General features: G+C 31.2%; 4 protein-coding genes and 1 long non-coding RNA gene across 5 annotated transcripts; 2 read left to right on the top strand and 3 right to left on the bottom strand.

Moving 5' to 3' along the window:
* Window positions 1–12,482: 12,482 nt before the first annotated feature.
* On the top strand, window positions 12,483–28,226 carry LOC128388662 (uncharacterized). The gene is made up of 4 exons (XR_008325317.1): window positions 12,483–12,655; window positions 12,733–12,937; window positions 13,463–13,624; window positions 28,036–28,226. It is a non-coding gene; the product is annotated as an uncharacterized LOC128388662 (long non-coding RNA).
* Window positions 28,227–29,455: 1,229 nt separating this feature from the next.
* On the bottom strand, window positions 29,456–30,330 carry LOC128388663 (uncharacterized). Its single transcript, XM_053348087.1, has 2 exons — window positions 30,147–30,330; window positions 29,456–30,090 (listed from the first exon to the last, which is right to left on the bottom strand). Exons 1-2 carry the CDS (start codon window positions 30,155–30,157, stop codon window positions 29,601–29,603), a joined length of 501 nt encoding a protein of 166 aa, XP_053204062.1. The 5' UTR covers window positions 30,158–30,330; the 3' UTR covers window positions 29,456–29,600.
* A 1,469-nt stretch (window positions 30,331–31,799) lies between these two features.
* LOC128388631 (uncharacterized) lies at window positions 31,800–35,805 on the top strand. Its single transcript, XM_053348060.1, has 2 exons — window positions 31,800–31,890; window positions 32,390–35,805. Exons 1-2 carry the CDS (start codon window positions 31,800–31,802, stop codon window positions 35,803–35,805), a joined length of 3,507 nt encoding a protein of 1,168 aa, XP_053204035.1.
* A 490-nt stretch (window positions 35,806–36,295) lies between these two features.
* LOC128388630 (uncharacterized protein F54H12.2-like) lies at window positions 36,296–37,529 on the bottom strand. Its single transcript, XM_053348059.1, has 2 exons — window positions 37,296–37,529; window positions 36,296–37,003 (listed from the first exon to the last, which is right to left on the bottom strand). The coding sequence occupies exons 1-2, from the start codon at window positions 37,527–37,529 to the stop codon at window positions 36,296–36,298; spliced, it is 942 nt and encodes a 313-aa protein (XP_053204034.1).
* A 1,223-nt stretch (window positions 37,530–38,752) lies between these two features.
* LOC128388629 (uncharacterized) lies at window positions 38,753–39,226 on the bottom strand. Its single transcript, XM_053348058.1, has 2 exons — window positions 38,825–39,226; window positions 38,753–38,767 (listed from the first exon to the last, which is right to left on the bottom strand). The coding sequence occupies exons 1-2, from the start codon at window positions 39,224–39,226 to the stop codon at window positions 38,753–38,755; spliced, it is 417 nt and encodes a 138-aa protein (XP_053204033.1).
* Window positions 39,227–72,089: the final 32,863 nt, after the last annotated feature.

Genomic DNA, 72,089 nt, shown 5'->3' with positions numbered 1-72,089 from the left:
ACTTTGCCCACACACAAAGGCCATTACTTGCTGGTTAACTTCCAGGTCGTTTCACAATTATTACACATTTGCGTAAGGCAAAATAAAAATTCAATTCAACCTTATTCAGGTTTTTGTAACACCGTAACTAATCTTTAATTTTGTATAATTGGAGTTAATTACATGAGAATTATCTGTCGATATGGTAACCGATAGTTCTAAGTACTTTGTTTTTTTGTTTCTGCAAACTTAATTGGTAACAGTTATCTATGTATTAATCTAATAGCATTACACAACTTAAAAGTTCAAATAGTAGAAACAAAGTAAAATTTATATATATTATATGACCATTTTCCGGCTGAATGGCCATTTTCGAACAGTAACTGCAATTGATTTAGAGGCAACAAAGAGGGTTATAATTTGAATGGGTTACATTGGATTTTAAAAAAGATTGCATCTCATCTGCCGATGGTATTCGTTTTCCCTTCTTGGTTAACTCCAAATATTTTGATATAATTCGATCGTGAAACAGGAATCGAGTCCACGGCTATGACCGTTTAAAGGATTATCAAAACCCCTTTTAAGGCCTTTAGAATTGGGAAAAAGAAGTTGACAAGTTTTTCCAATGAATAATCCATTTGGATTGAGAAGTTGAAACAATAAATTTACACACTAAGTTACTGACAACACCACTGATAAGTTACCTTACTCATTTTTGTTTTGACTGTGCGTTTAACTGCTGAATCCTCGCCGCGATTGTGAGAAGAGTAAATTGTTACTAATTCAGTTAAATTGTGTCAATGTGAAGATCTCAATTAAACCAACACTATTTAAATCAAGAAATCAAATATAAATGATCCCTCTCTTTATTTATGTTCAAAAACTGGTGTACAAGAAATTTTGTCATGTACCATACTACATGTATTAATAGAGCAACGATAATGAGATATATCAATGAAATCAAATGAAATGAATAAATATTAAATGGTAAGCTAGAACGACGATAAAGTTTTCCAGTGCAATTTCGATGATAATATTTAAATCATGAAGCTTAATTGTGATCATAATTATGACTCAATAATAATAATTAATTTAATGATAGATTCGTTAAGTGACTCAATCGCTAACTTTTCCGGATGTAATACAATTCAGTTTCAATATATTAATACATTGAGTATTTCAGCGATGATCATGAAAACTTTTACTAAGAAAACAATAAGTCTTAGATTGTTCAATCGAGAAATATTAATACATAAATTCAGTCTGAGTGATGATTATGTTTTGATTGATTCTGACATTGTTAGTTAGATTGTAAGAGTTTTTATCGTTCAATGTTTATTAGAATAGTTCCAACTATTGATTAGAACCAATTAAAATAGAAGATTGCACTCAGACCTTACACTAAATCTGATTAAGTTCGTATCGTGGATAATCACTAAATAACGATGAACCAAGTAGGACTTCTGGGGTCTCAGTAAATTAAACTTCACAACAACTAATTAGAATTAGTTAATTAATTAAACACTTAAATTTAAGGTTATCCTCAGCCTTAAACACTTAATTTATTAAGGTTATCCTCAGCCTTAAATAAATTAACACAAAATGAAGAATTAAAGTTTACACTTTCACTTATAACAACATTTAATTACTTAAAGAAAACACATTTTCACCAGCTATTTATATCTAACTTTAGGAAAAGGAAATAAGGAAATGGAAGTAGTTATTGGAATAACTATATAACTGGACAACATTTTCAGGTTAATTTAGTCTCAGGATCTAATTAACTAAGATTTTAGAATTTTAGAAAATTCCAATTGAAGAGGGAAAAGAAAGAAACAAAGGAAATGAAAAGAAAACAATAAAGGAAGAACAATTTGATGTTCTCTTAGGGACCTTCTCATAATAACAATCTATTTTCGATTATCGATAGATTTAATTAATTCAATTAGAATTAAATGGAAGTCAAATTTATCCTTTCACTCCCGACTTTTGACCATGATACTCTTCATTTGATTCGATTTGAATTTCTCCTTAGAGCTTATCCTTTATTGCGACTCTTGATTGTCTCTCTAATCTTTGGGAAGATTCTCTATGTTGGCTTCCAGTTTCGGTCTTATGCCAAAATGATAATAAACTTTCGACCATTGTCATATCAGGGGGAACACAATTATCGTGATTGAAATGAGAATGAGTTTTCTTTTGGGTTCTTTTCCATTCCTCTGGCCATTGAAAATTTCCATTAGCAACTTGAGAATCAAAGTAATATAACAATGAACTTGTTATCTTGTTAGCACAAGTTAGTTCAACATTTTCATGATGGATTCCTCCTAAGATACTTGCTGATTCCTCAATATCTTTCCATAAAATATGAATAATCTCATTGCAGTTATCGCTTCAACTACAGGTGAATGAGGTTCTGAATTGATAATGTATCCGGGGAACCATGGAAAGCAATTGCATGTAAATTCAGGGCAGAATTGACATAAGGGGAATAGAATTGGCTTATATCTCGGCACTGGGGGAGTAACAATTTGATTTCTTGTTTACTGAAGCCAATATTCATAAATTGATTAATTAAGCCAAATCCAATAATTCGGGTTGAACAAACCAAATATTTGATTACTTGATCTCGGACAGTTCTCAGATTTCGTCCATATTTCAGATCTTTTCGTTTTAATCCATGGAAGGTTGAATTAACAATATGCATGTCAGCATATTTCACAAGAGTTTCGTAGATCACTTTTAGATTAGCATCTATTATTGCTAACCAACACGGTCGAGGATGAACTTTATCACCTTCTCGGATCTCAGTACAACACATATTTAAACAATAGGTTGTTTCTTTGTCTTCCATTGATTCACTTGCGAACTTAAATAGTTCAAGTCGATCAGGGGTCATTGGAGGTAGAATAGCCTTTGGTCGACTATCCCAAGCTTCTTTAATTCTTTTTCTTCTTCCTTCTCGAGCTTCATGGGAATATTTTCTTGAAGTTAACTTTGGGGGTTGAGTTCGTCTTTGTTTACTCACACAGGACGGGAATAACATTAACAATTCCATTGTTTCTTCTGCTTTAGCTGGGGCTAAACGTTCAAAAGGGTCAATTTTAATGAATGGGGATTCAGGGTCATCGATTGTTGTAGAATATAAAATGAATGATGAACTATCGGAGATGATAGAATCAGAATCATCGATACCATGAGACCATTTCTTCCATTTAACTGAAGATTCAATTAGATAATTAGGAATCACAGATGATCTTACTGAAGGAAATCTTTCAGCACCAGGGAATCTTGGGTGTGAATTGATTGGCGGGAATCCAATTTTTAACAAAAACTTTTCTCCTTCAGACATTGGAGTGGTTGGATCTTTCATTATTTGATAATTATTCCACCAATTTAATGATAGATTTGCGTGAGCTCGAATAGCAATAGGGCTTAGAGATGGATCATTGGGATGCTCCTCTCTCATCTTGAGTAAAAAAGCAAAGTATTTCGCTTTATTAGTCCAATTTTCTTCATGAGTCATAACCGTGAGCTCATTCGTTTTCATATGTTGAGGTAATAAGCCAGCTAATGATCTCGGGGCTTCCATTACCTTTTGACGAATCGATCCAATTTTAAAACAATTGATTTTCAGGTCATTGTCGATGGTATAATCGATTGGACCATGACGACAAAGTTTAATGTGTGTGGGATAATCTTTAATTTGAATCCCAACCACCAGTCTCGATGACAATAGAAAGTTGATTCATCAAAGAGCTTCAACTCTTTCTCATTTTTGATTGGAACCAATTTTGTATAATCTTGACTCTTGGATGAGTTGATTAAACAATTCTTATTAATACAAAGAAATTGATTTAGTTCCTTTGTTGGGGTGAGATTAACCTGATTGATTAAATCTCTTAACCATTTAGCACATTTCGTACAATAGATTTTTTTACATGAAGAACAACATCGAGGTTCAATGGCGATTTGTTCACAGAATAGGCACAATAATAACGATGAAATGTTCATTAAATCAGGATGAACAACACGAGATTTGGTTAGTCCTTTCGGTAGATCCTTGAAATTGATACTTGAAATGTCTTCAATTACATTGAGTTTAATTTTCTCCTGAATTGATTCAGTATAAGTACTTTGAAGATTAGTATATTTAGAAATATAAGAATCAATTTCTTCACGAATTTTGATGAAACTTTCAATTCGCAGGTAAAATGGTTTATCAGCCTCTTCTTGTGGTAACTTAGCTGGATAAAGTCTTAATTCTTGAAAATCATCATGTGGATCAGGATAAATGGGATTGTTAGGATAATCATCAGGAATATCAACAGGGCTTCTAATCCCATCGGCAGTAAATTTTGGAAGAGGGTCTTTTAACTTTGCACTTCTCCATAAAGAATCAGGATTCTTTTCAATTTCTTCCAGAATTAAACTCCAATCACTTACATTTTCTTCACTTTTACCAGGCCAATCAATATTAGCATCAGCGAAAGCGTCAATTTGAGATGAAGTTGCACCAACATTGAGTTGATCACAATTAGATGAAGACATGGTTGTCTTTTCACTTAAACACAATCGATTAAATTGTTCACAATTAGTAAAATTAACTAATTCAACTTGATTAATTTGATTAGAATCAAAGCGTGTTAACTTGTTGAGAGCGGAAACAAAAATGTCTTCCTTTTGTCTTTCTCTCCTTAGCAACAAGGGTTTTAGCGCCAAAGTTGTCAACCAAACATTTGAAGCGGAAAATTCAAATTGATTACTTTTAATTAATTTTGGAAAATTAATTAATTCAAGATAATTAACACTAATTAATCGTCTTTGGTTTCTCGTTCTTGGTAATTCAAAGTCTTGTTGATCATTTGAATCAATAATCTCTCGATTTGCAGTCTTATAACGAGCTCTTCGTTTAACTTGATTTTCTTCTGGAGATTCATTTCCAATTGAATCATTTTCAACAATTAGATTTTCATTTTTGTTTTCGAGATTATCATTAAATTCAATCTCTTTTTCAATCTCATTTTCATTCAGGTTGAGATTCTCATTTTCATTTTCATTTAGATTGAAATTTTCATCAATCTCAGGAAATTCAGGCTCAGGTGATTCTTGACCGTTTTGATTGTTAGTTGGGGTAATTATTTGATTAGAATCAAAGGAAAAATTTGATAATTCGAACTCATTTTCGAGACTATCAGGACTAACAAACCAATCATCTGAACTAGAATTAAAATAATCATTTCTTAATGCGGTTAAACATTCATTTAATTCTCCTCGGTAAGGTTTAGTTAATTGTAAATTCGAAGTGAATTGTTCATAATTAACTGGATTCAATAAAAGTACAGAACCTCTTCGAACTCCTAATACTAGGTAAGGACCTAAATACTTTTTTACGAGTTTCTTTGTTGTTCCAATTGATGGAGCAGAATTTTTAACAAAACAATAATCACCTACATGATAAGGATTCGGTTTAGTTAATTGTCTTAATAACGTCGAATAATAAATTTGTTGAGAAACTAATCGAGCTTTCGAAAGTTTTCTTGCCTTATCAATGGATTGATTAGTAAATGAGGAAATTGATAATTGATTATCAATTGGTGAATTTGGATGTTTTCCAAATACAAGGAAATGAGGTGAGAACTTGTGTATTTTATGAATTGAAGAGTTTATTGAATAAACACTCCACTTTAGAATCTTATCTATTCCTTCATCTAAACCATGTTCTATTGCAATTGATCTCAATCTCTCACCGATGGTTCGGTTCGTTCTTTCAACGATTCCTTGAGCTTGTGGGTAGTAAGCATTTGAAACTTCATGTACTATTCCTTTTGATTTAAGGAACTTTTCAACTTCTTCTGATAGAAAATTTCTTCCTCTATCTGTCTGAATTATCTTAGGGAAACCGAATATTGAAAAATATTCATTTAAAAAAGTTTTCACTGTTTGGGAAACTTGATTTGGATAGGACTTAGCGTAAACAAAACGAGTCAATGAATCAACTAGAACCAGAATTACCTTTGATTTTCCTCTTTGATAAGTAATTGGCCCTTGGGCATCCAATTCCAATCTTTCGAAAACTGTATCAGGAATAGGCTTTTGAGATGGTTCAGCGTAAGTTGTATTCGTTGGCTTGGCCAATTGACAAGTCATACAATTTTTACATAATCTTGAAATTTCATCATGTAAATAATTCATCCAAAATCGACGAGATATCTGGAGATATGTCTTTTCAAGTCCAAAATGTCCTCCGATTGTCGAAGCATGTTCTTCTTCGAACAATTTCTGTAACAACTTCGTTGTTATCACAATTCGATAATTTTCATTATTGTTCATCGGCTTTCGATACAATACATTTTCTCTTAATGTAAACTTTTTATGTAAATCACTTTTACATTTGAAGTTAATTGTTCAATTATCTCAGCTAATTCAGGATCTTTAGTTTGGTAACTAATTATTTCTTCTTTCCAATTAGGATTTAACTTGAAATAGAAAACAGAATTAGGTTGAATCACTTTTTTCATTGTTCGAATGAAATTAACTGAAATCTCTTCATTTTCACTTTGATTGTTAGAATCAGTTGGGTCACTTGAAATTAACAATAACTGTTCGATGTATTCATTTTCTGGATCAAGAATTTTTCGGTGATCCCACTCCGATTGGTATCGGCTGAAGCAATCACTAGGATGAATACAACCTTGTTTATAAATCACTTTGTATTTATATGCTCCAAGCATTATACTCCATCGTTGTAAACGTTGATTTTTAAAGTTGATTTTCGGTAACTGACACAACGCATGGTGATCAGTCTCAACAATGAATTCATCACCATCCAGATAATGATGAAACTTTTTTATTCCAACAAGAATTGCAAGTAATTCTTTTTCTGACACTGAATAATTCAATTGGTGTTTCAATAATTTCTGTGAGAAAAATGAAATCGGTAACCAGTGAATTATTTCATTTGATTCATCTCTTGGAAGATTAGAATCTTCTTGTAGCAAAATTCCTCCAACGGCTTTATCACTCGCATCAACTGATATTTTCCTTTTTAATTTGGGGTCAAAATGTACCAACATCGTTGTTTCCATTAACGATTCTTTCAAAATATCCAATGCTTGATAATCTTCTTTCATCATCTTAAATTTTCTTTCTTTCGAAACTAATCGATATAAAGGTGTAGCCAATCTTGAGAAATCAGGAATATATCGAGCGAAATAATTGTAACAACCAAGTTGAGATTGTAGTTGTTTCACATTTGATGGGTAAGGTAAACTTTTTAAAGCTGAAACTTTTCCTGGATCAGGTCTTATACCTTTACCATCAACTAAATGACCAAGTAAAATTAACTCAGTACAACCAAATTTGCACTTATCGGTCTTAATCTTTAGGTTCCAATTTCTGAGTCGAGTTAGAACTTTCTCAGTGTTACCTAAAAGTTCATTCCAATCCTTTGCTATCACAGGTACATCGTCGAAGTAACCTAAGCATTCAGTGTAATTTAATCCATCCAGAATTTTATTCATCAATCTTTGAAATTCGAAGGGAGCACAAGCTAAACCCATTGGTAGTCGCTTATACTGGTATTTTCCATCCGGTGTAACGAATACCGTTTTAGCTCTTTCTGTGGGTGGAATTTCTATTTGGAAATAGCCTTGGTAGAGGTCGAACATATTAAAAAATTTAGCTCCTCTTACCGCTTCCAAACAATCATCAATTCGCGGCATCGGATAATAAACAACTTGAGTCATCCGATTAACAGCACGAAGGTCATTTAATAATCGATAGGTTCCATCCGATTTTGGAATCAATAACGCAGGTGAACCACCAGGAGCTTCTGAAGGCTCAATGATATCGTATTCAATTAGCTCTTTGATTAAACTTTGGTAAGCTTGTCGAGCAACAATTGAACAAGAATAAGGCTTTTGATATGGAATTTGATTCTCTCCAATATCAATCTTAATTGGCCATTTTTGCCAAGGAACAAAACCTAAATCACCTCTGTGTATCGAAAATACATCATTGAACTTAAGAAGTAAATTCATTAATTCATTTTTCTGATCAGGTTTTAGCTTAGAATCCATTCTAGCTTTTAATCGTTCTTCTAATGAGGGTAATTGATTAATCTCATTAGCCTTTTGGAAATAGATTGAAACTTTTTCTATTTCTTTTGTTTCTTGAATTGCTTGTAAAAAGCAATTGACTTTACAATTATCTTTAGAAGGATTTGATTCATTGAGTAAATTTTCTTTTGGCATTCGTTGAACACCAACTTCTCCTCTTTTACTCAATTCAATTGATTCTTCAGGGGTGCAGAATCTAAATAAAATTTCATTATTAACGGGTTCAGAATCAACATATTCTTGAAGGGTAACTGAATAGTTTCCTCCACAATTTTTTATCGATGTATAAAAGATATCATTAAATCCATTACCAACAACCATTATTGGTTCTAAATTTCTTGCAACTTGAAATCTTAAAGCTTTTACCGTATTCATCTCTTTGTGTTTCATCAAGGCGTAAGCAGCACCTTCGATATCCAAATAACCATCAGCAACAATTCCTTTAATCGAAACATCAGATTTCATCACAAATGCATTTAATTCAGCTGCTAATTGATAATCAATACACGCAGTATTGGCACCAGTGTCAATCAATACTTCACCACTTTTATAAAGTTCACGATTAGGCTTACACAGATGCATTGTAACTGTAGGGATGTTGATTACCTTTGGATCCATCCTAGTAATCATCGGTCTCATCTGATTACAATTAGTCATGAACATGAATTTTGAGGTACCAGGAGTATTAGACTCAGCAGTTTCAGATGAATTTAACAAATTAGCACTTGTAGTTGATGTTGATTGTTGTTGTTGTTGAGTTGATTGCTGTCGATTTGAATTGTTAGGGCAAAATCGAGCAACATGTCCTTCCTCTTTACAAATGTAACAAGTTGGTCTGGTTCTCATACCACTTTGTTGATTAACCTTTTGATTAACTTGATTAGGTTGACTAATCTGTTGAGTGTTACTCTGATGACCAGTTTTTTGTCTTCGATCATCACTTCGAGTTTTCTTCTTTTACTCAATTGAAGAGAAGTACTTATGGATAAGTAATCCTAAAAGAGAATCTAAGTCAGTATTAGCTCTCACTTCAATTACCTTTTCTCGTAATGTCTTTGGTAAGTGTTCCAACACTTCGTAAAGGAATCCTTCTTTGGTCATAACTCCTTTAACTTTAGCAACACGATCTTTTAATTTGTCCACAAATATCGATGGATGCTCATCGAAATTATAAACCATTGAACTTAACTCTGCTTGTGCGGTAGCAAGAGCTGTAGGCCCTCTTAGATAGCGTTCCAATGCTTTCACATAGCTCTCATAACTATGATCTTCTTCATCGAGTGTTTCAGCAGCATCAAGTAGCTCAAAAGCTAGAGCTTTTTTCAGCACTCTAAGTCGGGTATCATCATTAACATTTTCATACTTAAGCTGGCGCTTAACATTTTTTAACCAAGCCCATGCATCAGCATTTTGCTTAAACGGTGGCAAAATTGGGTCTTTATCCTTAACTTGATAAACTGGTGGGGGTGGATAAATAAATTGTTGATTGGGATCAACCACAAACGGTGATCTCGGTGGTGTAGCAACATTTGGATGAACTGAACCAATTGTTTCTACTTCATCATCATTCTCATCTTCTCGATCGACTCCGGTCGGATCTTCATTCAATTCTCGTAAAAATCTTGAATCGGGTTTGATTACCTTTTTAGCAGTAGAAGATTTCGGTGCCCACCGCTTAATCATCGTCCAGATCATTCGCTTAGCGGGGTTAGAAACATTTAACTTCTTTACAGCAGCTTCGGTAGCCAAACTAATTACCTCTGATTTAATACCGAGTTTAAGAATTATCTCCTTAATGTCGACTTCAGGAATGGATTCCTTTCTCATCTCCAGAACCCATTCAGGTGTATTAATTCCTTCTAATACTTTAGCATTTAGACTCTCAGCATTCTTAGTAGAATAGTCTAACTTACACAATGCCAATTGTGTAACAACAGCGGATTTGAACAAAATCCTTCCACAAGCTTCATTGGGCGATTCCAATCCCCATGAAAGCAGAAAATTCATCATCTCTCCATGAGATATATCTTTTACCTTTGTGTCACCTTCTTTACCCGAATTGCCCGAAGTACCAGAATTACCAGGTTCCAACATTATATCTATAGCGATTATCCTGCCTGGGTCGCCAAGTGTAAGAGTTTTTATCGTTCAATGTTTATTAGAATAGTTCCAACTATTGATTAGAACCAATTAAAATAGAAGATTGCACTCAGACCTTACACTAAATCTGATTAAGTTCGTATCGTGGATAATCACTAAATAACGATGAACCAAAGTAGGACTTCTGGGGTCTCAGTAAATTAAACTTCACAACTTAACTAATTAGAATTAGTTAATTAATTAAACACTTAAATTTAAGGTTATCCTCAGCCTTAAACACTTAATTTATTAAGGTTATCCTCAGCCTTAAATAAATTAACACAAAATTGAAGAATTAAAGTTTACACTTTCACTTATAACAACATTTAATTACTTAAAGAAAACACATTTTTCACCAGCTATTTATATCTAACTTTAGGAAAAGGAAATAAGGAAATGGAAGTAGTTATTGGAATAACTATATAACTGGACAACATTTTCGGGTTAATTTAGTCTCAGGGGATCTAATTAACTAAGATTTTAGGAATTTTAGAAAATTCCAATTGAAGAGGGAAAAGAAAAGAGAACAAAGGAAATGAAAAGAAAACAATAAAGGGAAGAACAATTTGATGTTCTCTTAGGGACCTTCTCATAATAACAATCTATTTTCGATTATCGATAGATTTAATTAATTCAATTAGAATTAAATGGAGAGTCAAATTTATCCTTTCAAGATAACGGAAATGAACAAATGAAAAATATTTGACAATGACCATGAGATTGATGATGATTTTTGGTTGATTTGTTTGTTCAATTGTTTTCATTGATTTATAATGAAGGAAAACCTTTCAATTGAACTAAATCAACAACAATCAGTAATCATGATAACAAGTAAAAGGTAACATTTAAACAGAACAATAAACAAGAAGTAAAAACAAACTTATTATTACATCCATTGATGATCAATTGATTAGGGTAATAAAAGTAACTCTTTATGATTGATTTGGATTCAATTTATGGTTATTACCCAACTGACCATTAAGATTACTGGTAATTATTGTGAATACAATATACTTGCTACTTCATTTTTTTGTTTCCATTCTATCCTTGTGTATTTACCAACAAATTGATTAACAACAATTATCATTCAAGCTATGATGGTGATTATGATCAAACCTTTTCTCAGACTTTATCAATCTGATCACAATCGTAATCAAGTTTACCTTTCACCAATTAACTAACACTCGTTACTACTATCAATTAGTCATCTTAGATATAATATCTCATGCTAATCAATAACGATAATTCATCATTGAAACAATTTTAATCTTCTTTTAGCTAATCAAAATCAATATTTGATCATCACTTTGATCAACATTTTGTTTACACAAAACTATTACTAGTGATTTTTTTACAATCTAAACACACATATGAATCCTTTTATCAATATGGATTAAGTTTTAAGCCATCATACAAGTATTGAAGATCATGTATTATGAGATTATGAGAGCTTGTTTACTTATTGATGCTAATTAATTTGCTCTTGGTGCACATATGAATGGTAACAATATGCAAAAAGTGTTTATATTATGGTTGTTGTTGAAAGCACACATATTATTGTAATAATATGGAAACATGAGGAATATATTGGAAGTGTTTTTGCAAATTGTTGTTATATTATATTCAACAGGGAATCGGTTCTGGTTTTTTCGGAGAGAGAGAGATGAGATTTTTCTCTTGCAAAGCGAAAAGCTCAAATTCTTAAACCAGTTCTAATATTGTGCTAACAATAATAATTTACTACTCATGGTCATAGTCCAGAGCATCTTATGTTCAGAGAGAGAGAGAGAGAGAGAGAGAGAGAGAGAGAGTCTTATATGAATCAATCAATCACAAAACCTCATTAACAAAGTAATCATTTGGTTGTTGTTACTGGAAAAATCTAAACATCTCACAAATCAGCAAAGTTTTACTTTTCTCAAAGTAATTATTGAATTTTCAATCTCGATCAAGGTTATCGATACTGTTGTAATGCTATTGGAAACACTTTCCTTGCAGAAACCACGAGCACGGAGAATTGCAATTATTAAAGCCCAGTTAATTTCTCTAATTGGTCAAGATGAGAATTCAAATGAAAAGATGAACAAACTAATCTCCAAAAGTTATTAAGAAATTGGTTAAAAATTTCAATTGGAAATAATAACAAGAAAACTTTTCATTGGAACAAAAAAATAGAAAGGTAAACATTCATAATATTATTATGCAAATATTTTTGTACCTTTTTTTCATTTGAGTTTTAGGATTTGAGAAAAAATCTATGATATTATTACCCTGAAGCTGAATGAGATTCATGGAGAAAATCAATTATTTTTATTGTAATACAGAATAAAGATGAAGATAAAAGTGTTACCCAGACGATAAAAGTTATTGAAACAGTAATGATAAGTTGAAAACTTCCGGAGGAAATGTTTCCACTGGTAAAATATCATCATGATTATCTAGTTGTTATTATTATGATACATTTTTTTAACATAAGGATTTCCTGTCGTTTCAGTGTGACCATGTTATCATTTCTATCAGGAAAATGGACTTACAAAGGCTGAAAGTAAAAAACAACAGCAACAAAGTGAATGGTCAACTTATCTCAATGTGATTTTACATAATCTTTACCTTGTTAATGACATTGGAGCTAAAATGTGTTATCTTTGGCTTTATAATCATTGTGGTTACAATTATGAGATAATCTTGAGTGAAAAAAGGTAAAAGTAAAAGATATTTTTTTATTTACTAAGGTCTTTGGAATGAGAAAACGAATCTACAATCAAATTTTGTGTCTTCATCATCATCATTAAGATTCGTTATAATTTTCTATGGTTCTAAAGTTCTCATATAACTTATTTGCTGAAATCGTGGATGATCTCAGGGAAAGAGAAATGAGAATTTAAATTAGATTGAAAATTATTCCAAGCAGAGTAACATTAAGGTCAATGTGTGAGGCCGTTTTCTTTTTGGGTCCATTATATTGACTCTGTGAAGAAGAGGAAGGTCAAGGAGGATGAAGAGAAAGAAAAGTTGTAATGATGATAAGAGAGAGAGAAAGAGAGATGCAGTTAACTTTGAAATTCTAATGAACCATTAAAAGAGAGAGAGAGAGAGAGCTGATGATGACGATGATGATGATAATGAGAGAAAAAGAGTGAGAGAGTAACTGATATAAAACTTGTTTTAATAAGCATATGGGATGATGATGATGATAATTTTTACTGTTGTTTTACTTCATACAGGGTCGATAAGACGTTGTACCGACGTCAAATTAAATAAAACGGATAACCAATCAAGATGCAAATTGACATGAAAACGGGCACCGAGAATGTAATAAGATGCATTGGATGGGAGCATATTTGTGTATATCTTGCTTTAAGGCTTGAATATTTATATTTTTAAGAGTAAGAAATAAATTTTGTTTTTTCGCTGTTTACAATCAGCATAAGTTTGCAATTTTGTGTATCTTGTTGTTGTTATTTGATTGCTTGTTGACGGTTTGCATTTTGTTCACAAATAAGTTAAAGAGGAAATTGGGATGAATGATGTGAAAAATTGTCAAGGACTTCAAGGGCTATTTACTAATTGGACATTCTAAAGGGATGAAGAAATTACTTCTTCACCTAATAATAAAGATGATAATAGTTATGAAGACTTAGAATGATTAGCGAGAAAGAGGTAATATTAGAAGGAGAGTGATGATGATGAGGTGGAGGAGGATGAAGATGAAAAGGAAGAGAGAAAGAGAGAGAGAGAGAGGGGGTGTAGAGAGGAAGAGAATGACTTTTAATAAAGTAGCAAAAAAGAGCAGATGATGATGAAGAAAAGTTATTAAACGAACCAGAGAAACTACTAATTAACTTTTCGCTCTTTTTATATCATAGTTTTATTTTCTGTGGCGAAACCGTAACTGGTCAATGAGATGATGGATAGACCATAAAAAAATAGTTCATATAAAGATAATAATAATAATGAAGATGATGGAGATAAATCAAATGATCATTAGCCAAAGCTAAAAACCAGAGCTCTACAATCTAATTAATCCTGATTATCTTTCCAAGAATTTATTATTATATCATCGTAAAGTTTTTCATTCCAATTTCTGTCTTAATCTTAATCATTTTAATTTCTGAAACCTGATGGTTATCAAATCTGATAAATATAATAGTAGATGAGGATGTTAATTGAAAATCAATTCAATTTATTTTATTATCACTATATTATTGAGATAATAATGAATGATGAAGATGAGGTTAATAGTTACCTTTCTATATATTATATTGTTAATTATTATTATATTCATTGTACTTTGTAATATGATTTCCAAAATTAGAAATTGATTCAGGGTAGAAAGAAAGAAAGAAAGAGAAAATCTCTGAACATGATGAATAATTTGATCCGAGAAAATGATGATCATGATAAAGATAAAGATGATGAAGACTAGAATATGAAGAGAAGAAAAAAAAATGATGAAGATGATGATTCTGATGATGGTAGAGTAGTAATAATGAAAAGGAATATGAGGAGAAAGGTGAGATACATGGATCTCAGATTGCTTCATGTCATTCTGAATGATGGATCACATGAATTTTATTCTGTAAATCATCTGATATCATTGATATTTCTTGTTTTCCTTATCATCATCATCATCATCATTTTCTTCCTCATCTTCAAGATGATGGAGAGTAAAAAAACATATTACATTTTGAAAATGATGAAAAAAATATTATCGATCAGATGAAATTTTTAGCAGATTTTGTCTCTCTCACTCACTATTTCGGAGAAATGAATTAACTCATAATATTGATGATATTATTATGGTGATGATTGTTTTCCTTTTTTTTCTTGCTTTCATTAATGATGAAGATGAAAATTGTCCTCATGAATTTTACCTTTTATCATCCTGATCATCATCCTTCTTAATTTTACATCATCAATGTCAATGATTATTTCTCACGCAATTTTCTTATTCCCATTGAACTTTATGTAGATAAGATTATTACCTTATCCCTCTTTTTTTTCAACTTTTTAGAAAATAATTACAAAGGTAATTCAATATGATTTTCATGGGGAATCAATTTTGATTCTTGGTTTTATCATGATGATTATGGAGAGATGATTACGTATCAGACTATGGTTCAAAATCAAATCAACTCTAATACTAATATTGGACGATAATTTTACCTGAAACTTGATCAGTAATGTATCATGATAATGATGAAAAAAAAACAAGGTTTCAGTTTATTTAATCATGAAAATGATGTATCAAAAATAATCAATCTTATCTTCATCATCTCATATTGCAAATGCTTTTTCATCATGTTATCATAATTTCAACTTTTTTTTTCATCATGTCGCTGGCTTAGATTGATAATCATACATGTATCATGATATTAGAGATGATATTTTTAGATTGTATTCAATTTATACACCAAGAGGATGGATTAATGGAAATGGATACAGTGTATGAGATTAGTTTTAATGGTGATTAGAAGGGTAAATCTTTTGATATCATCTTAATCTTTGTGATAATGGACATTTTTTTCACTTGATCATTTTTGTTGATCATTGATTGAAAGTTCAATCAAGATTATCTCGATCGTTATATGTAATATATTCAGATTAATGAATTTGAAACATGTAGTTTTTGCCATTAACACGGATCAAGATTATCAATTAAATTATCTTTCATTCAATTATTTGTTTAATTTCATTTGATTAGGTCACCGAGTTTTATATTCACTTGATTAGATTTGATATTATCATGATCCGTGATTGAAACAAGTTTTTTTTTTGCCTTTCATATTTGATTTAATTCTTGGTTATGATGATGAAAAGATGATTAATCAACTCAATTAACTCGATACCAATGGTTATAATCAAATTTTCATCATGTTTGTTACACATATTTAAAGATAACGGGCAAAAAAGAGCAACAATTGAAACAAAATCAGCTTTCAATTTAATTAACATCAACTTTTGTCCATCTCTTTATCATGTTGACTAGTTTATCTTGATGATTTCAATTCATATTTAACCTTTTCAATGGCCTTCATTGGTTAGGTTATTGATACTTATCATCATCGTGATCCTTTTTGAGAGACAAAGATAATCATCATGTCCCCAAAACTGACCAGTTGACGTCAATCTGATAAAAACTTTATGTCCACTAATCGTGATTAAAGGTAATATCAATGATGTCGATGATGAAATCGTTGTAACAGAGTAGAGAGAAAATGATGTAAAGATGATAATTCAGATCAAAGGGTATCTTGTCTTTTAGATTGGTCATCATCATGAAAGAGAAATTGTTATTGATAAACTGACCATGATTATGATGATATAGTTTTTATTTTGTTGGTCATTTCCTTCAGTTTTTTTCCCTCAATCGTATAATAAAAGCAAAATGAGTTTGGATTAGCGATCAATGTAATGTCCAGTTAAGCAAAAAGCATACAAAAGGTAAAACCAGTTTCCGGTTTGACCAACCATGAATGATTTATGGTCACCATCATAACATATACACTTTATTATACTCATGGATTTTATTATTTTCATTATTAATCCAAACTGACCAGTACAGAATGTCTAGAAATCTATCTCACTGCTCTGTGCAAGTGTGTGAATGTAACAAGTGTAAATTCATTATGAATACCTTTTTTTCATGATGAATTGTAAATCATGGTGAAAAAAATCTCTACCTGAGTGAAAGCTTATCTATCCTCTTCTTTTTTCATGGAAATCAGAATTTTTTTTCTTGGAACTTCCTCTCCCTTTCCAGGTAACGAAAATGGAAACTTAGTTTGAATCTTACTTTGAAATCTTTTCAGCTACTTTTCCTGTGATTATCACTCAACTCTTGAAACTTTTCCTTCCACCAGAAACTCATGGACTCAATTCAGTTCCACCTTGATAAACTTTGATTAAATCACGTAAACTGCTTTTTTCAGAGAACCACAGCTTATTTCAAGAGCATCACCTGAATAATGATAAAATATCATGATAACATTCATAAAGTGATGTATGAACAGTAAGTGAACACAAAATAGCAAAGAAAAAATTTTATCTTCACTTTCAGTAATTCAGTCAGAACCTTTATCATTATCAACTCATCTTCATCATTTGTTACATCATCAGAGAGCTATTTGTTTACCAATGATGATCAGAAAAAAGGTAAAACCATGTTGATAGTGATGATAAAGATGAAGATAGAAAATTTTTCTTTTTTTACCTGATTGATCACTTGAAATTTTTTCTAATCTAAAGAGATGAAGAGAGAGAGAGAGAGAGAGAGAGAGAGATAATATTATCTGGTAGTAACAGTTGTTATAATAGTATCATCATCATCTCAATTTTGTTTACGATGGACTCATCTTCATCTTTATCCTTTACTTTTTTTTTCATCATCATCATCATCTGATGATGATGCTCGTAGTTATTATCGTAAGGTAAGTAAAAGGCTTTTACTACAAAATTGAATCAATCTCATCCATCATCTTGCAATATCATTCACATGTCGAGCAGGAAAAATTTTCTTCAGAATTTTCTCTCCATCTTTTGATGAGGTATTAATACTCACTAGCATGATGATGATGATGATGAGTAAGTTAATCAGGAAAACTAACAACAAGAATCCACAACCTACACAAACAAACAAGTTAATACAAAAATCGTTTAGATTACACATGTTGATGATCAAATCAAATGTTTGATTGTAATAGTTAACATTAGATTGTTGATTCCCTATTGAGAGTAATCATGATGATTTATAATAAATCTGTATGACTGATTATTAATCAATCTAATGATAATCAAGAAAGCAAACAATCAAGAGTAAACACATAAACAGTATAGATAAAGTATTAATAAGATTAATCTTTAAATGAATTCGATTGCAATTATCATGCTAATTATTGTAATCAAATTATGAAGATAATCAAAAACCATGAAAAAAATCAACACCAAGATTGATTATGTGCTCAAAATGATTAAATAATTTTCAATAAGTTTCCCATTAAATCAACGATATGAATCATTATCAAGATTATATTCTAATGCTTTAATCTTGATTCATGTGACAATTTAAATGTAAATCTAATTGAAATGATCGCCTTCTCATTTCACCGAGCTAACGAAATTTTCAATGACAGCATATTCACTAGAGTTCAGATAACAATAATTATGTTATTAATAATAAGTCAAAGTCATTAAATCATTATCAAGATTAAGAGAGAGAAAGAGAGAGAGAGAGATTTACTAACGAATAATTGATCAACGATTTGAAATCGTGATTAATTTGATATCCATGTAAACACCATGGTGATCAGGTAATTAAGAATACAGGGTAATTCAGTAACTAATAATGTTTTCTTTTAGCAGATTTACATGTATAACTCAGCCTGTACAATGAGACGCTCTGGGTTAATTGTATCACAAGTTATGAGCCAAATTGATTGATTAGTTGTCTACAGATTCACAATTTGGTAACAGATAAATTCAGATACTGATTCATGAATAGTTAGAAATGATAACAGAAGGAATAAAAAAAATTTCGAGCAAAATAATGCCGCAAGATAATACAATAAGCAGCATCATGTACAAGGTGAGGTGTAGAACGGGCTATACAAGATACTTTGAGAATAAAAAGTGGAAAAGAGAACAGAAAATTTGAATTCAATTCTGAGATAGTCTATTCTCTGTTATTATATTACCATATTGAACTTTTTTTTCTTCATTCGTATCTTCACATGAGATAATTCATTTTTCTTGCTTAACTCTATTCAGATTGAAGTGGCACTTGAAAAGATATCATCAAGAGAGAAAATGTCCTGAAAATGTTACAACATTCAGAGATATTCACTGTAGATCCCTCTTGGAATATGTTGTTTTTTGTTATCTCCATATTATCTAGAAGATTACTAAAAGTTTCTGCTGTGACTTTATCTTCATCTTTTCCTCCTCTCATCCTCTCACCATGAAAACGGAAGCAGTAGGGAAAAAAACTCAGAGGAAATTGAACTTATCTTTATCTATCGTGTATTGAATGGTAAAAGTTTATCATCATGGTTCAATTAGTTGATTTGGTTACACCAATTGTCTCATTTATTAACTGATTCAATCTACTTTTTGTCTTCCTGAATAAACTGAATCTTCCAACCCCATCAACCCACTCTCTCTCTCTTCTGAATTGCTTGATAATCTAACCTTCATTGAAACCTTTTCATTCAATAACTAATTAATTGAGTCTAATACACAATTAGCTGTTAATCAGATTAGCATCTCTAAACCTGAGCCTATGATAATCAAGAGTAACAAACAAAAGGAGTAAAGTTACTCATTGGGAAAGGTGAGATGATTAATTTCATCCCCATCTTTACTCTAACAATATCTCTTACCATCATCATCCCATTTGCTTGAATCTCATTCATGAGTGTTAAAAAAAGTTTACACTGTTAATGTTTATCACAATCAACAGAAATCAAATTCAATTAAGCCAATTGATTAATCAGATACATAAAAAAAATATACTGAGTCAATTATTTTCATGATTAAAAAAAGTACATGTGTCATCAAGATCAACATTGTATTATTATTATTATACTTATCATATTAATATTATGAATGTATTTAATTTGTTGCATCAACAATAATCATGATGATGATGATAAATTGAAATGAGAAAAAAAGAAATTTTCCCCACCAAAACCCCTCAGGGTAAAAGTATTTATATTAATGAATGCATATGGGTTCAATTGTAACTGTAAATTCATATCATTGAGAAAACAGAAATGTTCAATGTCTAAGGCTCTGTTATATTCAGAGATTTCCACCCTGACAGATTTTCCCACTCCCTTCAATACTGATATTGTGTCTACACTAGAGGTGGTTCTATCATGTGAATGACTCACGATAAATATTATCAAAAGATGGAGATAAAAAAGTTCAAATAAAGTAGAGAGAGAGAGAGAGAGAGAGAGAGAGAGAGAGAGAGAGATTGAAAAAATGATTACTATCATAAAGACAAAAGTTTCGAACTTTTTTTGCTCCCTATCTTCTGAAATGAATATGACATTTTCATGTTAACTTGGCTCAAGGGAAGTTGATATTTTGCCAGTAAGAAAATGATAATAACTTACTTCCCATTCAATAACTTTGATTCATAAATTCTGGGCATCATCATTATTATCGACATCATCTTGTGGTCTTAAAGAAGTAAAATATAAAAGTAGTAAGCCAAAATGTTGTCGATCATTTTTGAATTTTGAATGAAATTACACTTTACAAGATAGACTATGATTTCTGCATAAATATTATCATCAGCATGATAATATTTACCCTCTGATAATCATAATGGATTTGATGATGAGGAAATGAGTTTATCTTTACAATTTGCAGGTCAATTTTACATCATCACCATCATCTTCATCTTCTCTGTACTGTTTTCACTATTTAAAGACAAATATATTTGATCCTTGCCTTGAGTTTTTGCTCATTTTAAAAATTCATTTTCTATTCAATATCTAAATCGGATTTATATTATTCTCATCCGATCTGAGTGTTGAGGGATTTTCACTAATGGAGAGGGAATTAGTATTATTAATGCAACATCATCATCATCCATCTTAGCATTTATTATTTTTACCAGTGTTCTCATTGAATAATGTAAAGATTACTTTTTTTGAGAGACAAAATTGTTCTATTTCAATTTTTATCTCCTTCTATGTCTGACTAAGCATTTCCGTTTCCGATTTCATTATCAACATGGGTGCAGGAAAACAAGAACCATGTTGGTATAGTTTATCAAAATTGCAATGAACTAAATTAAAGTTGTACTACAAGAAGTAAGAAAAAAAAACAAAAATCATAATAATAATAATCACATTGATAATTTAAAACAGGAAACAATTATCAATAGAAAATGTTGAACGTTCAAAGTGAATGTTGTGAAAATTTCCGCTTCCCCTGAAATCCAGAGAATCAAAGATAAATCAGAATTCAGATAATCAGATGAATTGGAAATAATTAAATTTTCTGTTCTCAATCAGTGACTCACAATTAATTGTTACATTCGTGATATTTTCCTTACCATGAACAGTAAAGAATTGGTCTGGAAAAGTATCCAAACTTAACAAGCAAACGGTTTGAGTTGATTTCTAGATGAAAATGAATCAAAATTAAATCTGAATCAGTAGAGTTATGAACTCGGAGAATGTAATTTATTTTCTCATCTTTTTCATATTATTACTCAGTAACATGAATATCGTACATGATAATATACATGAATTGTATTTGTATCGTGATTTTTATTATATGTTTGATTGAGATTCATTGATTTATTTCGGCAAATCACACAAACTGAAACAAAAAAGTTCATAGCGAAAACATTAGTAGTCAAGTTTTCAATGATATTTGCAACATATTCATAATAACAGATGATTACGCTGTTGATGATGATGATGAAAATAAGAGTATGAGTCACGTGATTTAGATGTGGTAGGCGATTGTGTGTGGATGAGTGGTCTTCATGATGATAATGTTCATTATATACACAGTATATTATGATAGTAATTGTGATGGTTGTACCATGGGTTTATTATGATGGAGGAGGAAAAGGACAAGGAAAGTCTGTAATATCAACTAGTTGTGCGTAACGCATTTTTCATGGTTCCTGCCAAAAATTTTCCCTAGTTTAATCTACTTCTGTTTCCACTCTTCATCTTTATCTTCATCTTTCGAATTCTCTTTCTCTCTCTCTCTCCCTTTCTATGTTTTCTATTTTATTCCGATTATTTACTCGCAAAAATTGACTCCCTTGTGAGTAGTAAGAAAGTGATGCATGGATGATCATGTACTATGAAAGGTGAGTAGCTTGATATCAGCCACTGAAGAAACCACCAAAATCTTTATCCTCATCAGTCTCTCAGTCATCATCATCATCTTCAGTATTATTATTATCATCTTGATGATTTCTCACTGTTGCTAGAGAAAAGGAAATTAATGGAAGATGAATAAGATTGAAGATCAAATGGAGACAAAAATGATTCACATGATGATTGTTTTTGAGAAAGGAAAAGAGGGAAAGATTAATAGAATGGCTAAGAAGATGCAAGAAGATGAAGATGAAGATGGAAATGATGATGATGATGATGATGGTGATGGTGATGGAGATAAAGGATGGAGAGGATTGATTGTTGAAGCGTGTCTCTAATCTTTATTATCATCATCTCTCCATTTACACGGGTTAATGGTAAACCGCTTTTCTTTTATCATTTTCCCCATGATAAGAAATCATCATGATCATCATCTTATCAAGTATCATTATCAACATCTCTTTTTTCACTTTATTTTATCTTCTTCTTCTTCTTCCTCTTCCCTTCAACATCTTTGTCAATAGATAAATAAATAAAATTACAGTATAATTGTCATTCTTTGATCATTGAAACAAATCTAATCGTCAAAGGGCAAACAAAATAATTCTAGCTGACCAAACAAGTGACCATTATGCTGACCATCCATAGGGGTTTGTATATATTACCTTACCCAGCAACGTGCTGGTCATCAATGATGCAAACACATTCAATGATGATGATGATACGACAGTCTAAATGATAACCCTGGCAATCTTTATCTATTTTGGTTTTCTTCAATCATCATCATCATTATCGTTAATCTCCCTCGCCCTTTCTACCTCCCAATCTCTCTCTCTCTCTCTCTCTCTCTCTCTCTCTCTCTCTTTTTCTCTCTCAAACACACTTTCATCATCTCTCAGAAAACGATGTAATAAGTATCAATTGATACTTTTATGTATGGATACATTATTACCACCGTCATTATGAGAGAGATGCAATCAATTCAAGTTTTAGATTGTGATTTGTAAACAGAGGGATAATCCAAATGATAATAGTGATAATAATCAAGTGAATTGGTCAATTATCTCATTGCAATTTAAAATAAATTCTGACCGGCCAACAGACAGACAGACACACACACACACACAACTAATTGTAATAACTGACAGAATAAAATCTGAATGAGAAATTTACTAAATTAAACTTTCTACTCTTAGAAACTACACAGAAAATTCTCAACAATTTTTTCATTAAGAAAAAAATCTCAAAATTAATATTGATCAAACACGTGCAAAGAGTGACACGCGTTAGAAGTACACTTATCATGAAAGAAAACCATATAAATAAATAACCTTAAATGATGTTGGTAGTATTTCAATTGAATCAAATTAAATAATTTCTCTTCAAATAATAATGATTATTGGATTAGACTATTGAAAGCTCACCATGGGTTGCAGGGTGTTCAATAATTTATTGCATGATTGCTGCTTTTTTGTATTAACCTCTCAGATTGGATTATTCTGAAATTTACCATTCACTTTGAGAATCTGATCAAAAATAGATTAATCAATTTTTCATCTTCATGAGCACAATTGAAATTGTTAATCTTCATAAAGAGTATCCTACTTGGCTCATAGATGAACAATTTATCAACAATCAACTAAATACAAGCTCAAACTGTTTACTTGATTAGTTTTTATTTATACATTTGCATTGCTTTTTTTCAATCGCTTCGCTAAAATTGATCATACAATTAGTGTGGAGCTTAATTGTTATAATATGAGTTTACGATTGATTTTCCTGAGCCATTACATAATTAAGATGTTACTTTAATTACTTAACTCTGTTGCAATTGACTTGAAGCTTCATGCTAATTGTTTCTTGGTTAATTACAATTGCCTAATGATCTTATTGTAATTCATCAACAGTTTAATAAGATTTTCTCATCATTAGAAACCGTTACGTTTATTTACTTTGATATTTTTGATAATGTGTCTTGTTGATGATTCTGAACATGATACATGGTTCCTTGGTGTAACAGTCCAATTACTTTGATGGTGAAACTTTCTGAACAAGTTATAACCATAGGTTAGATTATTGATTAACAATTAGTATACGATAGAGTAAATTGATCAACTTAAATCGAAACATCAAATTGTGAATCCTATCACATTGAACTTTATGAGAAATGTTCATTGCTCATGCATGTGAATACGTTTTCAGTGATTTTATTACCGATAACATTAATATTACATTATAATTGGCCATCAAAAAGTAACCTAATTGTCCAATTTAATGACACTAATGTTTTAATTGTGTATGTTTCAGTGGATCGTGAGATAATCAAAGTCATGGTAAATCATGCCAATTAATCAATTGGAATGGATAATTATTAACTCAGGTAGTTTGTTGAACAATTTCCCATTGCGAAACTATTTCAGTTTTATCGTTTACTATTCAGTAGTTATAAGGGACTGTCCGAGAATTTCAAATTCTTCAGCTAATATTAATACTTTTATTCGGATGAAATTAAATTTTTCACCATTATGGTGATTATAAAGTCTTTTTCAGTTGTCCAATTTAGACAGAAATTTTGTCAGAATTGTCGAGTTACCGAAGTGTTCAGAGTGAAAATTTCCAATCTCCATTTAAATATTTGATACTATTTTTAGCACCAGTAAAAATTCATGCAAATCTAATCAAATATTCAATCTTTTATTTTTTTTCTCGCCGATGTTCATTATTTTAATACTGAGTACTCTGTTCGAGGATTCAGATTGACTTTAATGTAATACTATGAGTTGAAGAGGGTTTCAGGGTGATATATATGATAGACTGATTTGTGGATGTCAACCAAGCAGAACCTGATCTGATTTTTTTATATTCACTTTTTCATTTTTAAATTTTCATCTCAACTTTTTTGGAAATATTTAACATGGTAACAACTATTGTAACAGTTTCTATGTTACCTCATCCATTCAACTTTTACCTTTTGCATCTTTGATCTTGTTTCCTGAATGAAATTCTGTTTCAAACTCACTTCTCATTCTGTATTCAACTATGGAAGATTTTTATTATTATAATTCACAATTACAGGTTGAACTATTATCGAGTATTATAATATATATATTATGTGTCTGAGAGAGAGAGAGAGAGAGAGAGAGAGAGAGATTCACATTTTCTCATTCGATGGATTCCAGAAAAAAGTAGATGAGAAATGGAAAGAGTAAAATTCAGGAACTCAGAATTTTAATATTCCACTGGAAACAAATGTTATCAGAATTTATTGTTGCGAATGGGAAATAATCAGTTTCTCAGTCTTTCTTTTAGCCTTTTTTATCTCCTCATGATAATGATCAACCAACTTTTTTCTTCTCATTCCAAATTTAACCCATTTTCGTACTAGTGAATGCAGAAAACATGAGAAAATGAGAAAACAATTTACATGGAAGACAAACAAATTCTGATAATGATGATATTCACCCATGGATATTCAGCCATTTGCAAACAAATTGAGAGAAAACAAAATGTAAGCAATAATTTTCTATCATGCTGATACTTGAGTAGGTTAAATATATTATAATATAAAGCGATAAACTCACAGGAATAGTTTTCACGAGTCAATCAAAAAAACAAAATTTGAAACTAAATCAAGAATCAGGGTAATCATTAATAATATTATTATATTATCACAGAAATTATTAATATATTAAAATGAATTTCAAATTTTCATTCCATCCAAAAAGTAAAAATATTCATCTCAACAATATATAAGTCACCAAAGCGAGTGACACAAAACAGAATTGATAAAATATAATGATGACAATAATATTTATCTCAAGATTCAGAATTCAATTCCGTCGAGAGTAACAGGAAATAGCAAGATGATGAGGATGATGAGAAGGAGGAAAATGAAGATACCATGAAATGGTATGAAGGGAAATCTAAATCATTAAAATTTGAATAATTTAAATTTGCAATTCTCTCTCTCTCTTTCTCTCAGTCTCAGATTATGGTGAATATGTTGAAATGGTTTAATATCGTTGATCTTAATCAAAACAATTTGTTGTTGACTCATTCATGATTAAAAATCTTGAGAAATTAACTCTCTGATTAATGATATATTAATAATGTATCCAAATGAAATCATGTTTACAGTTTACACTTGGGTTGATAATATTTTTGCTTCGTTAAATCAAGACAGAATCAGAGAATCAATTTAATAATAAAAAGCAAGTTTGCTCTGAGATTTAAATGGTTAATCATTTGATAGTTGATCAGGTTTGAATTTTTTTTGGGAAAAAAATTGGTAACATATTATAAATGATTGCGTGTTTATTGAAATTTAATTGCAATCAAGTTAATAATATGTTTTTCCCATGATGTTGATTACCATTCACTTTGAGATTTAGAAAATTTTTCACCAATCTTTCAATTGAACTAATTGTAAATAATATTGTTTGTGAGCATCTCTAGTGATGAGGATTGAGAAAGTGTGTGTGTGTGTATCTTTATGTTTGAATGATTAAGGTTGAGAGTTGTTGTTAATTGTTGATTATCATCATTTGGTTACCACTTCTCATCACTTCAATTTAGATTGAAAATTAATACGAAACTGAGAAAGTTTTTTCTCTCTCTCTCTCTCTCAATTTCAATGTAACCAAATTGCAATTACTTGTTACTTTTATGTGTATTAACCATTGAGATAAATTACTGGATCAATTGAAAAGGAAAAGACTTGATTCTTGTTAATGGTGGAAACAACTTTTTCTCATCATCATCATCATCACCATCAGTCTTTGCAGGCAAGATGTTGACATAGAGAAGGGAGATTGAAGATTACATAAGATGAGAGATAAATTAATGAGTAAGAAGAGAGAAAAAAAACTTAAAGTTGTTTCATTTTGATTAGATTCAAGTTTAATTAGTGAGATTTTCAGTTAATCACTTTGAATGACAGAATTGAATTGATTCTAATAGAAAAACTTTAATTCTGTCCTGATCAAGTTTTCCTCTGGACGAATGATCAATGATCGTAAAGCCATAGTTTCCAAAATGAATGATTAACTTTCACTAACTTCCAACCTTATGATTTAGTAATACAAATGAACGAAGGTAAATTTGATAAATGTCCAATGGTTACAAGAAAAAAGCGATAATTTTAATTGCAATCAACATGCACCCAGGGTGATGATTTCCAGTCCCTTTTTGGAATTAAATCTATTAGAAGAAAAAATCGAAAAGTAGAAGAAAGAAAAAACCAGATTGCTATTAGCTTAATATTGAGGGGAACAATTGGATTAGCTATTGAGACTAATCTATCAGCAGGTACAATGTATAAACGTATCATTACTAACCTAAAGGAAGAAAATATTAGAACCAAGAGCTTTTTTTCATCATTATCATCATCTTAATATTGAAAAAGTAAAATGATCCTTTTTCTCCTTTGTAACCCAACAATGATTCCGTATTGTTATACATTCTGTAATCGATTACCAGGTTATAACACGAAAACCAATTATATTTAATGTCTTATATCCCAAAGACTAATCAATGAGTTCGCAAACATCAATCGAGATGAACCTTTCTAATGGGATACAACAGATATTGAACACTTTGTGTTAGCTACAAATGAGAATCCATGATAATATTTGAGGTGAGAAAAATGAAACCGTATTGACAGCAAGAAAGTCCACTGATGAGGATGACAAAGAAAATTGCGAGATAGAAAGTAACAACTAAATGATCAGATTCTAATAACTTTTCCCTCTCTCTCTCTCACTTTCTCCATGAAAACAAGCATCAAATAAACCCAGCAACTATACCGATACCATGAATCTACTAATTATGACAAGAAAATTAAAGTTGATCCCCTGATCACAGAGTATGATTGGATAAGCAAAAGAAAATGATTTAATCAAATGTAATAATAATGATAATCTACACATCATGTATTATATTACCAGGGAACCTGTTAAAATTGATTACATATCATTGGTCGTTATCGTTGTCCAAATGTTGGCCTCATGGTTAATCCCAAAATCCAGTTTTCCAGCACTTTTTTATTTTCTTACTGATAAAAGTAAATTTTCACTGAAAGTTTCTCGTTGTTTCTTTATACTTTTCATCTTCTTATTATTAATACAATTTACCTACATCATTATCTCACTTTTGGATGCTAATTAAAAGGTTGAAATGTTTGTTAATAAGTAGAAAAAAAATAGACAGTAAATAATTGACTCGATAAACAATAACTGGGACGTTGACTATTAATGCTACTCTGATATGAAGATTAGTGATGATAATGAGGCTTGGATGGTGATGCAGTTTAAACCCTAAGGTTTGAAGATGAAGATAAAGATGAAGATAAGAATCATCATATTCTTATGTATATATACCTTGAAATCCAATCAACTAGTTTATGTATGTAGTATCTTGGAAGACTGTTAATTGAGTGAACCATCTTGTCTCAATTCATCAAACAGTGGATGGTATCAGCCTTTAGGCGATTTTCAATCATCTTTTACTTATATTTTGTTTTCCATTGCAAACATTTTGTTTCCACTGTTTATTTACCTTATTTATTACCTGATTGTTTGAATTTTCCATGAATCAACCTGATTACATGGTTAGAATCATGAATTTATCATGAACTTTATTCTTTTACCCCCCACATGATTACTTTAATCTGATTTTGAAATTGTAATTAGTTAATCAACTAATTTTCAACCTTTCTACCTTTCACCAAGTTTTCAGTTTGAGAAAATTTTTTCTACACTTACACAAAATAACGAGAATATTAGTTTGAAAAGTTTTTCTTCTTGTTTCCAATTTTGATTTTCTCAGTGTAACCATCGATTTCAATTGATTGATTAATTGTATATATACTTTTAATCGTAATTAATTGTCTTTGTTGTTGTTGTCAAACTTTCTAAACTACTAGTTAACAGGCTCTACCATTATTGTTGATAGTTTTAAAAGGTTCTTGATTATTAATTAATGATTAGTTTTAAAGTTTTTCTCTTCTCTTCGCCAATTAATTAATGATGAAGTTTTTGATTCTTCATCTTTTCCAATAAAATCAATGGTTTAGGCATTTGACTTGATCGTTAATTGTCCCTTTGATGTTTAATTCTGTTGCTACTATTTAGCTACTAATCATGAAGAAAACATAATAATAAGTATAATGAATTAATTAGAATCAAAATTTTAATTTAATTTAATAGCTCAACTTTTTTTTCTTTCTCTTTCTCTCTCTTTTCTAAATTAGTGTCAGTTTACCTTACGGGTGAATATGTTATTGGTTTAAATTGTTATAAAGTAGTAGTCATATAATGTACACCTCTGGCACAACCGTCACTTCTGGATCAAAGTGTCACTTCTGGATCAACACTCTAGACCAAAGTGTCACTTTTGGATCAAACTTTCAGGTCATTTTTTTTGGCGCGTATTTTGAATAAATAAGGAAACTTTTGATCAATTAAGTGGAATAAGCTATTTTATAGCGTTTTAATTTCTGTTTGAAAAAAAATTAAAGGCCTCGTGATGGGGAATTCTCTTGATTTTTTGCCTGCTCTTTGAGCTCAATTTCCCTAGTTTTGGCCTCACACCAGCGAAGGTAACGAAAATAAAAGTCATCTTTTGGTAAACCTGTATATCTTTCAAGGCGAATAAGTAGATAGTCTATGTACTCATCCCTTTCATTCAGATCACCTTCTAATTTTTCAATCTTCTCTGATTGTTCATAAATTCTTTCAGACAGCTCATCCATTTTGCCGGCGGCTTCAGTGAGTTCATCTACCAATGAACTTATCTCATTCTCGAGATAGTCTTCAGTCTGCCGCAATGAACGAATTTCAGTCATGGCTCTAACCAAACGTCCACGTTCAGCTTCATTCAATTCAATTCTTTGAATTGCTGTGTTCAAAGTACGATCAACAAATTCTGGACAATTTCTTCCAGGAGCGTTCAGGTAACGCAACGCTTGTCTTAGCATCCGGGATAGTGGACCTGCGTATTCACTAAAATGAAAGAATATATTAGAGTAATTACGATTGTTATTGTATAATCAACTTACCGATTATCCATTGAGAATAATTGATTAAGGGAAAACTTGAAAAGACAATGTAACAATTTACCACACAATTAAAGAACAAAGTAAGACAATTAATATTTGATGCTAACAATGGTAATTGAAGGTAAACAATCAATTTTGTTCTACGGAGAACAAACATATGAAGCAAATGTGTCGCCATCTATATTTGACCGTATTGACTAATATACTAAATGCGGTATGTTTGAATATAATAATAGTGATTAACGTCGTATATGTCTAATATACTTACGATTAAGTATTAATAGGTAACAATTAACCACAATTAAGCCCAATTAACTACAATTAAGTATTAATAGGTAACAATTAACCACAATTAAGCCCAATTAACTACAATTAAGTATTAATAGGTAACAATTAACCACAATTAAGCCAAATTAACTACAATTAAGTGCTGATAAGTCACATTATACAATTAAGCCCAATTAACTACAATTAAGTACTGATAGGTCACATTAACCACAATTAGCCCATTAACTACAATTAAGTACTGATAAGTCACAATTAATACAATTAAGTGATTAACTACAATTAAATATTAATAGGTCACAATTAACCACATTAAGCCCATTAACTACAATTAAGTATTAATAGGTCACAATTAACCACAATTAAGCCCAATTAACTACAATTAAGTATTAATAGGTAACAATTAACCACAATTAAGCCCAATTAACTACAATTAAGTGCTGATAAGTCACAATTAACCACAATTAAGCCCAATTAACTACAATTAAGTACTGATAGGTCACAATTAACCACAATTAAGCCCAATTAACTACAATTAAGTATTAATAGGTAACAATTAACCACAATTAAGCCCAATTAACTACAATTAAGTATTAATAGGTAACAATTAACCACAATTAAGCCCAATTAACTACAATTAAGTGCTGATAAGTCACAATTATTACTAAATGAATGTAATTTAATACGACTCTAATAAAATCTTGCTTGATTTGAAATGCGCGCCTAAATTTTGATTCACTCACGAGATGGCGACACTAGTTCATAAGGTTAATTTTCTCACCAGAAGATGGCAGCACTTTTGTGATTTTTATTTATCATCATTTATCTTCCAAACAGATGATAATTTTTTAATTCTGTTCACAAATAAATGTTCAGAAAACTCATGCCTTCATGATGCTTATGAAAAGTTCATTCAGAATATTATGAATGCTCGATCAATTAAATTTCTATGTTCTCAGACGTAACTTTCATCGTGACACTTGGGGTATATAAGGAGAGGACTATTAATAAATTTCCTCAGTGAGTCCTATGCTTGATGTTTGGCAACTTCGCCCTGATAGTTAATAGTGATAAACGTCTTAGGGTATATTTACTATACATTACTTCAACCTGCTTCGTCTCTGTCTGAATCTCAACTGAGAGTTCAGTCGTGATAACAGTGCCACCTAGCGGAATATTTTTCAACTATTTAACATCAACGCCATCTAGTGAATTTCACGTGAACTGACATATAAGTGACATCTAGGGAACAATAGTGAACAATAAAACAACACAATGTTACTTTGTCCATGCTGTCAAAGACAATATGATGTCTTACCATCATATTTATCCCACCAATGTGATTGTCGTTTTAATCCATGTAGAATGATGGATTTTATGGAAGGTCCACCATCTAAAAGACCAAGATTGGAACCATCACAATCAACATCAACTACATGTTCATCATGCTCAAATTGCAGTGATTGCTCTGTGTGCTGAAGCATTGAGGGGATTACACCAGAGCCCTCAACAAAGTCTTCCAGAACCAGCCGAGCTTTTTCCAAATCCACCAATAAGAGTTGAACCTGAAGAGATTATACTATCTTCTCAATCAACAATTGACATTTCTTCTGATGAAGAAGATGAACAGCCAATGAATTTGACAATCTATCGACCATCTGTGATTCAATTTGCTCCGCGAGTCAATCATGCTGATCAAGGTACTTCACCGATTCACTTTTCACCTGAACCAGAACCAGAACCAGAACCAGAACCAGAACCAGAACCAGAACCAGAACCTGAACCTGAACCTGAACCTGAACCTGAACCTGAACCTGAACCTGAACCTGAACCTGAACCTGGACCATCGAGATCACTAGCTCAAGCAAATAATCAAATTGGTTCTGGTATCTCCATATCATGTGATAAATGTGGCAAAACGTACACGAGACCAAAATATTTACAAAATCATCTCAAAGTTTGTGGTTTATCCATCACTTTTGACCATCCTGAAAATGCTCCTGATCATCATGGATCATTCAAGCTAATTAACTCAGCATTCAGACGATATTTAGTTCAATATCGTTCATCAGATCTTGATTCTCCAGATTTGAATGCAGTCATCAAGAACAAATGGAAAGAAATTGGATCACTTCTAAACATTTTAATTGATGAATTCGGGGCAATTAAATTCAGTATTGGTGTAACTGTCCAGTTTAGAAATCAAATTTCTGATAAAACTGATAAAGGAGGGTTTGAGTCTGACTTAATACCCTGTCTGGCTGGATCAGATAAAGATGAGCTGATAAATAGTTCACTGGAGTTTATAACTGATAAGATTGATCAATTCACTCAACGAGGGTCTGGTTGGACTGTTAACAAAATCCAATCTATTGATTTACTTGTTGGGAAATATAAACCATTTCGTGGAGGTTGTGAACGTGAACAGCTACCACTGTTCATCAGAAACAAGAAGTGCTTGATTTCACCGAAAACCGATACAGATTGCTTCATGTTTTCCGTATTGATCAGTCTCCATAAATCAAGCATTAACTGCGGGAGAACCAGTAGTTATACCCAATTTGTTGGCCAATATGACTTTTCTGATGTTCGAGGACTTGTCTCAATAGATAACATTGAAATATTCATGAGAAAAAATAATTTATCTATTAACGTCTATACCTGTTACCCAGATTCAAAAGCTGTTGTACCTCTTAAAATCTGTAATGAAGAAAAAGAAAAACATGTTGATCTGTTCTTGTTGAATCAACACTATTATGCCATCTCAAATTTCAACAGATTGGTTTCCAAAGGTCAGAAAAGAAATAGATTTTTTTGTAAGAGATGCCTCTGTTCATTTAATACCAACGAGAGAAAGTTATTTCATCTAAATGAATGTCAAAAAACCACAGCGCAAAGATTGATTTTACCTGATCTTAATAACTCAACTCTCAAAAGGAACCAATATCGTAAGGAAGTTCAATTTCCAGTCTGCATTTATGCTGATTTTGAAACTTTGAATGTAAAAAACAATGATGAAACTAGTACTGTGAGTAATTTGACTCCATGCAGTTACGGTCTCGTCGCTGTTGACTGGAATGGTATTGTCATTTGTAAAGATTTTTACCTTGGCGAAGATGCTGGTAAAAAGTTCCTAGAAAAGATCATCAGTTTAGAACCTTTCATCCGGGATCATATTGCTAAAAATATCAAACCACTTTACTTAACATCTAATGAAGAGAAGGAGTTCAGGGAAGCCACCGTGTGTCACATTTGTTCAAAACCATTGGGCTCTGATATTCGTGTTCGTGATCATGATCATCTCACCGGAAAATTCAGAGGCGCAGCTCATCAACCCTGTAATCTAGAATATCAAGTACCGACACAAATTCCAGTTGTTTTTCATAACTTGAAAAACTTTGATGGTCATATAATAATCAAAGCTCTTGACTCATCAATGTTCAAAGATAAACCGAGTATAATTGCTCATACAACAGAAAAATTCATCGGGTTCATCATTGACAATTTCAAATTTATGGACAGTTTTGCTTTCCTTTCAGCAAGTTTGGATGCTTTAGCAGCCAATTTAACAATCGATGATAAATTATTTTATCTCAATCAACTTTTTACTGGTGATTTATCACTTTTAATGAAGAAAGGTGCTCTTCCTTATGAATATCTGGATTCATTTGATCGATTTAATGAAACATCATTTCCTCATAAGGATAAATTTTACTCAAGTCTTACCGAATCATCTATTTCTGATGAGGTATACAATCACGTCAAAGATGTTTGGACTAATTTCAACTGTTCATCATTAAAAGATCTACATGATATATACCTTAAAACAGATGTAATTCTATTGACTGCCGTTTTTGAAAGTTTTCGTAAGATGGCACTTCGAAGTTTCGGTATCGACCCTCTTCATCATTTCTCATCCCCTGGTCTCACTTGGGCTGCAGCTCTGAAGACAACAGCTGTCGAGCTTCAGATTTTCTCTGATGTTGATATGCTGTTGATGATCGAATCAGGTATCCGAGGTGGTTTGACTATGGTTAGCCAAAGATATGCTAGAGCAAATAGTCCTGAGTTACCAAATTACAACCACGAAGAACCAGTTACCAAGATATTGTACTTGGACGTAAATAACCTTTATGGTTATGCCATGTCACAATACTTACCATTGGATGGCTTTGAATGGTGTGATGTACCATTAGATGAAATTTTTTCAACATCTGATGATAATGGTCAAGGGTATATACTTGAAGTTGATCTCGAGTATCCAGCTGAACTTCATGATTCACATTCTGATTTTCCATTACTACCAGAAAAACGGAAAATTGATCTTTCAATGTATAGTGATTATCAGAAAGAATTACAAACAAAACTGAGTAATCAAGGTATCAAATCAGTACCATCAACAAAACTCGTGACTTCATTTCTAAGTAAAACCAGATATGTGATCCATTATTCAGCTCTAAAGTACTATATAGAACTTGGAATTAGAGTAACCAAAGTTCACCGGACTATCAAATTCAATCAATCACCATGGTTAGCGGGGTATGTCGATTTTTGTACTATCAATCGACAGAACTCAAAAACAGACTTCGAAAAAGATTTTTGGAAGTTACTTGTCAATGCAATATACGGAAAAACCATAGAAGATAAGAGAAAACATGTTCGAATTGATATCGCATTAAAAGATATTGAGGCTGAACGAATGATGAGAAAGAATCTTGTCAAAAAATTCGTAATTCTTGATGAAGATAAAGTCATTTTTCAAATGAAAAACAACTCGGTCAAGATGGATAAACCAATAGCTGTTGGGTTCAGCATTTTAGAATTGGCCAAACTCAAGATGTATCAATTACATTATGGACAGTTTAAACCATACTTTAAAGATGATATCAAATTACTTTATACTGACACCGATAGTTTAATCTATCATATCAAAACCGAGAACATTGATCAAGATCTTGTAAATTTATCCCACCTTATGGATTTCTCCAATTATCCCACATCACATCATCTTTTCTCTAACGAGAATAAGAAAAAAATTGGTTACATTAAGAATGAGGTGGCCGGTGATGAGATCGTAGAGTTTCTTGGTATTAAGCCGAAGCTTTATACATTGAAGACATTATCCGATGTTAAAAAAGCCAAAGGAGTACCCAGAGTAGCACTCAAAAAGGTCACTTTCGATGATTATAAAAATTGTCTTTTAAACGAATCGACTGAAACAGGAACTGCTTCCAGAATTCAATCAATAGATCATAATATCAAAATAATTAATCAAACCAAACTCATGATAACCCCTTTTGAAGATAAAAGGTATTATCTTGATAAAATTAATTCATTACCATATGGTCATTATAGAATCAAAGACCAACAATAACTTCAATACTAAAAACACGTAATCAATTATTTTCAAAAAATTATTAATCATTTTCATAAAATTAAATAATTTTTCAATACATGAAACAACTTTGTCTCATTATTAATATGTTCACAACCGCGAAATAACTTGTAAAAGTCATTTAGATTATAAACTGAAATTACAAATAGAAGACAGAAAAACCCACAAGCAACTGATAAGTTACCTTGATATTTATTAGGGTTATATAGATAATAATCAGATATTTTCTCAATAAATGTAAGTATTAACCCTTGAGGTTTCCTTCCGAATGAATCAAAATAATGGACTATTTTATTCGTATCGAGATACAGTGCGACCCAATGACTCCCCTCTTTATAACTTTCATCTAAATTGATTATAATTGCTTTATCTTTACTGAGATTTGTTGGTAATCGATCGATCGGGAAAACGCCAGCAAACCAGGGAACATCAGTAAGTAATTCAATTATATCGTTTGTAGTTAACATTCTCAATAATCCAAATTTACGTTACGGTCTTTATCAATTGTAATTAGATTATCGAATTGAGCAAAAACGATAACTTTAAGTGATTGTTTCAATCGATCACTGAATTTGATGTCAAGTCTTATATTACCTCTTTTGATCAGAGATAATGTCCCATTCTCAGCACCAATTGATCCGTCAGGTGAGAGATCAAATGCAAATAAAGTAGATGATTTACCATATTCATCATATGTGATATTAAGTTGTGGGATACCTTCATCTTGTCCAAAGAATCGGTATAAATTAATAAATTCTCTCATATAATAATTAGAACTGAAATTAGGTGAGTACGGAATTGATGGAATCATATTACCATCAACATTAAGTGAAATAAAATTCGTATTGAAATGTTTAAATTCAAAGGGATCGAGATAAATGCTTTCCTCTTGAGCAGCATCTTTAACTAAACCAATTAATATTCTACGCGGTAAAACACCATGATATACATTTTCGATTGAAGCAGATGATTGACCTGAAGGAATTGAGAAAACTCTAGTATCGTTCCTTGTTATGAAATACTTTGCAGGGCCTTTTTCAAGACCTGCAATTATACTTTTTTGAGCTTCAGGGAATAATTTAACACGTTTGATGTGTAGAGAAAATTTCTCAAATTTGATCTCATATTTAGCTGTATCAGCTGCATCATATTTGATTAATGAAAATCCATCAGGACTCTTAGTGAATCTAAATGTTAACGGAACTCCGTTGATTAAAGTTTATCCTGTTCATAATGGAGAATGTAAACGAAAATACAAGTCAAAAGATGATCGTAAATTAGTTTCAGACACTTGGAATCCGGAATCCATCGGATTGGGAAATCGGAAAAAACAATCTTCAAAATAAGATTGGTAATGGTATGTATTATTGGCTTGCACAGTATTAACTGCGCCAAGAGATAAGTCCACTTGTTCAAATAACGAATTACCAAAATTAGTAACTTTTAACTTTATTTGCTTCTGTAAGTACTGCACCAGCAACTGTTTTAACACTAAGATGAATATGAAGCATTGTACATGCCAAATCTGTAAAATCTTCACTTGCTGGAACATTAATTTCATAAAAATTACTAGATTCGAGACTTGCATTAGGACGGTACTCCACTTCATAACTACTTTCAATTGCTGTTTGTGTTGGTGGGATTGAAAAGACTTGTAATTCAGATTTGCTTGCAGGCATAGATGATTCATGTAAGTACTCCATTATGTGAATATATCACGTTTCTTTTTCTTGATTATTTTAACTTGTCGTTTTCTCTTATACCACGTTTGATCAACTAAGTCACTTAATTTACTCAAACCTTGTTTTGCTGCATTTCTTAAACCCTGTTTACCGTGAGCCTTAAATGAAGATTTAAAGTCACTTCCAGCGAGATAATCAGCACCAACATTCATACCGGTTCTTACTAGATGTTTAGTTAGAAATTTTAATATTGGGATTCCATAACGTGCAAAAACTGATCCAATTCCGTATCCTCTCTGATATGGTTGACCTCTAAAGACAGAAATATCAGATATTCCATAGCCAGCTTGATGCTGGAAATGATGACTGAAATCACTATCACACGGGCAATATATTTTTCGATTCATTTTTAATTTAATTATTCAGTATTCTTTTCTTAAACAATTTCTTTTCGTTTAAAATGTAAACTTAGAAAGACACGTCCAGATTTGAATTTAATATTATCACCACTCTCATCGACAATTCTTATACTTATTTCCTCAATTTGATTCATTCTAACTGGATAATAATATGGTGTTGTAAATGTAATGTGAGCTAATGTATCACCTGTATTTTTATTTAACGGTATCACTCTCAAGACTCTTGCATGAGTATCACCAACTAAATGTTCATGTATAATATCAGTACAAATAAACACTAAATGACCTTTCGGTCCAGTATCAGGTTGATAAGGAGCAGTTATTTCAAATGAACCATTTTTCTTAGCTTCAGGAATTCTCTTTTTGAACACGTACCAATCAAAACCGAGAAGTCTAAAGAACGATTGGTCATTAAACATGGGGTAAAGTGGTTGTAAAAGTTTTTCATGACGTCCAAGTTTCATTAGTATTTTATCTTTTTCTTTCCCATCATCATTAACTTTAATTAATTCCAGTTTCGGAGGTCTATTAATACCTCCTACTTTTATACTTGGATTTTCATTAAGATAAGCTTTCTCCATTTCTTTATTGAAATTATCAATAATCCGATCAATTTTATCACTTTCACTGTACTCAAAACTATATGTATGATGAATAGGAAATCTTTGAGAATAAGACTCATTATAATTGAGTGACCATTTAACATTCATTCTATTGCCTCTATGTGCAAGAGGATAAATAATTTCTTGAACAGCTACCGACCATTCACCATCAAGAATAAGTTTTTTAGGTAATCGATTAGTAAATTGAGATAATGTATTGTTTTTATAAATATCCATACTGGCATTAGAAATAACATCAACAACAAATTCATTCGACATTTTCAATTGAATCAACCCAGGAATTAAATTTATCAGGATATCCAACCCATGAAACGAAATATTCTTTCTTTTTAGTACGTGGATTTATTCTAGTTCTTAAAACTTCATTAATCTTATATAAATCAGGTTCAACCACAGGATAGATCTCTTCATGATAAAAAATCGATGTAACTGGTTCATTATCATAATCACGTAGACGATAAACATATCCTTGTGGTGTATGTTTGACTTTAGTTATATAATAGATCTCACGACTCCATGTTGATGTTGCACCTTTCTCGAAAATAGTTTTAGCTCTTGTTATTCGAACACTATCTCCTACTTGGTAAGGTTTTTGTTTCTTTTTATTTTTCTTTTGACCGCGGAAAACATTACTAACAGCTAATGATTGGTTAGTTAATGCTTGAATTGGGGTCATTTTAATAGTTCGATGATATGAATTATTATATGAATTGATTATTTTATTTAATACATCAATATATTTGTGTTTGTTTTTATAATGTAAATATCGATAAATTCGAGATCTTAATGTACGATTGAATCTCTCGACAATTGCACATTTAATTAAATCATCAGTTGATGTGAAATGATTAATATTAAGTTTTTGTAAATATTGTTTTAAATATTGATTAACAAATTCTTTTCCTTGATCAGTTTGTAATTTTTCTGGTTTTCTTAATTTGAATATTTCTTTAAATCCGTTAATAACTGAATTTGAAGATTTATCTTTTAAAGGTATTGCCCAGGCAAATCTACTTAGACAATCAATAACAACTAATAAGTATTTATAACGATCGTTGGCTCTTGAAAGCCAACTCATATCCATAATATCGGCTTGCCATTGCTCATCGACTTTATCAACCAGAATAGGTAATCTTGGGAATGGTTTCTTTCTTTCACGGAATAAACTATATGTTTCTTGGTTTTTTAACCATGATTCAACATCATTGAATTTTAAATTGGAAATTTTAATTCTTGCAGTATCATATAATTTTTTAATACCTCCAAATGATCCAGATGATTCAGGATCATAATATATTTTTTCTAATTCTTGTTCGATACTAAATCCTCCCATTTTAAGTCATTAATAAATTCAATTGCTTTTTCGTTCTTAATTAGTTTAACTGCACCTGGATATTTTAATCTAATCATTGATAATACTCTTTTTGAACCATTTGGGAATTTAGTTCTTGCACCAACAGTTCGTAAGTAAGTAATGATTTCATCTATATTACTCGCATTTGAAGGTATTCCAGTTTCATTTGTGATTTTCCCTTTCTCGGTAACTAAACCAGGGATCCCTCTGATTAATGTTGTTAGTGCATCTTTTGCATCCATTCTTGAGTTTGAAGGATACGGAGAAACTCTTACAGGTTCTGGTGGTAAACGATATGGACTCGATGCTTCCATTGGTAATGTATCATCTTCCGATTTAGTATCAATTAAAGTCCGATCATTTGTATGTGAAACTGCACTTTCAAATTCTGATGGTTCTGATTGTTGATCTTCATTATAAAATTCGGTTCCACGGTAATTTTGATGTTCGAGATTATGTTCTTTTGTTCTTGCCAACATATTATTAATGAATTTAACTTTAACTTCAGTTGGTAAATTTTTATTCAACATACGTCTAGTTACACTGGGTCTCAAAACATTACGTTTATATTGATCTTCAGAAACTAAGTACATTCGAGTTACTGTATTCATTATTTCGACAATTGATTTGCAGCAATTGTTGCTAATAGTGTCAATGCTGGTTTAATTAATAATGGTAAGAATCCACCTTTCTGATTAATCAGATTTTGTCTCTGTTTCAATGTAGATTTACCGGTGAGAAGACGTAAATCTTTCTTATACCGTTTGAGTTGGGTTTTATGTTTGGGTTTTAAAGGTATTACACCTTTCAAGATTTGTTTAGCAATATCAGTAATTACTGGGTAAATAGATTTAGGTGAATTGGAAATGATTTTTCTTCTTTGGATATGTGATTTCGTCTTTGCAAGCTGTCGCAAGCAAGAATAACACTTGAGTGCACGTTTAACCGTCATTTTTAATTAACTAAAAGAATCAAACTTCTTATACTAAATATGTGTAATATGGTTCTTCATCATACATTTTAAGAAATCTAGTTTCTATTGGTGTATCAGGTTTTAAATCGAAAAATAAATATGAATATGGTTTTCTTTGCATCTTCATAAATATCTTGTAACTTTTAACTTTACCAGGTAAAATCTGTCTTCGATATTAGTTATCATTGATTGATCACGAGGATTTTAAAATAAACTACATATTGTGAATTTAATGATATATTTCTTGATTCTGAGTAAAAAGTTTTGTACTAATAAAATAACAGATAAATTACGATGGTGAGATCCTTTAGTAAATAATTCACTTATCACTTTTGAATTTGTTGATTCAAACATTAAATCATCAATAATAATCCATTCTGGTTTTATACCATCAAATTTTTGTATTAAATTTTCAGGTAAACCTTGAATAAAATTAACATTCGGCATTGAACTGAATATTTCCTGATATTCTCCGTAAAAGTAAGTTATCTTTTCTGGTGGTGGGTAACAATATTTATTAACATTTGAAACTAATTGCTTAATCCAATAAGTTTTACCCGAACCTGTTGGACCAGCAATCATCATTGTAAATGGATGACGTAAATAAACAGAGAAAATTTGCATTTTAAAGATTTAAATTGTTTATTGTTTTCTATTCTTAAGTAGATTATTGAAAAATCTGAAAAAACGTTTTTTACGAATTTTTTTTATGAAAATGATTAATGTGAATTTTTTGAAAATTGAAATTTTACAAAAAATGATAAACATGAGTTTTGAAAATGAATATGAATTTTTGAAAATGAATATGAATTTTTGAAAAATGATTAACATAAATTTGAAATGATTAATAGAAATTTAGTTATCAACAACATCGATTCCATGTTCTTTAACATAGTCCATATGTTTCTTCATATATTGGACAATATTTAGTGAACATCTTGTGTTCACGTTAGAAGAATGTAGATAACATGGTTGTTTTAACTGGTCAATGAGTTTATACGAAGCACCATACGTTTGATTGATATTAATTAGAGGGATATTGAATTTATTCAATACAATTTCTGCTTCAACTGATCGAACGGCTACAATTAATTTTGATTTGTTCCTGCAAGCTCTATAAAAAGTTACACATAGAGCTTCCAATTCATCATAACTTAAACCATTAGTGAATCCATTATATTTTAATCCATGATGGTACTTTTCGAGATATTGTATTTGTTTTTCCTCTTTAGGTGTTGGTTTACATTCACAAAATTTACCCACTTTCACATGAATTAAATGATCATCACCGTACATTGCAACCTCTTGTGGATGATAAGTACCGTTAACATAGATACCTTGAGTATCGAAATAAGCACAAATATATTCCATGTTGACTGTTCAAAGTTTGAATGACAAATGAACTTGTGTTCACTTGATCATCTCTATTTATACTGTAGTTTGACGAGTGAGCAGAAAAGTTTTGGATCGGAGTGAGCAAATCGAGTGAGTGCAGCGACATCTAGTGACGTGTTGAGTAAATCATCAGCAGTAACTAATCCTAGGTTGAATAAATAACACTTTTCAGGCTCGACTTTATTACCTCTGATTGCTGTGAATTTATGTTCTAATAAATTCTCTTCAGTTGTTAATAAAGATAATATGTACAAATCAATTAACTGTTTGATAGGTAGATCCTTCGATAATAAAAATAAAGCAGCAGGAACAAATGGTGTTACTTCTTTCCAGAAATCCATCGGTGTTAGAACATAAGAATCTTTTTTCGTTATTTTCAATGTCTCACTTCCGATTCTCTTGATTTGCACATCATAGAAGAAGGCTTGTTCATTACGTAAGTCCTTGTTGTTATAGAAATTAAATATAAATTTAAATTCTGATGGTGTTAACGATATTCCGAATTTAGTTGGTGAACTATTATAACTATAACGTATATCCAATCGATTACATTTTTCACTTCGAGAAATTTTAAAGATGATTGGACCATTAAAGATTCTATGTGTTCTCCAGATTACACAACCCATTTTTAATGTTTACTCTTCAAAGTTCAAATGACAAATGAACTTTCATTTTAGTTGAACCTCTCTATTTATAGTGATTTGATTCTGTCCATGAACTGCGCAATCGCAGTTTCAATTTGTTCGACACTTTTCGCGCCAACAATTACGATTGATCCAGTATGGAAGTACATGATTGTTAGTCCATTTAGTTTTGTATATATTGGAGGGAATAATTCAGGTTCATAACTTGTATCTTTTTTACAATATAATTGTTTCAGTTTTTCAGTATTGAACCTTACTGAATTATAACTTGATGCTGTTATATTAGATATTCTGATAAAGATTATTTCACGATCAGGGAACGTTTCCATTAGAGTCAGAATTGTCATGGGTAGACTTTTGAATCCAGTTGCTGTAATTTTTCCTGATGCAAAACCAGCAGCATTTATCAGTTCGTATAACTTGAGCATTTTTTCTTTCGGTTTGTATTATCGACTTTGATATCTATTGGTCCTATGGACCATATTGAAACTATATTATCGATCCGATAATTAGGCCAGATTGATTTGGTCATATTATATATCAAAAATAGAGCACGGAATATTAGTAGTAAAATGACTGTTATGAAAATGATGATTCGTAAAATCATGTTATGTTTCATCGTATCGAATGAGCTGACGGTGATCAGCCTTAATTCAGCCAAATGTTATGGTTCCAGCGAACCAAGGAACAAATTAGCACTAAAGTTACTAACTCTTGAGTATACGAGTTTAAATTAAACTTGTTACTTAAATTACTAAACACATTTAAATTACTGAGTTAAATTCAAGTGTTATCAACACGTTTGAATATCTTATTCACACATTGTAAACTAATCAAAGGTTTAATTACAGTTGTTAGAGTTTAAAGAGGCATAATATGACAGCTGATTGTTGCTAACAATCAGCTTTTATCTAAAAGTGATCAAAATGGTTGACGGAAAAGGAAGTTAAACAAAGTGAAAAATTTATAAAAACGATAACAACAATTAAAGCTAAAGAGTCTCAAAGAGATTGGTCGACCAATCATAATCTATTGATTATAAGAAATGAATAAGAGAAAAGTAATGAAGCTTTGTTGTCAAGGAGATAAGGGTGATGATGTTGGTAACATCATCAGCGGTCAATTTCCCGCCAAAAAGTTGTCCCAGAACCCTCATTTGTCTTAGAATCTTTTTATAATAAATTTGAAGTTCCCGGTAAAAATCTGGTCCAGAATGGACACTTTGGTCCAGAGTGGAAGCTTTGGTCCAGTATGGACACTTTGTGCTAGTATGGACACTTTGATCCAGAAGTGACACTTTATAGAGTAGAAGTTCACTGAATGTTAACCAAGAATACACTAAATGTTGGTCCTATTTAAAAATTTGAATTTCCCGCTAAAATTATGTTCGAAAATAAGGTCATCGAATGTTTGTATTAGTTCCAGAATCATTTGAAATTATTTGAATTTCCCGCCAAAAATTGACCTGAAATAAGGTCATCGAATGTTGGTGTTAGTTCCAGAATCTTTTGAAATTATTTGAATTTCGCGCTGAAAATCTGATCCAGAAAGTTTGATCCAGAAGTGACACTTTGATCCAGAAGTGACGGTTGTGCCAGAGGTGTACATTATATGACTACTCTCAATTCATCAAACAGTGGATGGTATCAGCCTTTAGGCGATTTTCAATCATCTTTTACTTATATTTTGTTTTCCATTGCAAACATTTTGTTTCCACTGTTTATTTACCTTATTTATTACCTGATTGTTTGAATTTTCCATGAATCAACCTGATTACATGGTTAGAATCATAATTTATCATGAACTTTATTTTACCCCTACATGATTACTTTAATCTGATTTTGAAATTAATTAGTTAATCAACCAATTTCAACCTTTCTACCTTTCACCAAGTTTTCAGTTTGAGAAAATTTTTCTACACTTACACAAAATAACGAGAATATTAGTTTGAAAAGTTTTCTTCTTGTTTCCAATTTTGATTTTCTAGTAACCATCGATTTCAATTGATTGATTAATTGTATATATACTTTTAATCGTAATTAATTGTCTTTGTTGTTGTTGTCAAACTTTCTAAACTACTAGTTAACAGGCTCTACCATTATTGTTGATAGTTTTAAAGGTTCTTGATTATTAATTAATGATTAGTTTTAAAGTTTTCTCTTCACAATTAATTAATGATGAAGTTTTTGATTCTTCATCTTTTCCAATAAAATCAATGGTTTAGGCATTTGACTTGATCGTTAATTGTCCCTTTGATGTTTAATTCTGTTGCTACTATTTAGCTACTAATCATGAAGAAAACATAATAATAAGTATAATGAATTAATTAGAATCAAAATTTTAATTTAATTTAATAGCTCAACTTTTTTTTCTTTCTCTTTCTCTCTCTTTTCTAAATTAGTGTCAGTTTACCTTACGGGTGAATATGTTATTGGTTTAAATTGTTATGACGAGAGTGAAAAGTTTAGTTAATCAATGACTTTGAGATGAAGATAAATATTAGTTGTAGAAGAAGAAGAAAAAAAAATTAGGACATACTAATGATTATTCATTTATTTAAATTATCTGTAATTATTTTCTAAATATCAATTATCAAAATTAGAAGAAGATAATTAATTATTTTAAACAATGAGAAACTGAAAAAAAGTTTTCACACACAATTAGTTTACTTTTCATTTCTGATAATAGATGGCAGGAGTCTTATCGTAGCGGTAAGATGAGCGTTAATGGTTGGAGGTGGAGCTTGAGACTAACAATCACACTTATCCACAATTATTTTAATCCAATGGATTAACTAATCTTATGGATTAACTTCTGTTTAATCCTTTACCCAGTTAACATGTCTCTTTTCAATGAGTTTGACTTTAGAAAATTAAGTTTAATTAATTTTGATGAGTTGATTGCTTGTCAAGGTGAAGAATTACCTGGAATTAGGTTCAGTGAACACTTTGGTTTAATCAATTTACCTAAAACCCACGAATGTGTTGATGTTAATTGTGATGGAGTAATGACCAAGGAAAGAAGAGCTGAATTAAAATTGAAATTCCGTTACCATTGTAACAAGTGTAATACCGTCATCAATGCTGCTCAATACACTTGGTTTTCTAATAGTCGACTTTCAATTATGATTTCGCTCAAGCTAATTTACTTTTGGGTCTCTAAATGTACCGTCGACTTCACGTCGATGGCCCTCGGCTTAGCCAAGAGTACGGTTGTTAATCACTTTGGACAGTTACGAGAAATGTGTATCAACAAATGCAGTTTTAACTCTAATCAAATCGGCGGTGAAGGACATGAGGTAGAAGTTGATGAGACTAAAGTGTTTCATCGTAAAAACCACCGTGGTCGTCTAACGTTTAGCGAGAAAAAAAAGTCATGGGTGATTGGAGGTATTGACCGTGCTACTGGCGAGTGTTTTGCTGAACTTGCAACCGATCGCGGGTCGGCTACAATCAAGGAGTTGATCACTCGAAGAGTCAAACCTTGTCGGCTAATAACCGACAGGTGGAGATCTTATCTTTGTTTACGCCAGGTCGGTTACCGTGTTGATCAAGTTAATCACTCAACTAACTTCGTTGATCCTGATGATCCAACCATAAACACACAGAAAATTGAGAGAGTGTGGGGATCACTTAAACGATGCTTACCCAAAACAGCCCATGGAAAGGAAAGAAAAACCTACATCGAAGAGTTTGTTTACAGGAAAAATTATCTTTCTAAAAACATAGGAATTAATTTCCAAATTGTAATCAAAGATATCGCTGAGTTTTATCCTGGTTGCTTTTTAATTTGATCCATTGGATTAAAATAATTGTGGATAAGTGTGATTGTTAGTTTCAAGCTCCACCTCCAACCATTAACGCTCATCTTACCATCGTAGCTGCTCGTAAACAATTTGTTCACAATTTAACCGATGAATTTAAATTAAAACTCTCAAACTTATCATTTAATTCAATTCTGAAGTTACTCTGGTAAATTAAATTTCTATTTCTTATTAGTCAAATGAATGTATTGAAATGAATTCTATTAGTTTTATATTTAAATTGTCGAGATTAGTTTATCTATTGCTCGCGAGATGGCAACACCATTTCTTTGAATTCGAAATTAGGTGATGGTACTGACATCTAGTGGACAATTTGTTAGTCTTTTCTAATTTGACTGTTGATTTGTTTTGATAGGAAAAAGTTTTTCCCCATTTGGCTTTGGGAAGAAAATTAAATCAATGTTAATGATTTAGTGAAATTGTAAATTTGATTTGAAAGAAAAATTTAATCTAATTTTTCAATTTCAAATCAAACTTTAAATAATAATGAATTTATCTTTTTAATTTAAAATTTTCTCAATGATTAACTTTCCTCATGGTCACACATTAGATTTACCAGAAAGATTATGATCCAAGTTTCTATTTGCTGTTTGATTTTGTATTTGATTTGAAATTGAATCAGAGAGTAAAAAAACACATGAGATCCTAAATGATAAGCCAAAATCTATTATAAAATCATCATAATATAATAATCGTTGTTATGATGATACACTTCACAAGAATTGACCAGAGTCCAGTTGAATGATAATAATCATGGTTAAGCTATTCAACTATTCACCATTACCAACATCATTTTGAATCCATTAGGGGTATTGATAATATTTGGAAAAGTTCAATTTGTTTGGCTGGAAAAGTTAATCTTTTTCTTGTTTGAATTAATGTTTGATTCCAATTTCAAGATCCAAAGCTTAACAAGATTAAATCAAATATATTCATCATCATGATATCATCTAAACTCATCGGGGGTGTTGGCATATTTAATAACATCTCTCTCTCTCTCTCTCTCTCTGCTTCATCAATTGATTTTAACGGTAAATCGGGAAATCAAAAGTAATTCGTATATGTGAATAATGATGAATAAGGAATGATAAAGGATCATGAAGGCTAATGATAACATCGATACAGATTGTTTGTATCATTTGATTATCATGATGAACATGATGATAAATGACTGTCTCTCCCTTTTACTCAATCGTGATGATAATGATTCCACTTTTTTCATCTTCTTCTTCTTCCTTATTTTGATGAACAACAATCAGGAATATGAAGAAAAAAAAAGATACCTTCCTAGTTGAGATACATAAACACCTAAGAAGAAAAAAAAGTTTCATCATCATAATCATAACAATAACTAATGTATTTCAAGAGATAAGCATAATGAAGATGATCAGCATCATGATGATCGCTTTCTCCATCATCATCATCTCCCTAATGATGAAAATGATGATGGAAGCGTGAATCATTAGTGAACAAAAACAAAATTCATATACCAAGTAGTTTGTAGTTTCTTCTTACAATGAACAATATTTTCGGAATATAAGTTGAGAAGAAACTCTCAGAATTTTCAAGGAACATGGTATCTTTTTTCGAGGTAAATTCCTGAAACGTAAAGTTTTTTTCAAAGGTAATTCTGTGGAGAAAAATTTCATGACCTAAATATTAAGAGGTCGAAACAATTTCCATGCAAAGAAAACATTAAATCAACCAAGTGACCATTCAACATGTAACATGACTTGTTATTATTAAAAATATTCTCAGTTCAGAATTAGTTGTCAGATTAATTCTCATCATTTTCTGAATTTTTGACTGAATAGCTTCAGGGTCAGTTGGAATTTCATCAGGTAAAATTTTTCCCTGTTTAGTTTGGAACTTTTTTCTAGTCAACATTCACTTGATTTGTCTCATTTTCCATCTCTTTTGAATCATTAAACTTATCCCAATCATCTTCAATCTCTATCTTCCTTTTTCCTTCTTCTCTTCCTTTATCTTCATTATTTTCTCTTAGTCCAAAATCTTATATATCGACTTTCTCTCATTTTCTCTACGTATATCTCTGTTTATAGAAATTTCTTATTCTTTGATAATAATAATAATATAACACACACAAGAAGATTTCCTTCTTCCTGACCAGAATCATATATTCATCATCCTTCATCATCATACTATCATCTTATTATTCTTTGACTTATATATGTATTCCTGCTTCATGTGAAAATACATGCACAATCAGGGGAAGTAGAGAAATAGGGATTTGAATCAAAGACAAATTACTTGAGAGAAAGAGAGGGAGAGAGAGAGAGAGATGAAGAAAGTTATGAGTGAGAGAAGATGAAGTTTGAAGACTATTATCATCACAAGGCCAAATTATTGGCCCACCCTAAGTAGACCTCTTTCAGATTGAATCCCACCTCTTCAACATGCAAACCATTTATCCTCAGATTCACTTTCAATAAATGAAACTCCCTTGAACCAACTCACAATCACTCCTTCCTCTCTCTCTCTCTCTCTCTCTTTCTCTCTCTCTCTCTCTCACTTTCTCACTCACTTTTACTCATCTTCCTTAGCTAACGATCCTTTTGATTGGAGTTGACAATCCATTAACCAACCTTTTCCTGGTAAACTTTGAGATCAACTTTTTTTCCCATCCCAAGTATTATCCTTGTTTATCTAATGCTATCTCTATACTAAGTATAAAAATATATCAGTTCTTATGATGATGATGATGATGATATTCATACAATTATATGTAGCTTTATAACTAATGTTAAGATGATGAAAGTTTCTTGGGAGGGAAAATGAGAGAAACTAAATTGATGATGATAAAGGTAAGAAGATGATAAAATAAATGAAAGAAAATTGTAAGAAAGAAAAAGAAAGTGAAAGGTAAAGATGAAACAGTTAAATTCTGAAAATCTCATTTATCGAACAGGTTTCCATCATCGAGTTCTGTGTCTCCACGCCCAAAAAGTCATTTATTCTCAACTGATTGTGTTGAACATACAATTGTGTTCAATCAACAAGCAAGAAAGCAAACAGAGGGTTGATCATAATCATCATCATCAACCAGATTAAAAGTAACAGTAATCAGTTGATCACAGAGTAAAAAAAAGAGGTCAACAAGATGATGAAAGCCTTGAAAATTACATGATGATAATAATATGATATTAGTCTGAAGTAAGAGAGAGAGAGAGAGAGAGAGAGAGAGAGAGAAATGGTGAAGAAGAGAAGGAGAAAATCAGGATGATTATCTTTCATCAGGGGATGTTGATGTGTGTGTGTCTAATGTTCATCCCAAGGAAGATTGAAGATGATTGGAGAGAGAGAAGCAAAAACTTAATGAGAAAATTTTTGGCAGATTGTTAAGCTAATAGTTAGGTACGAATGAAGATAATGATAGTAATAGTATTCTTACAATGAATACTCAGAGCTTAGGATATTCCAAGTTGAGTCGAAGCAGTTTAACCATGATGAGGTTGCCAAAAGTTTCAATTATCGGTCGGTGGTTTCAATTTTTATCCCTTCCTATTGTTTTTTTTTGTTTTGGAATATTAGAAAATTATCATTCCCAATGGGAGTGGTGAAGATGAGGAAGAATAAAAAAGAAAAGTTCATCTTTTTAAATTCATTATTCAATTGTGACATTACTCAATCAGCGAGCTTGTTAATATATATTAAATAATAATAATCGATTGATATTATTATTGTAACATTTTGACATTTTAATGATAATCTTGGTGTTTAGTTGATAGGATTTTAACTGATAGAGAAACAGAAAAAAGAGATTCATTTATCCTGTTGAATTTTTGACGTAATGATGATGATTATTATCCTCATGATGATGATAATGATGATTATAATGGTTGATAGAGGGTGAATGGTGATCTTGATAATGATTCTGATGATGTATTAGTTTTTATGAAACTTTTTCACGCAAAAAAATATTATCGAGGAAAAAGGTTATATACTAATCGTATATGTGTGTACATGGGATTGGGAACGATTTTTATTCTGATAAATTTTGGTAAAACTGTTTTTGTCATTCTAAGTTCATGTTTCAATTAATTACGATTACTCAGCCTTGAAAAGTGGAGAAAATTTCAATCGAAATTGATTCCATGGGAGAGAAAGATGAAAATCATGAGGAGAGGGAAGATTACAACTGGAAATGTTATTTAGAACTTTTTCTTTCTCTTCTTCTCTTTCGTTTTTTTATTCTCGAAAAAAAAGTAATATTATTTGATTGTTTCTCTTTAGAATCTGGTGTACATGGTTTTCGAATTTTTCCATTTCTATTTTTTTCCCTCCTCCCAAATTCACCATTATTCTGAATATTCAAGGACGTAGAAGAAGAAAATTTACACTGAGCAGAACGATGATGAATCGATCAGTTCGATCATCCGATTTATACTTTGAGTTCAGTGAGAAATTCAGTTCCAACGATGTGATAAAAAAAGAGCAAAAAACTTGGAGTAAAAATAATGAAATGAATAAGGAAAAAACTCCAATATCAGGGAGTGAAAATTATACATAGAATGAAATACTTCAGATATTGAGTTAAGAGATAGAGTTTACCATTGAACGAGGAAAAGGGTGTGGGACATGAGGATGGAAAATTGAATGTTAGGTCTCTACATTTTACATTTTCTAAGAATTGGAAAAATCTAAGAGAATCTATTGTTTTCTACTTAACATTGATTTCTTTTCCATCTCGAATTGCACTTTCTTTATTTTCTCTGTTTATCTACTCTAAATGTTCAAATGAATAAAATCGATAAGAAACAATTGTTGAAGTTCTGACAGAAAGAAGATGAGGAATAAAGTAAGAAAAGAAGAAGAAAATATTCTTAAACGATCTGAACATCGATTATTTGATTTAATTTTTTCTTTTCCATCATTTTCCATCAATATCCTTGAGAAATGGGTGCTGATGATGAGGCTCAAGATTCTCATGATAAAATATTACTTTTTCGGTCAATTATCATCCCTTTCTCTTTCTCTTTCTCTTTCTCTTTCTCACTCTCTTTTTTCTTTCCATCCTTCCTCCTCTCTGTTGATCTTTTTCTTTCTTTTTCCTATTGAAAAAAAATGGATACAACGAGTTACCATGAGCCTAAAGAATGGATTGACTTTGCCAACCCCTTGGACTTTTGTATATTATTTATAATGTTTTTTTCATCAGAAAACCGGAAGCCAAATAAAAGACTGACCAACTGAACATATTCAACGATGTCCACTGGACTCTATCAATTACTATTCTTAATAATTCTCTATCATCTTCATTATCATTTTTTTCCCTTTTCCCTTTTCATGGTTGCCTGATTGTCTATTTACTGACCAGTCCACTAAATTGCATCTATCCGTTTACCATTTATCTCATCTCATTTTCTTCCGTTCTTTTCATGTTTTCCATTCATTTTCCAAGCCTAAATGAAACATTTACAACCAAACTAACCATTTACAATAATCTTTCTCTCAATAGAATCCTAAAGTATCTGCATTTCTTTCTCAACGAAAAGTGTTTCAAAAATTTTTGGAATTCCGATCAATTTTTGTTCAACAGAGAAAAATATTAATAGTAAAAAAAAAGTTCTAAAAATATCAAAATGAAACACCTTCATTCATATTCAAGTGATTAATATATTTACTTTGATTGACAAGATTACCTTGATGGAAATGGTAAACATTTAATATCAAAATCAATCAACAATTAGACCTTTCTACTTGTAAAGTAAAAAAATATAAACAAACTAAAAACTCCCAGATGATTCTGGATATGATATTGTAACCTGATAATCTTTAAGACTCTAAGGGTATGCAGGAAGATGGAGCGAGGTGAAGTTTATATGTTGATAGGTGGAAGATGATAAAGAGGCAAAAGAGATAAGTGTTATTTTTATTAGAACTAAAATAAACCGTTAATCTTGCTTAAATGGTCAATCGATCATCGAACAAAAAAAAATGGATGACAGGAAGAGAGTGAAAAGACTGACCAGGAGTGAGAGAGAAAGAGGAGCGACGAAAAAGATGCGAATGGTGATGATGAAAGAGAAGAAGAAATAACAATGAAAGTTGTCAAAAAGACGAAAGAAGATGATGAAAGAAGGTATTAGTTAGAATCTTTCAACTGTTTCGAATGAGAAATGATGAAATGATATTTTTTCTTCTTCTTCTTCACAAAACTTGAGACGCAAACAGAATTAATTATCATTCATGTGAGATACATGATGAAGGTGGAGATGGGAAATGAAAATTTACTGGGATTGCAAAAAGCTTTTGCTTTTTTGGCTCATCTCTCTCATTCTCACTCCCAGAATACCCAGAAAATTGGGTGGAGTAAGATCTTAGTTCTAGGTGGTGGACTGAATCTTGAGCACGTTCAGATTTCATAATCTCATTGGTGATATAATATTAAATGTGCTGATGTCAAGGAATCATAATAAATGAGTATTTATTGGGCATGATGATGATGATGAAAATGATGATCAACAATAAGAGGTATTTATTAAAGCCAAGAATTAGGGATTAAGTGATTAACAGAATTCAGTTTACAGTTAATTGAACTTTTATCTTTGCGCTATTTATAATTCTGATAAGATTTTCGTTTACCTTTTTGTCAGAGATCTTTAGTTTATAATAAGAATTACAGAATTGTCCCGTGATTCATCATTGCGGATAAAAGAATTTGTTTTCGATTTGAGATTTTGATATAAGTGAATATTTCAGATCAAGCTCACGATTAAAGACTTGGAATAATGAATGGAACATTCTCTTATTAACTTTCCTTCTTCTTTAGAATTGTTGGATATAAGTTTGATGAATATTCGATAATTTCTCAGTGATCGATTTTCATCTTGATCAATTGTATAAAAGTAAAGTAAAGAAGCTTAAAAGAAAAGAAACTTGAACTTTCAAAAAGTCTATCTGTCTCAAGAAGAGAGAACGAAGAAAATAAAGCAGAAAAGATGAAACAATTTCAGGGTATTATGAACAAAGTTCTAACCTCGTTTTGTCTTCTTGTGGCTGAGAGAACAAAAGAGAAGAGAAAAAAAATTCTTCTCAAAAATTTTTTGGAAGAAAAAAGTAAGAAACAAAAATCGATTGGATACTTGAACCAATTCTTACCTCTCAATCTCTCTCTCTCTTTCTCTATCTCTTCCCCAATAACCCCACCCTGAGCATACCCACTGATAGCTGAAACGAATATATATAGATTACTATTGGTTCTTGTGATCAATTGAAACAATCATTTGTTGCATACCTGTAACCACCTCCAGGTAAAGAAAAGGAAACCCCAAGAAAAAAAAGAAAGTATTATAATTCATTCAAGTGAATGAGCTTGAGAAAAAAAGTTGAACAAGCAAAAAGAAAATATAATCAATCCTAGATAATACCCTTGGAAGATGAAGAAAAGTTGGTGGATGAGGAAGAAAAAAAGAAAATGGAAAATGTTTCAACTAAACTTGAAGCAAAGTAAATTGAGTAAGCAGAAAATCAAGGTAGAAGATAAAGAGAGAGAGAGGGAGAGATGAAGATGAAGATGAAGATGAAAATGAGGATGAAAAATATTGCAAACCAGTTGCATTACCTCATGACATCCTAATAGAATTAACCAGTCAACTGTGAGATGACATTTTTGTTCATCATCCTTCTCATCTTCTTTTTCATCATTATCAACAACCTTTTCTTCCTTTTATTTCTCCTTTCAAGATTTACCTGACAAACAGAGGAATAGACAGAAAGATTGAAAGAGATATATATATACTATTTACTCCCACTTGTATTTTATTCGCAAACTTCAATTCATATTCTGAAATAGAAGATGAACTGAGAAAAGGTAAAAGAAAATAGCTCATGATATTGGCTGAGAAAATGAAATCAAAGAAACTATTACTTATTTTGAAGGAAAAACTTGAGGTGAACAGAATTGTTAAAGAAAAAGGTGAGTGGGTGAATGAAGATGATGAGAATGAGAATGCTGAGGATGATAAGAATAGAATAAAAGAGAAAGAGGAGCCTAAAAAGAAAGAGCTATAAAAAGAGTGAGAGAGATGAAGAAAAAAATAAAAGTATTTGCAACAGTTTGAATTGTTGAGTTGATTTTAAATCTTTCAATCTCTTCCTACTTCTCATCATTTCATCAATCACTTTGATTCTGAATCATTTGATTTGGCTTATGGAAAAGTCTGAATAGGCTTGCATGCCATGTTTACCTGTTAAATTCAATATCATGAATCTAACCAAATGGTTACTTTCAAGTAATAATAATTTGCATTTTGAGGTTCATATGGTTCACAGGTTAAAGATAATAAAAATAATAATAATAACACTATTGCTGATTATTATCTGAACATGTTGAATCAAACGTCAACCATGATTAACTTTCATCTTACATTGATGCAATTTTGTTATTACATTGAATTCATCTCATTCAACAGATTCTAGGTGAAATGTTCATTCCCATCGTCATTATCATCATCAAAATCACCTTCAACTTATTTATTTACTTTCTTTTCTGATAGGAAAATAATGAAATGTAACAAAAATGGTAACAATAACTGTCAATAGTCAATTGATGATGATCATCATCATGATAATGTTAATAGTTATGATGATGATGATAAAGCTCATTAAGCTTATATAGTGAGAAAGTAAATTATTGTTACCTTTGGGTAATCTTTAAATTGCTGCAACTTGAGGAATTGCAATTTCAGTAGATATTTATATTGTGTGTATCGTATCATGGATCAGCTGAAGCAGCAACAACTATTATATAACAGGTTAACTAATGAACAATTTCAAAGTCATTTAACAAATAGGAAAACATTAACATGAAAGTTTGCTTGATTACTCTGAATCTTTTGATACGGAGTTTAATCTGTTGTTGGTAATTTTACATCAACACGTGATTCAATTAAACAAGGTTTACATTAAATTGATTTTTCTGGATCATTAACTGAGTATATAATATATATGGTTTACAGCTACTTTTAATAGTTGAGGAAAGAAAGAGACAAGAGAGAAAGAAAGAAAGAAAGAAAGAGAGAGAGAGAGATTGTGAGGAGGCAAAAGGAAACTAATCAGCTCAGAATTTTGTTCAGACTTTTGGTGATGTGAAGGGAGAGTAAACCCAGTTTCTCTTTTCTTTCGCTTCAAACTTTCATCCTCGGTTCTCATCACCATCAAAATCATCTTATCATTCCCTTGATTCCCACTTTACTTACATATAGTCATTCCCACTTCCAATTGTATTCTCTTTCCCTCGACTGTAGCCAATTTCTGGTGAAAACAGTTAAACAACTTCTATGATTCAACAGCAAGATCTCAAACAAATTCCAAGAAATGCTAACCCATGTAAAGAAGGAGAAAAAAACTTGTCCACCATTCGGTCAACATTATTTGGAAGCAACACTTTGTTCAAGAGAGAGAGAGAGAGAGAGAGAGAGAGAAAACAGAATAAGTGTGATTAATAGTAAATGGTGTTGAAGAAGAAGAAGATGAGATGAGAGAGAGAGGGCAGTGGTTGATGAGAGTTAGAAAAGTCTGATATTGATGGATATGAAGGCTTATTGAGACGCATCTTTATTGGACAGTTAATATTGTAAAGTGTAGTCTCATTACCTTTCACTTTCTAATTACCTTTGATTGTTTCAATGGTTCAATGGATTGTTGTTGATGATGTTGTACTTTTAACAGTAGTTAATGATAATTATGCTACTGTTATATATTTACGGGCCTGTTGATGAAGGAAACGAAACTCAGAATGAACAAGAAAAAAGTTACCATGAAAAACAATTACCATCCATTGAAGATTGGAACAAGAAAAAATTTCAATTCTTTGGTTCATTTGATCAGTTACTCATTAATTCAATTACATTTCATTACAATTATAATTAATTTAGCCTTTTAAACATTTTTGTTTTTTTCCTTTTCACCAATCAACTTAAACACAATACAATCAGTATCACCATTTGCATTTGTATATCATCATTCATGATTATCATCATCATCATCATCATTATTACATTAAGAGGAAGAAAGTACCATTATCATCCACCCTTCATCTTCATCCTCCTCTCTTTTTTTTCTGGTTGATTTAGGTTATTGATTAGTCGTTAATTGTAACAGGATAAATGATGAAAACAAAGTTAATGATGGTGAAATGAGTGAATAGATACAAATCAAATAAACGAAATAAACTAAATTACGATCATCATCATCATCATCATGTTGATTATTATTGTCAGTCATTATTATAATTACAATTAGACGATTGAAATTGAAACTATCATGATCATTAGGATTGTGAGAGAAGATGATGTTGGGTGATGATGAGTAAAGTGAATCAGTGAAAGTGAAGAAAAAAAAAGTTTTCAAAGTATATTTAGTATAAGATATTAGATGGAAAAAGTTAAACAGTCAGTTGCTATTGACATATCGAATGGAAAATAATTTGATTAATTTAGTGTTGATTCTGTTGAACAAAGTTGAACTCTTTTTTTGCTGTCTTCAAGTTTTGTTTACTTTTTCGTATACAATATGAAAGGGAGGGAAAAAAGATTCGAAAAGTTAGCTTTCCTTTCGAGGGTAAAAATCATATTGAAAGATAAAGAGATTTAAAAGTAACAATTGAACTGTAATCGTAACTGTTTCAACCGTCATTAAAGTAACCATGTAAATAACCACAGAAAATAATGAGAGTACAAAAAGATTTTCAATGAGAAACGGAATTTCTGTGTTTTTCATCCTCATCTCTCTCTCTCTCTCTCTCTCTCTCTCGGTCTTTTCTTCTTTTCATTTGCTACAATTTCATGTTTCTATGTACTGCACATTGAATTTTTCTCTCATTTTTTTGTTCGATGATTTTGAAAACAAAACAGAAAACAGAGGAGGAAGAAGAAGAAATGAGAAAATCGAGGGAAGATAATGGAAACAATGAGGTGGAAAGAATCATGAGGAAGAAATTCAAGTGAAAATGTTTCAGGAAATATAATTTGGAATAAGAAAAAGAGAAAAGAACAAAATGAAGCATCAACAGGAAGATTTTCAGATGAACAACATGGTGGATGGTAAGATGAAAATGAGACAAGAAAGAAAGGAAAATATTCTCTTTCGTAATATGCATTAAAACAGGAAGAAGAGACAAAAATAGGAACAGGAAATACAAAGGACAAACTCCCCCAGGAAATTTACTATTTCATGATTATTCTGATTCTGATTTTGAATTTGTTATCATTATTTAAGAATTTTTCTCTTTTAAAATTTCATCTTCCAGTAACTAATCCATTATTTAAAATAAAGAAAATGCTTTTGTTTGAAATTGGAAATTCTAGCATCATTTTCAAGGATAAAATGATAAAATTTATAATTATCGAAATCTTTTTCAGAGAGAGAGAGAGAGAGAGAGAGAAAATAGATAGAAAACATGATGCCATGATGATTATGATGATAGGGGGAGGATATGAGTTGAATTCACCATTAGAACAAGAAACTGGCTGATGAGGTGTGTATCCTTAATTAATCTTGTTTCCTCATTCAGACTATTATCATGGGAGTTTAACTTTTCTTAATTTTATCTTTTGTCTTGTTTAGATCTACATTTTTCTTCTCGATGATCATTCATGATGATTTCATCCATTTTTCTTCAAACTAACTGTATTAATGAACTCAAGTGAATCAACCAACGCCCCAAAGTCTCAATCGTCAAAATCTCTCTCTCTTTCTCTCTCTAAAACTATCAATAGGATACAAATAGTTACCACCAGGCAAAACCTAATAGTACTAATCAAAATAAACAGATTACTCGTTAATTCAGTGATCACCATAAACTTTAAGTTTTGAGCTTCAGTTGAGTTACTATTGATAAAACAAGGCTGAATTCATTTTTAATCGAAATCATATTTCACAAAGGTAACAATTTTACCTGATATAATCGATTCACAACTAGAAGAATTGCTGTTTACTGTTTTTCTCCTTGTGAATAGTTGGTTCTGATTTAAAGGTTGATGATATTGATTGTAGATCTTTTTTGGTTGTTGGTTATTTGAAAAATTCATGGTAAAATTTCATTTCATTGTTGACAGATTTCTCACACAATTTTCTATCTTCTTGCTCCATGTAATCGTTCACTTACCAGATTTTCTTCAAATTCTGCCAAAAAGAGAAGATGAAGAGGAAAAAAGTATTATATTTGATCCCTAATCTTATGCAAATTCATTCATAGATTCAAGCTACATTTCTCAATGAAAATGATTACAAAATGTTACTCACATTTGCATCGCTCTCTCTTTCTTTTGCTTATCTTCATTTCAGAGTTTTGTATTATTATATATATTTGATTCTAATCAAATGCTTATTCAATTGCATCAAGTAAAATGCATTTCAAATTCACCAATGTGTTGCAAGGATAATGATGAGAAAAAGATGATAAACACGAAGATAAGATGAAGAAGTAAAAAAAAGTTCTACTTGAATTTCAGATTGAGATATGAATCGTAAGGTAGGAAAATATTGTTCATAACTGTAGCATATACACTTAATGTACTGTTTGCTGACTGTTGCGCTTTTTTCATTCACTTGTTTTCCTCTCTCTCTCTCTCTCTCTCTCTCTCTCTCTCTCTCTCTCTCTCTCTCTCTCTCTCTCTCTCTCTGTTGGTGATATTGATATGAAATGTTTGGTAGTGGAAGATGAAAAAGATGATGAAAGAAACTAAATCTCATTTTATTGACATTTTGATTTCTTTTTTTCTTTTTCTTTGCTGATACTTCATTTCGTTTCTTTTTCATTATCAACATGAGCATCATCATCATCTCCCTCAGTACTTTTTTGCCTCTCACTCACTCACTCAGTGTTTTCATTTCTTTTCATCCAGGTCTTAACTTGACATTAAATATCATCTAGTTACAGGTTGAAGTTTTTTCTTTTCTTTTCTTTCTCAGAATCATCCCTCATCTCAGAATCCTCATCTTTATCATCATCTCTATTTTTTTCTTTCCTCATCTTTGAGCAAAAAAAAACTGTTCAAACCAATAGACTCAACAGAGTGAAGAAAAAAAAGTTTTGTATCATCTGATGAAGGGAAAAAAGCCAAAGTCTCAATGGGTAAAGGGAAAAAGGAGAAGAAAAAATTTCCAAGATGGAAGATGCAATGATAGAAATGAAGAAAATGAGTTGATAAGATGGTGATGACGGTGATGAGACAGAAAATGATAATGTGTTGAAGAGTTGACATCAAGACCATTAATGAATTGAACATTTGGAAAGAAATGAAATCTATTTCTCAACATGTAACTTTGGGTGAAAATATCAATACAATCAAATCTAATAAAAATCTTTAAGAGTTGCAAATAGAAAGTTAAATCTCATTTCCATTCTTGATACTTTGAGCAATTCAATTCACAAAGCACATAGAAAGATGAAGAAAAATATAGACAGAGGATGGAAAATGAATGAATGAATGAAATGAATTGAATGAATTACTCATCAGCAAATCGAAAAGTGTATAGTAAAAGCGGAAAAGGTCTGTTCGAGTGTGAAAAAAAATCGAAAGAGATACAAGAGAGTAATGCAAACCTTTGGAAAATGCGAAAGATGCAGAGGTAAAAGAGCAAACTGGGAGTTGAATTTATCATCAGGGAGAGGAAAAAGAGAGATAGAGGGAGAGATATATCTCTTTGATTCTCTTATCATGTCTTGTTTGATGTTCTGATTTTATACAGAGAATAAGAAGAAAAGTTCAATCAGTTTGCAATAATAGGGAAAAATATCGAGTGTGTAGAATGTCAAAGTGACGAGAGATATATTCAGTTTCCATTTCATTGTTACCATATTTCCGTGTATTGTTTGGGCACAAAATTTTTTCTCTTCTTCTTTTCCATCACCATCATCATCATAATCTTGCTCTTTTTCTTCACATTCATTCAAATGAATCAATCATTTTTCCATTGCATGTGATTATCATGAGAAGACAGGTCTCCATTCATTGAAACTTATTCAGTGATAAATACTTGTTGAAACTCTTACACACATATAAAAGTTTACTGGTTCCTTATTTGGTTTAATGGTGAAAGTTGTGATAATTTTTTTGATCCCTTGGTTCTTGTTTCATGATTAATTGTCCCTTAGTAATTTAAAGATCAAGGTAGATCAAGCAGGGTACGCAATTCGAATGGTTAATTGCTCATTTTTGTCAGGTAATTAATTTGTAGGGAAAAAATACTCCTCTTTTTGTCTCTTGATTAAGATAGTAAACAGTTCACATCGAACTGGTAGTTTACAGTATTCTAATGATAGATGGCGCAACTTAGAATATTTTAAGTTATCGAATTTGTTTTTTCACTTAATTTTTAATACACCTTGGGGTTAATATCAGGATTTTATTCATTAGGTGCAATTAGAAGTAATTTGATGATTGTAATACTTTTGAGTTAGGGATGTGCAAAAAACGGTTATTCAATCATCAAGAGATGAGTGTCGATGGTCAGTCATTTACTTTAGTACGATTCCATGAGGTAAAGTGCTGATTTTCTGGAGGATTGATGATTTATTCTGGACAATGAGATTGATGAGAAACCTCATGAGTATGAAAAGTTGTTAATAGAATGAGTTTTGTGACTTTTTTTCGCTTGTTTCAATTCACTTTTTTACTTGTGTGATCTTTTAGGATCAGTTATCCTTTGATAGTCGGTCACTCGAGATTGTTGATTGGTCCATCAACTAGTTAATACTTTCCTTTTTACTTTTGTTGGTGGGGGTTCAAGCATATCTGATGGATTAAAGGTTTGTATAGTATATAAAAACAATTGGAAAATGAATTGGATAAATAAAAAAGTTTATCATTAATCTAATACACTTGAAACCAATTGCAACTTAATTTACACCCCAAAGAATGGTTATTTTTCTGCAGTTGGTCAAAAGATAAACCAATGGTCATCATATAAAGAGAAAGAAAAGAGAGAGAGAGAGAGAGAGAGAGAGAGAGAGAAAGAATTGACCAAATGAAATTATTGTCACCTTTATTGGATAACTGGATATTGGACAAGATAAAAGTTCAAGATTGAAGTAATTTTCATGGAAACAGAACTGATAATTTAAGAGAGAGAGAGAGAGGAAGAAATAATTTAGCAAAGAAACTGCCGTATGAAATCATCATGATGAGAATGAAATTGATGATGATGATCAGTATCACCATTATCATCATCATCGTCATTATCAGTAACATCATAATCAATTGAAGAAACATAGATGAATTGAATGAATGTCGATTCCATCTGACGATCAGATAATAGTTTCCAATAATGAAGATAATCAAAAATAGAAAGAGAAAGACAGAGGAAAAGAGGTGAGAGAATTTGAAAATTGTATTGTTATCCCTTTGGATGCTGAACTATTATCAACAGCAGACAGAAACCAATAGTCATACACTTAGACTCAGTGTTAGAACTTTTTCTTTCTTTCTTTTTCTTTGAATACAAAAGACGCAATGATTTCGATGGGAATGAAATAGCAAAGAGATGAATCAAAAGGTACATCATGTATAATGATAAATAGAAGAATAAGAGACAGACAGAGAAAGAAAGGGATGATGATGATCGAAAATGAGATAAGAAAAAGGTGGGATGAGGCGCTGATGACGACGAAGAAAAGAAGAGGATGATGAATAGTTATTGATGAACATGATTTTTTTCGCAAAAAAAAAGAGTTGCTGATGATTCTATTGATGATTTTTGGGTTTCTTTTCACAAAGAAATATTATTATCCATTATTTAGATTGTATTTTTTATCTCTCTATCTGATTCTCTCAGTGTGAATCGTGATAATCAACAAAGTGTCAACTTTAATTTCGTCAATTTGTGTAGATTGACTTTTGATTCACATGATAATCATGATAATAAACTATCATCATCATCATCATCATCTACTCGATGAATATAAGTGTGAATGAGGAAGCTAATTTAATACAGAAATTGTTAGCAAAGAAAAAAAAATCGCTCTGATTATAAGGGAGAAAATTTTTTTCCACAATTTCGACAATTTTGAAACTCGAAATTGTCATTTGTACAAATACACTTACATTCATATTATAGTGTTCAGATCTACAGTGATTGTGGACAATTTATCAAATGCAGAATTAAATGAGAAGAAGACACGATAAATGTAATTGTTTTGCATCGAAGAGCAAAACTTTAATCATTTTAGTTCTGATATGAGTTTTTTTCTTTCCTTTCTCATCAAATGTTATTAGTTTTTTTTCTCTCTCTCTCTCTCTCCAGTTGATATTTATCAATGAATATCATTTGTAAATTAGTATTATAAACAATCACAATTGTGCATCGCGATGAACTAAATTGCAAACAATTTATAATCAAATAATATAATCCATCAAATGAATTTACAGATTCCCTTTTCAGATTATCATCTATCATGATGTTTATCATGACTATTGCTATTATAATACTTTTCTGCTCATTCTGTTGTTTTTTGTCCTCATCTTAATCTTGATTGAATTGTTTGTATGTACGAGAAAACAATAAACTTAATCAGAACAATCTAAACAATTAATTATTATGACACTTTCTTTGTAATAATGTTGTTCTTATCAAATGATTTTTGAAACACAATAGACATTGATAAATTGGTTATCATCTCATTTACTTTGAATATCTATCTATGTATATATCCATAAAAAAGTTAACTAATTGTATCAAATTTACTTTAATTTAGTTTATTTTCTTTTAACAATTTCACAATCATTTATGAATAAAAAAAACCTCATCAATTGAATCTAAACTTGCATGTAAATTTGTATCTCATTTCATTTACTATTTATATTATTTTATGTATAAAACTTTTTCTATCTCTGAATCTTCAATTACCTTTTCCATAGATACACTATGCATGTCCTGTATGTATTAATACACTGCACAGACACACATACACATCATAATAACACATTGATTATTATCATTACAATCCTCACTTAATAGTTACAGACACTCTTGTGAGATGTATATATGGATATCAATTCAGCTGATTCTCGAGTAACCATTGAAAATACTTGAATATTGAGATGCTAGGGATAGAATACAATATAATTTATATTATATTATATATTTTACTACGATAGCATGTCTAAAAATGAGAGACATGGTTGACATGTTGTAATTATCGGTAGAGTAGCAAAAAAGTGTATACCTGAAAACCTAATTTCATATCACATTTAGGCAAAGTGGAAGATGGAGATTGGGGTGGAAAAGAAGGAGTGAAGCTGATGAGAAAAATAGATAGATAGATAGATAGAGAGAGAGAGAGAGAGAGAGAGAGAGAGAGAGAGAGAGAGAGAGAGAGAGAGAGAGAGAGAGATTTATCATCATGAACTGTAATAAATTGTAACATATTATTTTATTTCTCAATTGGGATTAGCAAGACAATGATAATCTTTGATACATATTAACATGTTATAAGTGAAAGTGTATAATTGCAAGGTTGAAATGAGGAACCATGACCATCAAAGACGATAATCATACAATATTGTTACATGTTGATTATATTATTTCACATTCTGATTAACCTTTTTACAATGAGAACATAAAGTGAATACCCTCTTATGGAAACACTAGTTAAAATAAAGAAATGTAAAGTCTTATATACATAAGGTATTTCTTTTTTTTCATATCAACTCAGATGGAAATTAATATTATCATACATATTGTATTATATATACACTTTTTGAGGTGTTTCTCTGGTTGTTGTTGCTGTTGTTTGGGTGATGATGTTGATAATCTTGTGAGTTTTCAAGTGTGTTGAATTCTGAGAAATGAACAACAAGAGGAATATAAATATTATGTCATCTGATATTCATGTGTTGTTTCATATTCTCCAATTTTTTTGTTCATAACTTGAGAAGAGAAAGTGAGAGAGTAGAGTAGAGAAAAATATATTCTCCAGTATCATTTTCCTTTTTTTTTCATTCCCCTTTTCTATTTTCTCTCTCATTGCCAAAAATTTCATCAAAAATTCTGAATAATACGAATTTGGAAAAAATATACAAGAGAAAACAATACAAACTTTTATTAGAAAGAGTAAGAAAGAGAACGAGAAAAAAAGTATTGATTCTTTTGCTTCATCTTCTGGGATTTCATAGCTTACCAATATGATGAACAAGGGATGAAGATGAGGATGATGGAGAAGCAGAAATAAGATAATAAGTGTAAAAAAAGGAAGAGAGAAAATAAGAAACAGGAAGAAAAAGTGAGAGTGATGATTATGGTTAAGGAAGTCGAATGAATAAGAAATTTTCGTTTCCTCCTCCCTCTCTCTCTCTCTCTCTCTCTCTCTCTCTCTTCCATTGTTCATTATCTTTTCCCCTTTCTTATTCACCTTTTCATCATCTTAAAGATAATAACAGTTATCATTTTGTCGATAAGAACATTGAAATATAATCAGTATTGTTTCTGATTATCTTTTCTATTTCATACTTTTATCCTCTCTGAATCTCTTCATCACCATTTGATGTCAACAGGCAGGCAGAAATAAATATAAAGAAGGAGAAAGAGAAAAAGACAGAGGAAAACTGTAAGAAGATGATAGACAACCTCTAAATACCCTGAAGGTATTCTCGTTGATAATGATAATAATGATCAACTATTTCTATCTAAATGCATGATTGAGTTATGTCTAATCAACATTTCGATCATGAAGAGAAAAGAAACAAGCAGAAGGGGGGAAACAGACAGAAATAGAAAGAGAAAAGAAGTAAGATGAAGATGAAGATGAAATAAGGAGCTCAAAAAGCCAATTATATTTAACTTCCTCTCTTACACTTATCCTTTAGTTATTATTATCTTTTACTTTTCATCTCCTGCTGTTGCTATCATAACATTTGTTGCATCCTTCCCAGTTTAACCTTTATCAGTTAATATTATCTTGACACTACATGAATAGTAAGTTTTCAGGCTAATGGGGTTTGATGATATATATTTTTTGATGATTCATTTTCACTCCCATCAATCAATAGCATTCTGACAGTTCTGGACATTGATAACTCCCCCTGAAAGCATAGGAAAAAGAGAAGGAAAAAAAACAGAGATGAGAAAAAAACTATTCCAAGCACAGAATCAATATGAATCTCTCTCTCTCTTGTTTTCTTTATTTCTTACTTTTTTCTCTATCAAGGTTGATATATAACAATCAATAATCCTGTCAATTATATCAATAACTAATTGCCAAACTGGAGCTGATAAGCAACTTTGCAGTTTAATGATTAAATGATTACCACTATCACTGCGTAACCTTTTTCATTAATCAAGGTAAATTTATCAATAAGATTAAATTAATAATGCAAAAACCTTCAATCTAAATGCATCATATTATAATAAATGTTCAAGGTGTATGCGTTTCATTATCCGTTATGAATACTTTAATCGTTAAAGTGGACTGTTTTTTTTTCGATTTTTCTCTCATACTCTTTCTCATGTCCATTGACAACATTTACTATTAGATAGTTAAGGTGTAAGTGATGATAAAACCTTTTCATTGAACAAAAATGGTTCATTTAACTTGCTCAAAGGTTACCCACACATTTTACCTCCTCTTCCTTAATCTTGCCTGTCTATCTGTGTTTATATTCATTCATCTATCTTGTCATCTGATCAAATAGACCTTTTAATTGGATTAAGTTAATGAGATTAAGGAATTATAAATCGGCTTGCATCAAACTTTCCCTGTCTCTCCCTCTCTTTACTCTCTTCTTCTGTCTCTCTGTCTCTCTCTTTCTCTCTCCATCATAATCAACATCTTTCGTATTTTTTTTCTCCTTTTATCAACTTCCTTGTTCTTAACTTGTCTCTCTCTCTCTCGCTCTTTTTGCTAATCTGATGATTCCGTTTGTTTCTCTTGGTCAGTTTGCTAATCCTGATCAGTTAACAGGCAAGGAGTGCAAATGTCTTTACTCTTGCTATCGATATGTGCTTGCAAATGCTGACCGATGGGAGGAAAAAGAGAGAAACAAAAAATGGAGAAATTTTTGTTTACTCTTTTCATTGAGAAAATTTTCACAGGGCTTACAAACTCTATTCCTCATCAAACTCATGATACCACATGATAATCAGGGTAATCATGATTGCAATTACATTTTCTGCAACCACAATCAAAATTAATTGCTGATTTGGTAGGAAAACGTTTCTCCTTTTCATTTTATTCCATAAACCTTTTTGTTAAGAATGAGTCAATGTTTAACTTTCCACTATTCAAGGTAAATAACAAGACTAAATCATCATCATAATCATCAAATAATCAACAATTATTTGCTTGTTAACATGATAAAAAAAAACATATAATATTAAGATTCTGATAATTATCTGGATAACATCTCAATCTAAACTTTTTTTCCTTTAAGCTTCAGCCTTACAGACTGAGACTCTTTTTAAAAAGATAAGTAAAATTGATCTCATCAAATTTTTCAACACCGTCAACATGATTATCACGATTGTTGAATCTATTGTATCACATTTACTTCACTCCTCAGATTATAATGTACAAGGCATTTCACCAAGTTTCCAACAAGTTTCTCTTGAATAAATTTTTTGTTTTCGAGTGTACAGACCCCAGACTCGAATTATGGTAGTTTAGGCGGTACTCAATTGTCATATTAAAATATCAAGGTCATTCCACTCGTTCTGTTATGACACGATTTCAATGTCATTTGATGGTCACAATCAAATTCACTCGCAACGATGAAGCTCCTAACGATTTTACAATTTTTGGAAATTTTTAGCTGCAGAGATAACGCGTTTTCGATTCGGAATCCTTTTCATAAAATGTTGGGGATAATTCCGGATCTAGTTATACCAACACAAGTGTAAAATGTTAAGTACGACTGTTAAGTACGTTTATAGTTTAAAGGCGTTTATTATAAAGAAAGGGTAAGGTTAACAGTGAGTTGTATTCACAATGACAATTACTGATTGACTGTTTATTTAGTTAACTGACTCTCTACTTATATAGTAGTTCACAAGGTGACCGTTTGTCAGTTAACCTAACCAGAGGGGGGAAAAGCACAGTAGCTTCCACAGTGTTTGAATTGGTTGTGTTACACAATAACGTCTATCCAACATAAAATTTTTAAGTTACTATAAAATGACATTTTAGTTTTCTATTTCATCGTGTCATCGTGTTGAATATTTTCTTGAGTTAAGTCTTTATTCAAACGTTTCAGATAACAATCGGAAACTTCCACAGCACAATTAGCATTTTTTATAGCCCATAACAAATGTCCAATAATGGGACTTGAGCTCTTCCACTTTCCAATTGTAGGGTTTTTTGTACCTTGAAGATGTTGGATCAATACAAACAAAACGGCCGAATCAAACATCAGATAGCTAGAGCATAAGGTGAATATTCATTAGAACAGGAGATACCAGTTCATAACTGAGCCATTAAAGCCCAACTCATATGATAATAGGTTGATAGTCGATGGGCAGCACCTTGGAGCAGCACAACTACACTTACCTTTGTATATCTTGTAATATCATATAATAATTGGTTCTTTTATTTTCGGTTTTCTTATTAGGAATCAGTACATCTATGAGGAGTAAAGGTTTAACTGTTGGGTAGATCGTCTAGTGTGGGTAGTCATTTGTGGTTAGTCACCATAACGGTTTTTAGTAAATTTTTATTCGCAAAAATTTAATTTTATTTTTGGAAGCCTCGAGTCTAGGGTACGCTAAAAAACAAAAAATTCATTCAAGAAAAACTTGTTGGAAACCTGGCGAACTACCCTGTAGTTGAAATTTCAAAAGTTGGATTGGAAATCTTCACTTTCCATTGAAATAACAAACAAGTTGTATTAAATTAAAGTATCATAATAATAAACATCAGGTTGATTCTTGGATTAATAATTAGATTGATATCTTTATTTATGAACTAATATTTGTGCTAATTTGAATTCTAGTGGCGATTACAGTTTTATTATATTGCCAACTAATCATTTCTAATCATCTATATTTATCTAGTTAACTGATGATAATAAGAAATAATCACAAATACACTGATGATTATGATGTTATCATGAAATTCATAATGTGTGAGTGTTGATATTTGTATATATCATGTTATTATTTTCTACTGATGACTTTTATACTATTGATAGATAAATTTTTCCCCTTGTATCATCAATATCATTAACTATTGTTATAAATACACAAAAATCAACTGATTGTTTGATCTTTTCATATTCTTCCTGCTTAGTGGTGATGCTGATGATTCCTCTCACTGATTGTGCTGATGATGGTGTTAACAGGCAACAACAACAACAACAACAATGTAAATGTGGTGGTAGTTTCATTATTTTCTGATACAATAATAATGATAATAAAAAGAGGAACCAAGCAAATTTAGGATAGTATGAGATTTATCTTCCATAGTCTTACTTTTGGCCTTTCTACCATCTAATCATCTCATCTTTTGGTCTTTTTTTCTCCTACAAAGGAGAGCATCCAAAGACCTAGAAAGATTAGGTGTAAAGAAGGATGAAAAGTGATGATGATGATGACGAATAAAAATGATAATAACAACATTGTATCAACAAAACTGCAAACTAAGAAAAAAAAAGTTAGCATCACGCATCTAATGGTGAATGATGTTTTAAGATGCACATACAGATATACCAAAGATGATGATGATGATGATGATAATAGTGATGATGGAATCATAAGAGATGACATAAGAATAAGTTCAAAGTAATGTTATTACAATACAAGATCATACAAGTGATCCTATCGCTCATTTTACCTCCCAGTCTCTTTTCATCTTTATGTCTTTCTTTCTGTCTCTTTCCTTCCTTTCATCTCTCGGTTTCCTCATCCCTTCATATCATCACCATCACTATCATTTACATCATCATCATCCTCATAATCCTCCCTTTCTCCACTTAGGTCATTTTTCATGTCTTGACTGCTTCGTGTCATCATCAGGTTGTATCATCTTTTCCCTATCTCTCTCTTTCTCTCTTTCTCTCAATTCTTTCTTTCGCATACACTATTATCATCATCATCATCATCGTCATAATCATTGATTGTAAGAGCAATTTTCTCTCTGTCTCTTTATCAACCCCCTTCCCACCCTGCCTTTGATTTGAACCATTATGATTATCTGATAATCATAGGGACAAACCTACAACTTGGATTGACTTGTTCAAACCATTATCATCCATTTTCAGGTCATTTTCATCATTACTAACTTGCTATCATCATCATCATCACCAAGCCCCCCAATTGCTTCAGTCTTCAGTATAATTTATATATTTTTTTCTGCTGCACTTTTGCATCTAATCCTTGCTCACTACAATAATAGACAATAATATGCTCAACATCATCATCATCATTGTCCTTTACCAGCTCCACCTCTAGTTTATTTTTACCTCCCTTCATCATCTTAGTCTTTCATTTTATCCACATTGACTTTTGATTATTTTCACCATGATAATCATGTTCATCTGCCATCATTATTATTATTATTTTTGCTAATTTTCTTTCCATCAAAGACTCACTTTTAATGAATTTTTAGACAATTGCTTACAAACTGTTGTCCATAATCATCCGCCTTCAGTGATGATGGTTTCTCAATGATAATGATGCTTACTTACGATTGACAATAAAATTTTACACCAAATCAAAAGACTTGAGAAATTATTCCCTATCTAATGGGTCAAGGTGAGAATCGATCCTTTAGCCATGGTAATCAATCCGGACTCAAATCATCATCGTTCTCATCCAATTCCTAGACCATTGAGAAACGGTTGTTCGGCCTCATAAAGTTTCAAGAACTTTCAAACTTCTCCTTCACCCCTTCGTTACTTCTCTCGTTCGATAATCGATGTCAAATATGTTTCTTGCTTGTTCAGACATGAAGATAACTATTATCAGATGATGATGTTGTTGATGGTCATGACTCGTTTCACTCAACGGAAAATCATCATCATGAAAAACCATTTTCTTATCCTCTTATAGCTCTTTTTCATGTTATAATCTGTTTATCTTTTAATACTGATGATGATTCTGATGTAACTTATCTTCCATCTTCTTTGTACTTATTTTTTTTGTCTTCTTGCTCCTTTCTCTCTTCCTCATCCTCTGCCCGACGTTAAAAGTATCCATTCATCTAGTGAGATTCAACTATTTCATTTGCCTTGAAATGTAAGTTGTTTCCTAAAAATTGGAAACAAAATCAAGACAAATTGTTGTTTCACTTGAAATGATCTTTAAGACAAACCGATGGAAATAAGTTGTCTCCCTTTTTAAAAGTATATATCTCAAGTGTATTTATCTGTAAAGTAAAAATGTCATTCCAATGAAGGAAATCAACTTGATTTTCATGGTGAACAATAATACTAAACAACAAACATCATCAACTGTACCATCATCATCATCATCATCATCATGAAAACTTTACTAACTTTTTCTCAAATGATTTTGACCTGGAAGCCGATGAATCGGTATTGAATAACATTCAAGATGATGATGATGATAAGAATAGGGGATGAAACATGAGAGAAACGTCGAGTTAAATGCTGTAAGAAGATAATGATGTTGAAAATGATGATGATGAAGTAAACAGCTAAAAATCATCACAATATAAATAATGATAGATTTAAAGGGAGAGTAACGTTCACGTTGAAAATGGTAAGAGAGAGAGAGAGAGAGAGAGAGAGAGAGAGAGAGAGAGAGAGAGAGAGAGAGAGAAATGAACTGAGAATTGAGGTGAAAAACTTGAAAAGTTCCAAGTTTTCTCAGGAAGACAAGGCAATCATCTTTAATACTTCTGCTATCACCAAAACAACAAGTTTAGCTTCAAATGGACTTGAAATGAGTAAGATAAAGTTTTCATTTTGTTTATTTTTTTCTTCCCCACCATAAAGAAAGACTGATAACATTCACTCTAAAAAATAAACACACACACACATACCAGATGAGATGAGTTCCATGGGAGAAAAATGAATGAAATAATACACTGGAATATTTTCCAAAAATGGGCAAGTTTCAAAGGGTAGAAATAGTGAGAAAAACAATTTTCTCAAGATGAATTTTATTCTACGCTTCGTTTTTTTCTTTTTTTCAAAATTTTATCTTCTCTTCCTCTTACTCTATCATTCTGAAGCATTTTTTCATTCTTTGCTTTCTTATTCAACATGAATCATTGTCAGAATGATGAAACAAAAAGTTATGTAACATATTCGAGTGTGTTGTTGCTACTACTACTGATGAGGATAAAGAGCATTATTATAATCATAAAGGGAAAAGACTTTTATTGACCCTTTAAGGTTAACAATTTAGTATTAGAAAAGAAATGTTTCAAGA

This window comes from Panonychus citri, unplaced genomic scaffold (genome assembly GCF_014898815.1).
Source record: "Panonychus citri isolate SS breed McGregor unplaced genomic scaffold, ASM1489881v1 Contig00101, whole genome shotgun sequence".
Classification (NCBI taxonomy): domain Eukaryota; kingdom Metazoa; phylum Arthropoda; class Arachnida; order Trombidiformes; family Tetranychidae; genus Panonychus; species Panonychus citri.
Note: the sequence above shows the minus strand (reverse complement) of the source record. Positions and strands in the feature narration are given on the sequence as shown.

What these genes read in the sequence shown, in the direction of transcription:
- LOC128388631 (XM_053348060.1), top strand. Translation starts at nt 31,800, where the DNA reads ATGGATTTTATGGAAGGTCCACCATCTAAAAGACCAAGATTGGAACCA. An exon ending in TTCATCATGCTCAAATTGCA is followed by an intron (nt 31,891 to 32,389) that starts GTGATTGCTCTG and finishes ATCATCTCAAAG; the next exon opens with TTTGTGGTTTATCCATCACT.
- LOC128388630 (XM_053348059.1), bottom strand. Translation starts at nt 37,529, where the DNA reads ATGGAGTACTTACATGAATCATCTATGCCTGCAAGCAAATCTGAATTA. An exon ending in TTAAAACAGTTGCTGGTGCA is followed by an intron (nt 37,004 to 37,295) that starts GTACTTACAGAA and finishes AGATTCACTAAG; the next exon opens with AGTCCTGATGGATTTTCATT.
- LOC128388629 (XM_053348058.1), bottom strand. Translation starts at nt 39,226, where the DNA reads ATGACCCCAATTCAAGCATTAACTAACCAATCATTAGCTGTTAGTAAT.